Raw genomic sequence first — 72,089 nt, 5'->3', positions numbered from 1 at the left:
CATGCTCTATGGTAATTAAGGGCATCCGAACTGGTGCTTCAAAAATTGTGCTTATCCCATAATAGTACAAACGGCACATGAAAGCACTAAAAATATCGCTGCAACAGCCCTCCGCAGCTACCGCTACTATAGCAGTTTCACGCTGTCTTTATCTTAAGTAAGTAAACGCCGCAGTAGTGCCAACTTCAAAAGCGGATGACCAGACACGTACGTTCCGAGGCGAAAATAACAGTATTTGCTAAGGGCAGTCTCAAGCAGCCTTACGATATATTAGGCCTCAATGCAGAATGATGGAAAGGATGTGCCAGAAAGGTGGATAGAGAGCAACATTTCTTTTTCAGTGCGTATACCACAGCGCTGTCAGATTTCACGAAGAAGGTCGAAAAAAAGCACGTCCTGGGTGCAAGCTCGAAATATGGGACACTTTAACGCGGAATACGCTGCTGCGGAACTGAAGTTATGAGAAAAGGGAGAGTGCACCATGGGCACTGCATATCCACTCCAATATTGCGTTCACCTGGTCTAGTCATGGCACTCCTGACTCTGCATCTTTTCATCACGCAATCCTCACAAAAGGCGAGTGCATTTCTCAGGCACCTTGAAAAGCACCGCATAGAAGAATGTGAGAAAAAAAGGTTTAATCCAGAAATAGTAAACGGCAGGATATTTTTTTACCGTGGCGAAGCAGAGACTGGCGTGAGAATAAATAGAATTCACATACGCCCTAATCTAAGCACGATTGAACGAATAGAACGGGTTGAGAAAGAGATGAAATAGTTGTTAAAAAGTTGGGGTGGTTCAAAAAAGTTTTCCTTCACCTCGCAAGGCGGTATTTTGTGGCCGAAGCGAGGTAGTGTTTCCTGCCCTTCTGTGCAGAGTCTACTGTTTACGCAACAGCGTGAGAAAAAAAAAAAAAAACTTCTACCCGTTCTTCTCCATATTCCTCCCTGGATTTGCTTACCTGGCACTTTCTCCTTACAAACGCGAGAACCCTCCGAGACGGCGGCGTTGTGTGCTGTGGCGGGCTCCGAAAGCAATCTCGGTGGATAGGAGGCAGAGGCGCCTATACGGGAGGCGAGGCTACCAAGCCCACGCCTCTGTTCCCGCTTGAAAGCCTCGCGCGGCGGCTTCACCTCCAAATCAGCGCATAAAGGCGTGTAGGTCATGGCGGCTAAAGCTAAGTAAATTTCCGGGTTTCCCTAGTGGCTGCGGCGTCAGCGGCTCTTTCAAGCGCTCGCGGTGTCAGAGGGCGCCAGCATCGGGGATCGGGAGGCGTTATTAATGCGCTTCCCACCACCTTCATTGCTCTTCGCGTCTTCGACGCGGAGCAGAAAAAAAAAGTATCAGGCGCTCTCTTTAGACAAATCATGACGAGCACCGTATCGTCATCTAGGCAATAGAAAGTCCCTCGGATCAAGTGTTGTTAAATAATGCTCTTCAGAAAGTTGTTGCTTGGTGTGACGAGTGCCAGATGTCGGTAAATTTGGAGAAAACTGTCTTTATGTGTATTACTCACAAAAAAATAAGCTCAATTTTAATTACTCAGCTAACAATATCTTTCTTTCTGAAGTAACAGAATACAAATATATTGGTCTCTGGATAACTAGCAACCTCAAATGGAATCTGCACATTGATAATGTAACCGCTAATGCTTGTGGTAAATTGTTTTTTCTCAGAAGAGCTTTAAAACTGTCTATAATCAATGTCCGTTTACTAGCATATAACACAATTATAATTCCAGTACTCGATCGATTACGCCTCAATCATATTGACCCTTTCACACAAACTAACATTAAAAAGCTTGAACGAGTGCAGAAAAATGCGTTTCGCTTTATCGATAATAATTTCTTCCGTACGTCAGTCATAGAACTTTTTAGACAAGCCAACTTGCCTCAACTAAACCAGCGTAATCGAGTTTCCAGACTAAAGTTTATGTATCAGACTGTAAATAGACATCGGAACGTTAACATCTCTGATACAATTACATTTTCTTCCGGATATGCCACCAGGCAGAGGCATCAACTATGACACCATTCCGTGTAAGAAATGATTGTTTTAAATATTCTTTTTTTTTCAGGACTGTAACTGACTGGAATAATTTAAATAATACTGCAGTAACTCAACCCTCACTTTCTTTGTTTGCCGCCAGTCTCAGCTGACGGCCCAAAAAAAACTTAATTGTTCATATTTTGCTGGTTAGTGCATTGGGTTAAAAAATTGCGATTGTTATGGCGTTTGTTGTTGTACCTGGCAGTGTACTTTGCCTTCCCTTTGTGTGTTGCCTTTGATTACGTTTGCGTTATATTCCCACCCTGCTAAAATCCCTTGTGGATTGCAGTATCTGTAAATAAATAAAAATAAATAAATATAGTGGAACACAGGCCATTGTGTAGTATACTGGCGTAGTATAACATACAGCAGAGTAAGAGCCAAGGGTAAAGTCAGCCTCCGAAGCGATGAAATGTGGGCGTGTACTTGGCGGGCATTGTTCCACGTAAATGGCGAGCTACTATTAACGCTCCTCTTGAAGGCTTCCAAGCGAGGTGCGATGAAGTGACTGGCGTGCAAGATTAATGATTCATTAGCGGGCCTTCACGATCGATCACGTAATCGTTCGAGCCTATCGCGATTCTAATCAATCTGAGGATCAAGATGAATCACGCGCGAAATAACTATCTAGCAATTTCCTCCTCTTTGTCGGCCCTCCACCATGGCGTCCACTTCAAAGCGAGAGTTAACTGTCTGGTCCCTCACGGTACCCCTCTGTCGCGTTTTCCATCCTTCATAATTTATTCTGTTTAGTACTCGTACAAGATGACCGGGAATTATCACTGTCTGAGAGATCATCGCAAGTTTATTCGCTTTTTTTGTTATTTCTTACAGCTACACAAATTGCTGAAGTTAAAGTGGAACCGACCAGGAGCTTTCTCGCTCTGGGGGCTCGCGCCAGAGGTGTTAAAAGGAAACAAAACCGCAATACTGGCAGATTTTATCCTTCGTGCTAAAACTGGTCTTCCTCTTTCAACGTTGTGCGGTGGAGCTTCCATGACGGCTTTGTTTACAGCTTCACTTATCTTTTTTCGAGAAACTGAAGGGAGCACCTTACGGAGGCCCCTTGCATAAGTTGCGGAATCTGCGGCTTGCTTATTTTACGTGCTTGTTCGTCAGGAAGTCGACAGCTTTAGTCAATTGACCTGCAATTCAGCGCCTTTCTATATTTTTTGAAGTGTCATTCACTGGGAAAAGCCTACGATCTTAATTATGCTTAGTTATTTCGGTCATGCTGATCACTCGTCTTTGAAATAGGCTGGAAAAGTGCTGCTTCATAAAGGGCGCCTAATCAAGCTGGAGGCTAACTGAACGCCCCGTTTTCCAAGAGACGTGTTTCTTTCATTACGCATTAACTCCTGTTTCATGTATATACCTTGGTACAAACATTTCAGTGCTCGTCCAAGTGTACGTGACTGCTCTGAGAACTAGCGCGCAAGTTCGAACCACAAATCAGGACAAACTTTTATTCAGTTGCGAATTTTGTAGAAAAATTATAGAATTTCTTTTTGCCCATATCACAGGGCTCATATGGATGCTAATAAGTAATCACTTTCTCAATAGCTGCCTACTAGCGAAAACTACTAAAAGAATTTGATCGACACCATCATTATTTAAAGAATACTGAAGCAGATATTGCTACGCCCAGTAGTTGTTTCAGTTGTATATAAGAGTCGTTCAGTCCCTGAGTACCATGAAAATTCGTGGAGAATAAACATTGCTGTATGCGCCCGAGTCTGCATAGTTGAGGGAAGCGGTTTTGAGGGATAGAAAGGAAAAAAGAAAAAGCAGTGCTCGGAGCACTATGAATACCCTTAGTAAAGCAGTAGGTTGGGCTATTTGGGAATGGTCATGACTGAAAGAACGCATAACCTTTTTGTAGCGCAGTAACGTTCTTTCAGTCAGTACCCGTAAGGTGAGGTTTCCTGAGCTTTGAAAACATGCGTTTTCCTTCCTGTCGTCCTAGAGCTGTGAAGCAATTACTTTCTTCCAGGAGACATTTCACACAAGCTTTCCTCCTTTGTCTTATGAAAACCGAGGTGCGTATCGCTCAGTGGTAAATTCTCATCTCAATCTCTCCACCGTGGGGTACTGTGTTTCAGGAGCCTTCATACCGTCTTTACTTTCAGTAGAGCGCCTGTAAGGACCTCGAGAGTATTTCACAAGCGATTCAAATTGCCGCATGCGGATTTCCAACACCTAATGCATTAGTGCACGCTGTTTGAAAGAAGCTGCGTGGCATGTAACATACGCCTGGCATCAACGCTTCAATTGCGCCTCGCTTGCTGCGATGGTACGTTGGCACGATGGAACGTGAACAGGGAGCTGTTTATTCCACAACAGCCCCATCGATCTGAATAGCGCAGGAAGGTAATAAGGGGAATGTGAGCGCACGGTAGTGGAAAGGAAGTGGCCATCACGAGAGCGTAATTACACACGCTCCACCAAATGCGTGCCGGCGTCCGAAGCCTCTACCCGGAAATGCATTGCTACTCGAAGGTTACTTCCTTCTGGCCCGCCAAGACGTACGACCTCACGGTCTGGAATGGAAAGTGGAGGAACTCGCCTCGAGAGAAAATAAGTAAGGGAAGATCAGAAGAGTTGCGCCGGAAAACCTTGCCGCTGAGACGAAAAGCGCTGCCACCAGAGATTTAGCGTACCTTTCCCTTTTGTCATCTTCCGCTCCTCTCATCCACTGCAATCGTTTCCGCATTGAGATTAGAGCAGTGAAATGGTCGTATTGATAAACGCATGAGACGCAATTGAGTTTCAGCCCTGGTAGGTGAGGAACCCCTCCGAGTTCCTCTCATTTAGACAGCGGCACCTCTTGGCCGACCCTGACGTTCTAGAAGCGTTCCTCCAATTTCAAGTATCTCTTCAGTTCCTATGATTTGGTCTCGATCGGCCAGGCCATGATTAAGATTAAGTGCCTTCAATTAATCGCTCGTCTTCACACCTAGCCGTTTAGCGCACAGTGGCACGTGCCTATGAATTAATGCCTAGTGAACCCTAGGCTTTCACATCCAGTGGGTTGCTTGTTTATTTACGCGTGGTGTGATTGGTATTCGAGTGCAAATGCCATTCTAAATCGGGTGTATGTGGCACCAGGCCCTGGGCTTTTTATGCATTCTCCTATGCCACAACTCATAGGAACTACACTGTCATCGATCCATGAAGACGTTAGGCCGCAAAGCATGACGTACGTGGCGCACTATGTAATCGATTGAATACGCACCTTCTGTCGTTCTCTTCCGTCGTCGTTTTAGTTGCACGAAGGAGAAGTACTGGCCGAAATTCTGCGCTCCTCATCACAGATAGCGCGATCAGCGAGGACTCGTCACTTTGTCTCAGCGGCACATCGTTTCCAGTGAAAACCAGGAATTTCCCATGACTTAAGTGAATATGTATTTAATGGGACCAAGAATTTCTAATATCGCGCCAGTTTTCTCTGCGCCAGCTTGAAAAAGCTGTCAATTCGAAAAAGTGAGACAACTTCTGTTCCCAAAAATGAAAGTTTATTAAAAACGCCGTTTTAGCCAAATTTTATACCTCCAATTTTCTCAAAACGGAGAAGTTTCTGAGAACGGAACGTAACACCTGCACCACTGCAGTATCGGGACAACCTACTTCTACTTATTGCGGCCGATTTCATAAAAAAAAATTATCATTGTGGGATTTAGCTAGGACACAGACTTCTCTTTCATGAACCCAGTAGCTCCCTGAGGGCAAATGGGAAGGACAATTTATCTTGAATTTGATGGGGGAAGAGACTCGCGTTTCGTTAGCTGGGCCGAAAATGCTGCCTGGCTCTTTGACGCCGAAAGACTTGACAGGATGCGCCAGTTTTCTTGAAGCTCATCGAAAATGTTCTGGTGAAAACAGAAGACGACTATCAACTGTCCACCGAGGAAGGATGGGACCATGCATCATGGAAAGCTTGAATTTGTTTCAGGCTTGACCACTTTTGAAGTTGCGGTTTGTTAGGGTTTTTGCAGAGAATAAACAGTTCTCTATTAGTTCTTTACCTCCTACACTACAAACACGGAAAGCTGTGCAAGCTCTTGGGTGTAGTTGCTGATCATAAAGCACACAACGAGTGCGTAGAGCAATAATCATCCCAATATCTGTACATCCCAGAGCAGCCTAAAGAGGAAGGCAACGCTGCAGGATGTTAATTTCATTTATTCTCCACTCAATCTCTACAGGCAAATTCTGAATGCCTAAGGCTTATTTTGACGCCAGTCAATTCTTGCCGACACTATACATCGAGATGATAACGGTGCTGTGGTGCAGATGGCTGTGCAATTAAGCAATAATGAAATTATCCTTATAAAGCGACGTAGTTCATCAGTGTCATCATAACTAACCCAAATGAAAATTGTATAATAATTGTACTGTACTTACAACGTGTCTTTCCTAAGTACTGAGAAATATATCTTGACATTTTATACTCGGTGACTCCTCTTATGTGAAGCGAATTTTATATGAAATGGTCACTCTGTCTCTAAATTAGTTAGTGACCCTTTTGCTGCGCTTTAAGATAAGGCCGAATAGGAACTCTTCTAGCCCCCCTGAGAAGGTTTCTGTTGCTAGCCCTCTTTTCTCCAGCATTTTCTCTATTCTTACGTGAGCATCGCATCAATTTGCAATAAGTGAAGACATTCTTAGATATTCGTACGATTTCCCCCTTGCACCTCAGCTCGGACGCTTTCCAGGAATAGGCAATTTCTCAGCGTTTCCTATAGAGATAATGAAAGCTTGTGCTTTTGATCAAAGATTGGTATGGATTGCCTTACCGCTTGGTTTGAGCCCCGTCCACGGGTGCCCAGCGGCCGCTGTGAACAGCAATGACCCATGATGTGGTTGGTATCACTTAGTTCACGCAATGCCTCTGTAAGGCAAAGAAAAAAAAATAAAGTTGGTCCGGTGGAGTTCCCACAGCCGCATATTGATTTGATGATCAATCCACTCAATCCCACGACCGTCCACTGCAATCGCTGGCCCATTCATCATGCCAGCGAATGTAGCTGCTCAATGCGTCGACCCACATGCGTCCTTTGCACATCAACGCCTTTCCATGTGCGGCACGTATTTCAGGGCTGCTGATATTAATAACTATGCGTCCATTGTGTGTCGCGCGCGAAGAGCGCCGCACGAAAGTGCTTCCCTGGAACTTTGGGGAAGAATTTCTTCTCTGGACACCCCCCGATCCTCTTCTCTCCACCGAGAGTCTCTGGTTTCGCAGCACCAGCTCTCGTGGCGAACCTAGTCGGGCACGTGTCATATTTAGTTTACTGCGTTTGAAGAGCGGTTTCCTGCACCTGGTAAGTGCATCAGCATTCATAGAGAGCCGGCAAGTGTGGCCAACTCCGTAGGCAGTTGCGGCGATGCGAAACATCAGATATTGGAAGAGGTGTTGCATATTAGGAACTCTCTAGTGCTTCTCAGGTCAGAAATCCTCGTGGGTTTTCTTCAACCTTTCGTCGTTAACATAACATTGAGGAATGCGGTATGACAATTGCTATTTTCGCCGCTTTTGAGCGAACAACGGTGCACAATATCAGGTCAGCTGCCTGAATTTATTCCTTTTCGTGGAGGTGAGAGTGCTTAGCCTTTACTCGTGAATTCAGCGAAAATCATCTAAATATTTGCCTTTTCTCTATTTCAGAAAATGATTTTACCAATTTATAATTTAATACATTATCTAGCTGAATGACTTCGCAGGATACCTGGAATATGAGTTTGTGTATATTGTGTATGCGAACAACGTGTACGACTTCAGTTCGGTGCGACCGGCGCGATGAACAAGCTGTCCGGGCGGGAGCTACTGCATAAGTCACATCACTGATACGGCGCACTACTTCGTAAGGGCCGAAGTATCGGCGCAGCAGCTTTTCAGAGAGCCCGCGGCGACGAACAGGTATCCAAATCCACACAAGATCGCCGGGAGCATAACTGACGAAACGGCGTCCACAGTTGTACTTAGTGGCGGCAGCCTCCTGTTGACGGTGGATGCGCAGGCGGGCCAGTTGACGCGCTTCCTCAGCACGCTGAACGAAGGTATCTACGTCGATGTCAGCGTCAGAGTCGCAGTAAGGGTCGACGGGCAACATAGCATCCAACGGAGTGGTCACCTGGCGACCGAAGACAAGCTGAAAGGGGGTCAGTCGGGTTGTTTCCTGCAGGGCGGTGTTGTACGCAAACGTTACGTACGGCAGAATGGCGTCCCAAGTTCGATGCTCGACGTCAACGTACATTGATAGCATGTCGGCTAGTGTGCGGTTGAGCCGCTCTACCAACCCGTTTGTCTGCGGGTGATACGCCGTAGCACGTCGGCGGCTCGTGTGCGTCAGAGTCATCACGGACTGGGTTAAGCGGGCCGTGAAAGCAGTTCCCCGGTCAGTAACAAAAACGGCGGGTGCTCCATGACGCAAGACAATGTTGTGGACGAAGAACTTCGCCACTTCAGCAGCAGTGCCTTTGGCAAGAGACGTGGTCTCAGCGTACCGTGTGAGATAGTCAGTCGCAACGACTATCCAACGCTTTCCAGACGAAGACTTCGGAAATGGGCCAAGGAGGTCCATGCCCACTTGATGGAAAGGGGTCTTCGGTGGATCGACGGGGTGAAGAAATCCGGCCGGTTTCAATGGAGGAGTCTTCCGACGTTGGCATTCACGGCATGTTTTGACGTAGGCCCGCACCGATGGGAGTAACCTGGGCCAATAATACTTTTGTCTAATCCGCGCGAGTGTACGGCTGACTCCAAGGTGGCCGGCGGATGGTGCATCATGACAGGCACTCAAGATCTCAGACCGCAGCTGTGATGGTACGACAAGTAGGAACACTTCTTCGCTGTTGGCAAAGTTGCGCTTGTAGAGAACACCAGACCGTAAAGTGAAGGTGTGAAGCCCTCGAAGAAAAACACGCGGAATGGGAGCTTCACTGCCTTCGAGGTAATCGATGAGCGGCGCCAACTCCGTGTCCGCCCTCTGAAGCTGCGCCATTTGGGTGGTACTAACAGAGCCCAGGAAAGGAAAATCATCGGTGGTTTCTTCGGTATTGATTGGGATAGGCGCGCGCGACAGACAATCCGCATCCTGATGCTTGCGGCCAGACTTGTAAACTACTGTTAAGTCGTATTCTTGCAAGCGTAAGCTCCATCTAGCCAAGCGTCCTGAGGGGTCTTTGAGGCTCGCCAGCCAGCATAAGGAGTGGTGGTCGCTTACCACACGGAAGGGTCGTCCGTAGAGGTACGGTCGGAACTTGCAGATGGCCCATATCACTGCAAGACATTCTTTCTCCGTCGTAGAATAATTGGTCTCGGAGCGCGTAAGTGTCCGACTAGCATAACTGATGACCCGTTCTGCACCGTCTTGCCACTGGATCAGTACTGCACCAAGGCCAACATTGCTGGCGTCAGTGTGGATGTCCGTGGCAGCATGCTCGTCGAAATGGCCGAGTATCGGAGTGCTTTGCAGACGGCTGCGAAGCTCGACAAATGCAGCCTCTTCGTCGGTCCCCCACAGGTAGGGCGTGTCGTCACGGGTCAGTGCGTTCAGCGGTTCCGCGATTTTCGAGAAATCTTGAATAAAGCGCCTATAATAGGAGCACAGGCCTAAAAACCGGCGAACAGCCTTCTTGTCAGTTGGGCGTGGAAAACCTGAGACGGCAGCGGTCTTGTCAGGGTCCGGGCGAACACCTTGTGCGCTGACAACGTGACCAAGAAAGCGAAGTGCCTCAAAGCCAAAATGGCATTTCTCGGCTTTGATGGTGAGTTGCGCGGATTTGAGCGCTTGTAGCACAATGTGCAACCGCTCCAAGTGTTGGTCAAAGGTGGGCGAAAATATAAAGACATCGTCCAGGTACACCAGGCAGGACTGCCATTTCAAGCCGGAGAGGACAGTGTCCATCATGCGTTGGAAAGTGGCCGGTGCTGAGCACAGACCAAATGGGAGCACTTTAAACTCATAGAGGCCGTCAGGCGTCACGAAAGCCGTCTTCTCCCGGTCTCTCTCGTCCACTTCGATTAACCAGTACCCGCTTTTAAGATCCAATGACGAGAAGTATATGGCGTTCCGCAATCGGTCGAGCGCGTCATCTATCCTGGGCAGCGGGTAAACGTCCTTTTTGGTCACGCTGTTAAGTTTCCTGTAGTCCACGCAGAAACGCAGAGTATTGTCCTTCTTTTTGACAAGAACCACAGGCGATGCCCACGGACTAGTGGACGGCTGGATGACATCGTCTGCAAGCATCTCGGCAACCTGATTCTGAATGGCTTCTCTCTCCACCGGGGAAACACGATATGGGCGCTGGCAGACGGGTCGCGTAGACTCGTCAGTGATGATACGATGCTTGGCGAGTGGAGTTCGGCCGACCTTCGAGCACGTAGCGAAACAGTCCGCAAATTCTGCCAAGAGGGCCGACAGAAGATCCCTCTGAACCGACGGCAAGGCAGGATTTATTCTGACTGACTGAAGAACGTGATGTGGGCCAGCATACTCCGGAGAGGGTCTTCCCACGGTGCACAAACCTGGAACCTCAGCAACGTCGGGGAGGAAGGCAATAGCCATGCCTTTGGCCAGGTGCTGATATTCGTTGGCAAAGTTAGTCAGGAGGACGTGGGTGCGGCCGTCACGTAGTTGGACGAGACCTCCTGCAACGGCAAGTCCCCGCTTAAGCAGCAGTGGACTATGGCTGTCCGCTAGGCCCTCGTAGTCATGAAAGAGGTCGTTCCGCACGAGCACCAGAACACTGCACCGCGGCGGCACCGTGACGTCGTTCTCGACAATGCGCAGAGCGTTGCTGCAGGGATCGCGGGAGTCAAAGCGCGCCACGGCCTGTTTGGTCGAGAACGTGACACGTGCCTCCTGAAAGTCAATCACAGCGCCGTTCGACTGCAGGAAGTCGATCCCCAGAATCAAGTCTCTGGAACACTCGGGGAGTACGACAAATTCACCAACGTACGTAAAACCACTAATCCCAACTCTAGCCGTGCACTTGCCCACAGGGGAAATTTAGGTGGCCACCAGCGGTGCGAATGGGGGTCCCCGTCCACGGTGTCAGAACCTTCTTAAGTTCTCCAGCGAAGGCACGGCTCATAACAGAGTAATCAGCACCGGTATCGAGCAGCGCGGTAATGTCAGTGCCATCAATTGTCACACGCAAATCGGATGCAGCGTATCTGATACTGTCGCTGCCTCTCTCTGTCCGGGTATCGTCGGCTCGAGGGTTCCGCGATGGAGGATCTTGACACGTCCCGACGTCAGCGGCCTTGCCTCCAGAGGTCGCTGGTGTTAGTTTTCCCGACGCGGACTCGGCGAGCGACGGCCAGCAGAGCTACTCTGGCGGCCAGGGCTGGAAGAGCGATAACGGAGAGGCGAAGGGGAACGGGACTCGCGCCTTCCAGAGTAGGCAGGGTTCTGGCGTGCCCAGAGATGCTGTGCAATCTCATGCGGTCGTTCGCCGTTCTGAGGGCAGGGTGCGTCGGGATGGAAACCGCGAAGGCCCACTTGGCGGTACGGACAGGCGCGGTAGAGGTGACCAGGCTCCCCACAGTGGTAGCAGAGAGGCCTGCGGTCCGGTGTACGCCACAAATCCGACTTGCGAGGGCGTGGCCCAGCTGTAGCAGATGCGGTTGCAGAATACGTGGCGATGTTACTCACGGAGGTCGACGGGGTCACACCGTAGCCAGGCACGCTTGCGTGACATGTGCCGATGTTGCTCACGCCAGGCGTTGGGGTAATGGGACCGTAGCCTGTCGTGCGACGTACAACAGATGCGTACGTGGGTCGGTCATCGAACCGGGATGGCGCTTCGGGGACAGGAGGTACCTGCGCAGCCTGTCGCACCTCGTCCCTGACAACTTCGGATAGCGCTGCCAGCGGCGCAGGTGCAACCTGAGGCAGATGGATCCGTTGCAGTTCCTCCCGGACAACGGAGCGAATTAGTTCACGCAAGGTGTCTGCACTGCCGCCGAGACACGACGAAAAGCCTTCGGGCACCATGCAGTTGATGTCCCGGTTGTACTGGCGGGCCCGTTGTTGCAGCGTCGTCTCCATCGTGGTCGCCTCGGTTAGAAATTCCGCCACCGTGCGGGGTGGGCTGCGCACGAGGCCCGCGAACAGCTCCTGCTTAACCCCACGCATGAGATGGCGCAGCTTCTTCTCCTCTGTCATGTTAGGGTCGGCGCGCTTGAAAAGACGGGTCATGTCTTCGGTGTACATGCGCACGCTTTCGTTCGTGCGCTGATTTCGGGAGTGCAGCGCAGCTTCGGCCTTCTCCCGGCGGTCAGCGTTGGGGAACGTAGCCAGGAGACTCCGGCAAAACGTCTCCCAGGTGGGAAGTGTAGCCTCGTGGTTTTCAAACCACGTCCGAGCAGACTCTTCCAGGGCAAAGTAGACGTTATTCAGCTTGCGCTCGTCGCACCAGCCGTTGTAGCGTGCGACCCGCTCGAACGTCTCCAGCCAGTCCTCAGCGTCTTCGAACACGTCACCGTGAAAAGATGGCGGTGTTCGCGGTGGGTGGCAAAGGATCGGCGCCAGGGGCCTGGTGTCAGCGGCCATGGCAGTTGGACTCGACGGTAGAGGCTGGATCGGCGGCTGGGTCCTGGTGTCAGTGGCCATGTCAGTTGGACTCGGCGGTCGAGGCTGCGTCGTCCTTGTTGGCGGGGGAAGGGGCCCAAATTCAGGCGACTCTCCGCGGAGACGGCGGCTGGGTCGCTGGTGAACCGGTGTGAGGTCCGTAGTGACGCTGTACGGAGTTTGCAGGTCGGGAAGCGTACCCAGCACCTCCACCAAACTGTAGCGTGCAACGCCAAAAAGAACACCTGCGCAGAGACGAAAAACCTGCGGCGGTCCCCCAATGGTTCGAGCGCGCGCGAGAGAGCCAACTAACTTCTTCCTCTTCTAGCGCATGCGCTACTTCTGTCTCTTCTTCGAATGCATGTGTCAATATTATGAGTATGTATGATATGAGTGTACGATATGAGTATGTTAATACACAGCGTAGGGTCTGCGAAAAATACGTTTCATACCGAGACACATTTAGTGATTGTGCAAAGTAGTAATAAATTTTCGTTCCGTTATGCAAAGTCTCAGATGAGGTGAAGAAGGCATACGGATATGTCACGTTGCAGTAGTCGTCCACAGTAATGTTCACTCTGGTGCGCATAAAAGAGCGAAACTAGAGACAGGGCAGTCGATGAATGGAGCTAGATATGTTTTCAAACCCTGCACTTAATTTTATGACCTCCACCTCAATTCTTCGTTTTGTTTTCTCACTGCACTTTCCGTCATTTCCTCCAAATGTATTTTGCTTGCTTATTACTTCTCATAAGTGCTTTCAAGTGCAGCTACTGCGCTGATTACTTTGAAATTCACTACACTTTATTAAAACAGCGCCGCTTATTATCACTCATTTCTGGTTCGGAATGTATTATAGCAGGCCGCTAATGAAGACGCAATTCATTTTCTCCTGGTCATGTTGTGCCCAGTTGAAGCTTGAAGAAGGTTGTTACCTTGAAAACTTTAAAACATAGAAAAGAGGAAAAGCAAAGAACGCGAAGTACCTTAAGCACTGGTAATTAACGAGCCTTGGAATTTAGGTCACATATGTGATGTTGCCTTTTCCTCTAATTTTCTTTTAGTAGAGCTCTTTGGCGTAGCGCGTGTGAACGAGATCAGGCATTTCCAGGGCTTCTGCAACAAAAAATGAAGCAATCGAAGCCAGTTCTGTGTCCCACCATATGGGCGTTCGCTAATTGTTTGCGTTACTCAAAACTACACGCGAAATCAAATAACTGTCCCTTAATGTGGCAGCGTTGGGCTACCTTTAAATGTGCGGAAGAAAAGGGAGAAAATGAAACGCAATGGCTGATTCGCTAATGACGTGCTTATGGCGCCCCATTCGTTTTCGCTTCCGCCGTGCTTCCAAAGCGGGAAGCAAGAAAGTAAACTGGTTCTTGAAGAGCCTGCAAACGAGCTAAAGGAGCAGCGGAATGATATTTAGAGAACTATGCTTGCGGAAAAATTCTTGGCCAACCATCATCGACCTTCAACCTTATGTGCGTAGAGGAGACACAAATCACTAGTTGCCCAAGAAGGTCACTATGTCGTTGCTTCTTCTACCATCTATTTCTGTAGCTTATCGAGTGGCATCGCGAATTTCTCTAATCGGGGCAAAGGACCTTATTTTTTGGAACTGAATATCAGTGGCTCTGCGCATCTGCGCGATTTACGATTGAACAAGGACGTTATTAGTGCAAAGGCACAATCGGCTGTCGCAACGTGGTCTGTTGAGCCTAATTAGTTAACCGCACAAGGCATACTGTATCATATTTCCAATCGCAGACTGCGCGCTACTCTGGGGCTTACCGAGCTACAATGCGGCTAACCTGTAAAGAGAAAAACATGAGCTGAATATTCACATTTATGCCGAACCATAGCCTTTATTTTGAGCGAGAAAATTCGGCTTTATTTCTATCTACTACGATAAGCATAGATGAACTTGACGCACATGCACCTTGCGGTGAGCACGAACTTTCCGTTCCTCCGTCAGACATTTTTCTGTTCTTTCGCTTATTTATTTTTTCGTTTTTTTTTCTTTCTTTCTCACATACCTTTAAAAGCGAGAGCCTGTGTGCGATTCTGCTTTCTCAGGCAACTCTTGACAGGAATTTTGGGAAATCTTTATTAATTTCTCTTTAGTCTCACGCAATCGAGACACACCGAGATTACGAGCCGGTAGGTAGCTACAGCGGTCGGGAGCATATCTAGTGCAGCAGTAAGCAGAGTCACTACGCCAATAGTTTATATTTTAAAACCTGAAAGAAATGCGTATAATGAAGCTTCTCATTACTAACTGCCGCACGTAGGTGTCACCAGTGTTGGCAAAGCATCACGGCAAAGATTTATTTTTTATGGTCGTTTGACATCCTAAAGAGACTCAGGCTATGAGGGACGCTATTGTGAAAAGGTTCCGGAAATTTCGGTCACCCAGCTGGGATCCTTTAGCGTGCGCTGACGTCGTAGAACACTTCGACCTCTAGAATTTCGCCTGCACCGAAGTTCATTAAATATTCCATTAAATATGTTCATACATAGAACACAGAGGACGAAATCGTGTCAGGTGCACACTCAGGAGCATGTTTGACGCGATGAAAGCAGCGTGGGAATAGGGATGCTGTTGGAAACAGGAAAGGGCACCTTGGCTGTCCGCAGTCTTCAGCGAGTGTGCGCATCTCGTGGACTCGGGGTGAACCTATTATTTTTTTTTCTTGTTTCCGGGCTTGATCAGCCTCCATTAAGCGCTTGGCAGCGATGGTAGCATCAGACAGCCAGGAGCAAGATGTCCCGAAGATGACGATGACCGCAATGCTGGCTTATGTCCCGGAATCCGCTCCCAGTTCCCTCCGTTGGTCTCTCCTCTGGCATGACACTCCTCTCCCTCTCTTTGCTTTCTTTCCGCCCTTCCCTCTCTCCCACTTGGGGCCAGAGAGCGATTCACGAAAATTACGCAGATATTGATTTTGCAATCACGTAGCATTTCGGATTTGTCACACGCCGGGGCTAATATATAGCACCCGCGAGAGGATGTGGCCCTCAAAGGAAACGGGCACCTTTTGCAGTTCTTTTGTCCCCGTTTCTTTGCCTCGTGTCTTCTACGTCTCGAGCTGCTGCTTTTTTTCCCTCTCGATGCAGCGCTCGCTTTGACCCTGATATAAATATGAAGTCTAAAGGCGCTGTGTGCTCTAGCTACGCTGGTGTCGGTCGTTGTGAGGCCGCAAGGCAGATTATCGCAGTGCATTAAATACGGTACACGCGTCTTTTCTGGATCTGCATCGTGGTTACATGCAATTTTTCTCTTATTTTATGGCTGAAAGTTAGACCAGTTAAGGAAAAAGTTCTACCAGTGAAACCTTTTATTGGCGCACTTGCGGTAGATTTCGGTTGCCGCGTTTCTTGTTTAGTTTCCGCCCTTCTCGACTTTGAAAAATGCGTGTGCGGCCACAGGCAGAAGCATCGCTAAGTTATCAGCATTTAGGAATCTCTCTTGAGACACTAACTGCAGGAGAGTGGAATTTTTTTCTTGCCGTGCATGAGAGTAGGCACTTAATTTTCTGAAATTTAAAAAGTTGAAAGGCCATAAAATGGAACATGTTTTCCTTGGGGACAGTGTCTGTGCGAGAGGCCTGATATATATTTGAAATAAAGCCTATCTTTATTATGATTAACGCAGTAGGTTGAGAGCGATTTCCTCGAAGAAGATGACGTTAGGTATTTGCTAAAAAACTGAAAAAAATTAAGCAACACTAGAGCCAAAATTCCAGCTTCTTGCTTGTATTTTTATTAGCCAGAATTTTCTGAAGAAGAGAGAAGTCTTTTAGAGAATCTTAGAGTTGCTTCCTATTCAATGGTGTCAGTAGGTAATTTTTATACCGATGATATTAGGTCGCTAATATATGCTACTTCAAGCAAACATGCCTAGACTTGGCAATTCATTGCAGTTTTTGTTCACATTTAGGTGAGGTTGCGTTGGCTATTGTGAAGGCAAAGAGAGAATCACGGAAATGGCAATTTAAAATAAGGCACTTTCCACAAAGCTTTGCGTTATATTTCAAAACTAAGTGAGCTAATGCCATGTTGCAACTAGGAAAGCTTGAAGCAGTTGTGTAAAGCACCAAAGGCGCGGGAGGTATTTAATATCTATTTAATCGATACAAGCTGGGATGTTGGTGTGAGCGTGCCATCTATAACTTTGGTGAAAAAATAATCCTTTTAGAAGCAGTTATTTTTACACGTTTGTGGGATTATTTTTATCGTCTACATATAACAAGAACCAGTAAACAACAAACCTTTGACAGCTCCGTGTCCTGTCCACCTGTTCGTCGCGTATTCTTCCGCGGTATTCAGGTTTTGGAAAAATACTCGCCGTTCGGTATACATAGCCACTGTTTTTATAGTCGGGGTGTTTTCCATGGGAGTGTTATGTTAGCTGCAGCATCTAAAAATGCTATCTTCTACAACCCGATAAGGTACGGACTTAAGGTCCCCCCGATTTTCTCACTGTGCATTTTTGTTCCCAGTTAACTGTGATTCATTTATTATACATGCAGGCCCACTAAAGGAATACAAGAGGGAAGGGTTGCAAGCAAAGTTCACGAAATAAATTTACAAACAAAGCTTAATGAGGCAGGACAATACAAAAATGGCTCCTAGATTTAGAATTATAGTTGTGGCGTTCATGACGAGAGGCTGAACAATCTAAACAAAATGACGGGACTTATGTAGCTGTTCTCACCATATTCCTTATTGTAAGCTGATATGGGATCTACGCTCACAATGTTTGCTACTTTTGACTCGTTGACCTGCCAGTTCTAGGTAACGTAGCTCAAGGACCGCGCGACTTACCTGGCTTCGTTGTCATCTCAAAGCTCACATTTTTGCCTCCGCGTCACCAAACCTAGAAACGCATCAAAAGGCATTTTAGTTGAAGGTTTATGGTTTATGGGGGCTTAACGTCCAAAAGCGACTCAGGCTATGAAGGATGCCGTAGTGAAGGGCTCCGGAAATTAGTTGAAGCAAGCAACATCTTTGTTTTCTTCTTAATCTTCTCGACGGGAATGTACGCCGTCCCCTACAGCCCAGCGTTTCTTGGCGTCGTTTCTCCCCGGCTTCAAGTAACGCAGGGAAGCGGGAAAGGGCGAGAAACGCGTGTTCGTACGGCGAAGTCTGCAGAGAACAGAACCACACAGACGCCGAATGATGTGCTATCAGTCAGCAAAGGGCGCCACCGAGGTAGAGAAAGAAAAAAAGCAGGGGAAAGAATGCGCGCGGCCTGAGTCAGCAAGATTCCGGATGAGCTGCGACTCCCCAGGCAGAAAAGCAGGCGCCACAAAGAGCGGGAAAGAAGCCGGGTTGTCGGGAGCAAGCCGAGCGGCAGTTGGGAAAGGGGGAGGCAAGGGCGATCGGAGGATGGAAAGAGAAAAAGGGGGAATGCCGGATCCCTGCTGAGCGCAGGTGTTAATTGCTGTCAGGGGGATCAGACGCTGGAAAGGCTGCCGCGAAAAGGATGAGATGTTAAGCTTGCGCTCAGGGCTTGCTTTGCCGAAATAAATTCTTTTAATCCCTCGTTTTACTTAGCGTGTCTCACTGGTCGATTCGGTGTTTATTCTTTTTCGTTTCTTGACAGTTTTTTTTCGTGCCGTCCGCTAATTTTCAGTCTGAAGCCTTTTCTCTGCTTTCTGGATATATACGTTACTTCTGTAGAAAAGTGGGCGCGCATTCAGCGCCTTGCGCCACCTTCTCGCGCAAAAGTGGAGCATTAGGAGAACGATCGCAATGGTTCGCTGATTTGTGCGCCCTTTTTCCAGCGCAGGATTCGGCTGTATGCAAATGCCAAAGTAAGAATAGAAATGGAGCCAGCAGGTGAAAGACCACTTGATGGAGTAATTATTGCCGAAAAATGACCGCTGTTCTATGTCGTAGGGATAGTTTATTAACTGTTTGTCTTTGCAGTTCCTTAGCTAGTCAGCAAAGCGCGTCGAAATGCTTAGAAACAGCCGCACTTTGAAGCTATTTTTCTTCCATAGTTAATACTTGTGGTGCTTATGTATCTAATCAGGTGGATAAGCTTTCACTTAATTCATTTAATACTGATTTAGTCCTAGATAACTTGGTTTAGATACACTGCACTTATGTTTGTCGTGTATGAAAAACCTATGTATAAAGAAACAATTACGTAGAGATCGAATGAGGGTTTCACGCGTAGTTTATCCAATCCTGCTTTTTTGGAAACGAAGGTATTTCAAGATGCGCTTTTGCCTGCGTTGAACGTTCCTTTTTATTTCTAGACTTTTACATGAAGTAGTAATTGAGCTGTGTTAAATACTCGTTTTAGTAAAAATTACACACACCTAGAGGCATGGAGTACTGAGTCAGCCAAAAAAGATAGCAACTAGGCAGTGAACACTAACCGCAAACGGGTGCATAATCAGGTATCAACCAGAAATAAGGCACACGAAAGTAATGAAATGAAATGAAATGTTTATTCGGCCATATTTACAACATGCCCCCGGGGAGAGGCAAAAGGAGGCAAACAAAGCATGCCTCCTGACGAGGCCAACACCCCGGCAAACACATCAGGATAGAGGTGACAAGACGGCAAATCACATATGCAAAAAAACAACAACTGAAAAAACAACTTTACAAGAAAGGAACAGCATACTTTAAGGTAACATGCCTAATCTCGAAGAGAAACAAAAAAAGACACTCCTGATATCTTAAAAAATCAAACATGACACCGTTACGCCCGCACTACTAACCAGAAAAGTACAACACAACTAATACTAGCAAATTGAAAGTCTTTTGTAAAATTGACAACAGACAATGGAGTACAAATATGCAAAAAAGAGAGAAATCCACAACACTGATAAAAAAACAAAAAAACAGCAAAAAACAGTGCCAACCAACTCAAATAAACCCAAAACTACAAAATAGTAGGGGTGTGCGAATATTCGAAATTTTCGAATATAATTCGAATAGTATATTTTTAGTATTCGTATTCGATTCGAGATCTAAGTATTCGTGTTGTTTCGAATATTCGATACGACGCGAATATTCGTACCCAGCCGAATATTCTATTGCGAGCACCGGTGTTCATTTCGGTCCGCAAGTCCTATCAAAAGAGACAGAACAATATAGCGGCGCTCAGAGCAATGCGTAACGTTGGGCCATGCAGTAGCTGACTACGCTGGTGAGCTTCTTTGTGGCTATGCCTGCGAAGCTGGTATAGTCGGAGCTCTGCACGAAATACCTCGCATTACGTGCCAGTTCAGTGCCAAGTGAGAGGGCATTTTTGTGGCTGGAGAAGTCGCTTCAGCGAGAAGGGAACTAGCTACTTCTGCCTGACCGTGTGCAGCAGCCAGTTTTCCTTCACGACAACCTTTTATGTTAATCCCAGCAACGCGCTTTTGTACTTATGGCAAGCTAGCCTTAATAAATGCTGTGTACTAGCCATCTTCTCTGATATTTCCACTCTTCTATGAATAATGTTCGAGACTTTGATACTTTTTGTGCAGCCACACACATCTTTTGTGTTCATTTCATCACTGATAGTTGAACTGTGATGTTCTTGGGTGCTCAAGTAATGTTTTGTAGTGGTTAAATGCATCTGTCCTTGATTATTCGATATTCGATTCGATATTCGGAACCAAGTATTCGTATTCGATTCGTATTCGAAAAATTTGATATTCGCACACACCTACAAAATAGGAAAAAGCAACTTCAATTTCTTTTTAAAAGCAATAGAACTCGTAGCTTCCTGAGCTATTTCCACTAAAGATGGGTGCGCATTACATAAAGCTGCAATTTGATTATTTACACTTTGCGTTCCATAATTTGTTCTGGATCTTATGGTAGATAGAGAAACCGTGCGCAGTTCGTGTTTAATTTAAGGATGATTAATTCTGAACACTGAAATAAATGACGATGGAGACCAGCATCTCAGGTACGAGGGTAATCCTAAAAGTAAGGTCTCCAAACGGCTGCGGCCGCAGAGAAGCTATTTGCGTGGCTGCTCGCCCTACTTCGGTGTTCATTGTTCCCCGTCTTCCGAGCAAGTCAAGACTCAGCGCAAAAGGGACTGTCAGTCTTGGAACGGCAGCCATTTGAAAAAGAGCTTCATTTTGTCGCTACCGCCATGTGCGAAGTTCGCGCAGTTATTCGATTTTTGAACGCAAAAGGCGGTCAACCAATCGAAATTCATCGCCAGTTGAAGGAAGGGTACGGAGAGTCGGTCATGGATATTAAAAACATCCGCAAGTGGTGTAGGGAGCTCGCAGCTGATCGCACTGAAATTCACGGCGAAAAAGAAGCGGGAGACCGTCAATTTCTGATGAGACAGTCCGAAGGTCGAATAAATGAGGCGGCAAGATCGGAGGATCACACTCGATGAACTCTGCATTTTGGTTCCTGGCGTTTGTAGAAGCACTATTGATATGTTTTTGACAGCAGAGTTGAAATATCCGAAGGTGTGCGCAAGATGGGTTCCGCAAGTGCTCACAGACGACCAATAACAGCAACGCAATGACTCTTCCCGCGAATTTCTTCAGCGTTATGGAGATGATACGGATGCCTTTTTGGATTCCGTTGTTAAGGGTGACGAAACCTGGATTTCCAGTTCACATCTGAGACCAAACAAGAATCACGTGAGTGGCGGCACTCCTCTTCGTCCAAGTCGCGAAAATTAAAGCGAACACAGCCTGTCGGCAAAGTCATGGCAACTGTGTTTTGGGATCGAAAAGGGGTATTCTTGATAGACTTCATGGCTCCTGGCATCACAGTAAACAAGGACAGATATTGTGAGGCACTTAAAAAACTTCGACGGGTGATTCAAAATCGCAGGAGAGGAATAGTGAGCAAGGGCGTCATTCTTCTCCACCACGTTGCCTGCCAAACCGTCGCTCTCCTGCAAGAGTTTGGATGGGACGCCATCAGCCCACCCACCCTACAGTCCTGACTTAGCACCAAGTGACTACCACTTGTTTCCAAAGCTAAATGAACATCTCGCTGGAAGGCGCTTCACCGTTGATGACGAAGTGAAAGATGCGATCAAACGCTTCCTCAACGACATGGGGGCGAGCTGGTACGACATGGGCATACAAAAACTGCCCCCGCGTCTCCAAAAATGCATAGATCGCAACGGCGATTATGTGCAAAAGTAGAAGAATGGCCTGTCTTTTAAGGGATTTGTAAATTGCTTAAATAAACTTTTGTTTCGATTTATAAAAGAAATGGAGACCTTAATTTTGGGATGATACTCGAAGCTGTGTTTTCGTGTTCTGCAATTCTCTCAACTTTTTCTTATTTCGCACTCACGACTTTACTGCTGAAGGTAGGGAGTTCCGTGAGCTACACAGTTCCGGTCGGTCGGTCGGTCGGTCGGTCGGTCGGTCGGTCGGTCGGTCGGTCGCTCGGTCGGTCAGTCGGTCGGTCGGTCGGTCGGTCGGTCGGTCGGTCGGTCGGTCGGTCGGTCGGTCGGTCGGCCGGTCGGCCGGTCGGCCGGTCGGTCGGTCGGTCGGTCGGTCGGTCGGTCGGTCGGTCGGTCGGTCGGTCGGTCGGTCGGTCGGTCGGTCGGTCGGTCGGTCGGTCGGTCGGTCGGTCGGTCGGTCGGTCGGTCGGTCGGTCGGTCGGTCGGTCGGTCGGTCGGTCGGTCGGTCGGTCGGTCGGTCGGTCGGTCGGTCGGTCGGTCGGTCGGTCGGTCGGTCGGTCGGTCGGTCGGTCGTACTAAAAGTCATATCAACGAGGAGAGTGAAAAAGTATACTTTAATCTTTTTCTCTGCGATTATGCAACTGAAACATCCCAAGCTAGAAGCAAAGCGCAAACCTAAATTTTAAAACTTTCTGCTGTATAGGACATCAGTGGATAGCTCGGAAGCACGTTAAATCCTGTGCCCCGCACAAACAGCACAAACTTCGCACACTTGGAGTTAGGAGTTGCCCTAACTTCAGCCGTGACATGTAAGTGGCCGCAATTCCAAGGTTTATATGCCTGCCCCGAGTGTCCAGTCGGCAAGAACAGAAACACTGAGGCCGATATTCACCACCTGCTGTGGGTTTGCCCAGAGCTCCAGCCGACAACAATTCGGCACCTGGCGGCAGCGGGATTCCCGCCGAGCAATCCTGACTCATATAAGGCTTCCACACAGGGACCACATCATCTTTCAACTACTTGACTGGACAAGCGACCTTTTTTTCATTTATTTGATTATCCTCGTCATCAATCATGGCATACCCTTTTGTGGCCTGAGGCAATAAACATTGCTTTAAAAAATAAATATAACGGCCTCGCTGTTAGCGTCATTTTCCCCTCTTGACGAAAACGCTGCTTAAGAAACTAATAATAATGCATTACTGTCTATGTAGACGTGTGATCATTTCCCGAAAATATTTCGCTTCGGCCGCAGGACTCAATTTCTATAGTAATGAAAATAAGTTAATTTCATTAACGGCAATTCGGAAAAGCAATGCGTCTTGCCTTCTGGTCTTTTTGCTGTGTTCTATTGATGAACAAAATGGCACATTACGCACCAACCGACGAAAAGCCCGGTAAAGCTTGTAAAACACTTCTAGTTGGCGGGTCTGTCATTACATGACGCTGGGTGCTGACTACTTTGATCAGCTGCTGATAGTACAAATCCCCCACCTCCCCGCTCCTGAAACTCACACCAGCGGGCCGTTTCTACGCCCTCCGGATGCATTGTCCCTCGAGGTCCTCGCCATTGTGCATGCCCTCCAGTCATTTGCCCTCCTTCCCTCTCTTCAAGAGTACACAGTCTATTAAGACTCACAAGCCGCTATACACCACATACAGAAACGCACCCTAACCCCTTCTCTTCAACAGGAGGTTGAACGAGCGGTCTCCGCATTGCAGCCTTCCATCGTTTTCCTCCGCTGGGTCCCTGGGCATTCAGGGAATGACGGCAATGAGCTGGCTCATCAGCTCGCCCGTGACACACTTTTCCGGGCACCGTTGATCCCCTGGCCCAAGCCCTCGGAGGACGGTGGGAGACTCACCCTTCGCCGCACCATAAAAGAGGTCTTCCTCGAGCTCCGCCTCGACAAACGCCTTTACCCTCCCCCTCATCCATCACTCACAGTGCCGGAGGCTCGCCTTCTTCGGCACGTTCAAATGAATGCAATCATCACCCCGTCTCGCCTCTTTCTCTATCGCTATCGATCGGACCCTTCCTGTCCCAACTGCCCCTGTACCTATGCGGACCTTGCCCATTGCCTCTTCTATTGCCCGGCTGCTCAGCAGTCGGGTTCCTACCCCCCACCTTCTTTATCCATCACCACCTGGCTCGACTGGCTTGGCGCTGAAGGGGAGGAAGAACAGCGACTTCTGGTCGCCCAGGCGGTCGACATGATCGGCCTGTAAATTTTGGCCGAATAAACGTCTTCTACTACTACTACAACTAGTACAAAGACATGAAATACGTAGGCTGGCACAATGGTTATATCTTCGGATATGGGTAAAGAAAGGGCAGACATACATGGAAGCGCACGAAAAAACTACTAGAAAGAAATGGTGAAGAAACGCCGAGATTATGAATCATAGAGGATCATCAGGGTACAAAAAGTATGCAATACCGAGAGGTATTTGGCGTGTAATAATGGTTTCAGTGCTTACTTTTGGGGAAGCGGGGAGAGCAACAAGGTTGATCAAACAAGAACACAACACACTTGAGACACGCCAGCGATCACTTAAAACAGTTTATTTGAACTTCAGGACGCATTATATATGTCGTAACTTCTTCGTTCTTCACTTTTGAAGACATCCCTTGAGTGTTTTTCTTTCCCGTATGCCCGTGGCTGACCACTCTACAAAACAGCTGTACGCTTTTCTACACAATCTGAGCATATATTTATGATATGAGTCGTCCTGAATCAAGCTTTTCTTCGAAAGTTCAAAACCAGCGGGGCATCCTGGGTGCAAAGGCTGACAACCTTGCTGACAACATCAAAGGCTGACAACTTCAACGTGTAAAAATTTCGGAGCGCAAACATGATTGGTCAACTTCACACAGGACCAAACTAGGGTTCGAGTTCTCATCTTCCACCACAGAATACTGAATGCTTGAAGGCGCTTGCCATTATCAAAGGACCTGCATTTTGATGCAGTGCGGCTCCTCTGATACAGAAGCCCACGCAAAATCAATTATGTTCGCCTCCTGTTATTGGCCTAGGCCTTCACAAGTATCTTACGTGCTCCCGCCTTGTAGCCAACTGCACGAATCTTAACACAATCACTAGGAATTTCAGCAGTTCCCCCTAATAATGACGTCGTGTCTTAAAATGCATGACTGTAGTAGTTTTGCTGTGGAAAGGAAGTTTCCACTTGTTGCAGTAAGCCACTAGCGCAGTGGAGCATGGCTCGTCTTCGATTGCCAGTTGGGTAATCAAAGCTCAGGATAGAAAGAGGTTGTGTATATTAACCACCGAAAATATTACAAAACTCTTCTTATCCTGTAGAATTTCTGAAGCCTATATCACATTATCTAAATAATTGTTTTCGGTAGATATTTTTAGTAACCTTTTCATGCACAAATTATGAGGGAATCACAAGAAAGCTATCATCAAACAGAAGTGAAATATGCTTGTTAACTTCGTACAATAACCTCACATGGCCCATTCTTCAACAGGCTTCAGTTGCCTGGTTCCCGCATTACGCTTGTGATATTCATAAACTGCAATCTATTCAAACCAAAGCAGGTAGATTTTTTCATCGTTATTACCACCCTAATCTTTCATTTTCATCGCATGCTAACGAATTATCACAGCAGCCACTAAAATACAGAAATCTGTGTGACCGCACTGTTATGTTGCACAGGATCGTTCACCAACCACCATTGACTCTCCCATCATATTCATCGCTAGTGCCCCGAATAGATCACGACACATAGACCCCTTGGCGTTTTGCCTTTTCGGCATTTTTTAGACCTTTATGTTTTCTTGTTTTTCCTCATCATCTCGTCAGAAAGCAGTGGCTACTGGTGATATATGGACATTGAAGTCTTCAGGAGAGCTCCTCCTTGTAAAAACGAATACACGACGTGAATTCGATATGCAGCGCATTCGTGAACCCGTGCGTTAAAGGGCAACATTTGTGGAGAGAAAAAGTGGTAGGCCAATTCTGCTGGAATATGCTTTCTTACTCTTTGACTCATCCTCGCCTTGAAGCGAAACTTCATGTCAAACATTCAGAATAAGTGCTCTTGTTTCATTCACTTCGCGGATTCTTGATAGAATTAATTTAGAGCTTTATTCATTCATAACGAGAAGGTCTTCAGTTTAGAAATATAAAAAACGTCCGTTACGCTGTCACGTCGTTCCGAAGATTAACCGCATGCGCTAACTCGTTAGTCCGCACGCGCACACATACTGACACATGCACAGATGCAGATATGCGCTAGGTGGCCTGAACCCAAAATTGTGCGCAGAATCAAAAGCGTATGCTCTAAAATTCTTTATAAACTGAATGTTCGCAGAGCAAACGTTCTATATTCAGCAAACGATAACCTTGATTGCTGCCCAATTCGCGCCCTTCCGTCATTTGTTATTCATTCGCCAAAGTGATGGCACTCAAGGGATTACCGACGGATTTCCCCCGAAAACGGAGGGATTAATGGCCTAGACCAGAGCGCTTGGAGCAAAGCACCATTTACCCCGCCCATGCTCACGTTTGCCGCTGTCCTGTTTTTTAGCAAACAGCGCTAGCAGCGCAAATACAAACATGCCTCGGGCGCGGACAGCCAGGACCACGGGGCGTAATGAAGGGTCCCCTTCGAAAAGAGGGCTCTTTGTTGCAACAAGAGTAGAAGGAGGAGAAGAAGAGGACATGAGAAAGACAGATGTGAGAAGCGAAAGGAGGGAGTGGTAAGGCAGCAACAAAGGTAACTGGATACCGCGCATCCTAGAGAAGAGGTCCGAGGCAGGCCGAAAGGGAAAGTGTGAACGGTCGGAGCAGGAGGCTAATCACTCTATGTACACGTAGACCTGGCGGAAACCGCTCCTCTTCCACGAATTAGCACATCAAACAGCAGCGGCGGCGGTGCCTTCTCTCCTTTGCTTCGGGCCACGAATGGCTGGCACTTTCGGCGCAGTGCTCTAGAGTGAGTGGACGGGTTGAAGAGAGGGCACGGACCTCATGCTCCCCAGACGCCCTCCAGGGAAAAACGCCTGGTGAGATCCCAGCCATTCTCGGTGCCCCTGTTTCTGCGGATTAGGCGTTAGTTGACAGAAGGCTCGGCGGGTGGTCGGGCGTGCTTGTGTGCGCCTCGCTAGCGCTGTTGAAGGGTTCCTCCATCTTTCTTTGGCAAAGCGGGGCGGTCCAGTTTGCGTTGGCTACTTTATTTTGTGCTGCCAGGACATCAGAGCGTAGGTCGCACGTGTTGGCCGTCCTGGTGTTCTACGCAGCACTGGGCTGTGGGTCGATTGTTTCAAACAATCCAAAATGAGTGCGATTGCATATAAATAGCGCTTGGTTCTCGTTTCCGCGGCAGACCGATTCGTTTTCTCCGCGGCGCAGTCAAAATGAAGCAGAGTGGTTTGCGTTCAAACAGCTTTATATACAAAGGAGATAGCGCTAATTTCATGCGAACGAAACTGAAGTTTTGTCCCTATACGGGGTTATCTGCTAGCGGTAGTGGCTTCTGCAGTTCTGCAATTGCAAACAGCAATGCACGGCTGTTAAACGTAATCATTAAGTCGTCATTCAGATGGCTGCTGCAGGACAATGCCTCGGCTGCTCTTTTTAATGTTGAAAGCTCGAAGAAAATCGCATTACTGCTGAACTTCAGAATTTTTGCCCGGCAAAGGTAGCGTGGCAGAAAATGGAACTGTGTTCGCGCCACCGCAACAGGACGAATAAACCTTTTTGCCTAAATGGCATTGCGAATCAATTATTAATGACTGGCGCAAGCGACGGTCTTTGCACAGCTATTTCTTAAACGCGGATGTGCAAATAAAAGCCGCAGCGGAAAAATCTCGCGTCCGCTGCCTGTCTTTTGCAAGAAACATTTAACTCGGGTCGATACTGATGCACTTGAAGAAAATAAAAAACCAACAAATAGCATTGCTTATCTTCTTTCGCACTTCTTCTGACAACTGAAAACTTACGGGCCATCAGTCGGTTTTGTTGAGTAGGTACCTAGGACCAGAACACACGACATAGAAAGCTTTATTTTAGGGTCGCAATATGTGGGAAGCTGCACGTGATGAATGAACTGAACGTGATGACTGACAAATGTACATTATGCTAAAAGGATCCTTTATGTCGTCTCAAAAGTTGAAATGAATGCCTAAGACGGTGTCGCAAGCCCGCTGAATTACTACGGGATTTGTCCACGTCGCTTGCAGACGCTTAACCAAGAGATGACTGCAACTACATTAGAGTAACTACGTAAAAATAATGGTAATATCCGTGCTGTCAACGCTTCTTCGTGCTAGCTATTGGTGCTTAGTTGTTAATTTCTGGGGCTGTCTAAACTGAACAATTAACTGGGTTGGTTTAATCAAATTTTCTCTTCTGTATGGGAGACGACAACATGAATGAACGCTTTGAGATCTGAAGCTCTGATTATCTTGTAGGTTTTGCTTGGCGCTTGAATTGTAAACGTGGTGTTTGTTAAAAAAAAAATTATCGTTGTGGCTTCAAGCGACAACTATTATAAGAAGTATTCGCATCTGGGCTCGTTGGTGCAGATTTTGGAAAGACATAGCGCAAAAAGAGCGAACACGACATAGTGAGGGAACGGGACAAGCGCTGTTCTCTTACTATGCCAGTGTTCGTTTTTTTTCCGGCACCTATGTCTTTCAAAAAAAGAAAGAAAGACAGACGACAAGCATGCTGAAGGTTCTACAGCTTGCTATACTTTCTGAGGAGCGAGAGCTTTTCGCATTCTTTCAGGTTTAGCTGGAAGTGTGAAGTGACCGCCACATCTATTTCGCCTACCAGAGAAGCAGGCTAGATGTGTCCTCGGCTCTTAGCCAATTTGACGGCGCCCTTCGATATCCGCCCTCGGCAGCTTCTTCAGTAATTTGATGAAGTCAGGCCTGAAGCAAAGACCTTCCTACTATGATTTGTTTCAGGTACAGCCAGCAAAAATCGAAGCACAAATGTGCTCCTGCAGTCGTTCAAATCATCTAAGAATCGCGAATGCTAACATTATATTCATTCTCTAGAATTAATTGTGTAAAGAAATTTAATGCTAATGTATTGGTTCAATCGAGCAAAGCATGTTCTTAAAAAATGTTTGCCGTTTATAACATGAATACAACTTTTACATAATTAAAGCATCATATTTTCGTGCCGTGCTTGGGTGTGCACTGTGGCGCACGTGTATGCCTCCCGACATGCAACATGAACCAGGATATACCAAGAAAAGCAGTACGGTAGGTGAATATCAGACACTTCAGAGCCAACATAGAGTGCAGAATTATTCTTCGAGTAGAACTGCTTGCGCGTCATTCCTAGTTCTGAATTTTCTTCTCAACACGTCACAACTTGAGACGCTGACCACCTGTATTCTGTGCACTGCAAGCCTTTCAGAACTGCATAACTTCACTGAACCTGTACTGCCCCCTGTATTGTGAATATCCAGGGGAAGCCATTTACGGCGTCCTTGAGCGTGCTGGTTGAGTACAATAAATATTACTTTGCTAATAATAGCTTATCCTAGATCATATATATCAGAAAGAGGAGTGCCCGCGAAGCCAAACCCACAATTTCGGGAAGTATTCGCTTTGGGATATTTTTAAACATTCTCTTTGGGATATTTTCTCTTGTATGTCCAAAATCTTCAAACTGAACAAAAGGTTTCAGAATGAAAAAGGTGAAAAGTTCTCTTCATTCCTTATTTTAGCCCTATTAATATTCCTTGCTTTTCTTTTCTTCTTCATATTTATGTTGACGATACTAGTCTTCTTTGAAAAATGCAGCAGGGTGCAGCATACGAATTATTTCAGGGCCAGTAAACGAAAAAAAGCATATTTGATAGATTATATATATAGATTTTTGTACACGATCCCAGGCGAATTCTCTACCGTTTGAAAAGATTGAGCATCCATAAACAGGACTTCAATATCAGGCCACCTGCCAGACTCGAAAGAACGTGATGCGTTAGGGAAAGAGACTCGATAAGCCTGAGGGGTCGCAGCTGGCTGCTTCTTGAATGAGATCATAAGGCAAGATTTACTGCAGTGAAATTCTCAATGCATCAACCAAAGTCATGTTTACCGCATTGGCCAAGCCTAGTGATTTCTTAATCAAGGTGAGCTTCCAACAAATCTGATGCTTCGGAAATAATTCGGGACAGACTTCGTACAGTTTGGTAGCGGATCGGGCTAGTTGGTGCAGATTTGACATTTTCAGAAGCGCTAAAACAACAAGGACGCAGAGGGAACAGACAGGGACGAGCGCTGTCTGTTCCCTCTGCGGCCTTGTTGTTTTCGCGCTTCTGAAAATGTCAAATCGTACAGTTTATATTGTTGGAATGCCGCGCCCGCTACCTGCCTATTTATCCATGTAGTTCCTGTAAGGCGATCCTGACGCATGATTCCTCAGACGACTGCAGCCACAGTTTGTTCTGCTCTGCGTCCAGTGTGATGTGCCGTGGGAAAAAAAATTGAAAGGGGCTTAACGTAGTTAAACCGAGTATACATGCGAAAGCAGTTGTTCATTCTTCAATTGGAGGGGGCACTAAAACTCCGCCTTAGGGGTGCGGTATGATATCTTTAGTGGGTTAATGCCCATGTATGCTGAATTGGTAATTCCTACTTCAGATTCGTAGATGGCGGCGAGTCCTCATATACCACTACAAGCGCAGTGGCGCAGCGGTAAAGCAAAGCGCCACTGCACTGGCAGGTGGCTGTTTCTACCACCCGTCGGGATTTTGCGACCCATGTTGCTCTTGCCAAGCAACCTCTCGCGCAGATGGCACGACGCTCGTCCGAACTTACGCGAGCTCACCCGAGTTACTACCCGAGCTTACCCCAGTAACTCATGTTAGCTCGGGTAGTAACTCGGGTTGCTAGGCAACGGCACAACCGTTTGGTAGCCGCCGCGCCACTAGCATACGCGACTAGCTGAGCCGGGCTCCAGTAGTGTTGCTTTCGCAACAAAAGCGAAGTGATGTAAATTAGGAGCAGCATTTCTTCCTACTTGGGCTCGTGCGCAAACTAGTGCCCCTCTAGATTAGTCGAACTAGTTAGATACGTTGTGCAACTCACTAATCATCTGTTTTCTCTCTGTTTCTTGACGCTAATATGTAGACAGACTGCGCGAATTTTTCCTGACCTGGTGCCACTGAACGCTCCTAAAGAAGGAGTTGAAAGTCCGTTTTCTTTTCTGACTACAGGTCAGGCGCTCGATCAAAGCTGCTTCGCTGGCAAGCCGGAACCGAAGGCGGTGGGGTGAGGGGACGTAGTCGGGAGAACCGCGCGCTGACAGCAGTAAAAGGATCTCCCCTGACGTTAGAGTGATTTTCGGGGGGCGTCTAAGAAGTGGCCGCTTGAAAGGCAAGAGCCTCTTCTTATCGCGCCCTACCTCTGGCTAAGAAGGTGCACGGTGGTTGAGGCTCCAGCGGCTCTCGATTGCTGGCTTGGAGAAAGATAAGCGCAATTGATATCAGGAAACAGAGTGCAACCCGTTAGTCATCCTTCCGCTCGTTCACTTTGCCCACTTGTTTCATTATTAATGTCTGCTCACCTTTATCGTCTGGATGGATCTGTTTCCTCTACCCCTTATTTTCGCAACTGCCACTCTCTCTTCCTCGGCGAGGAAGGGCCGCTGCCAGCTCGAATGTATCAGGCTCCCTCCGTCATGATTTCGGGGGGGGGGGGTGGGGGGGGGGGGGGGGGGGGTGAAGAAAGCGTTTAATAGGAAGGATTAAAAAAAGAAAACGTTTCCCAACAAGGTTCGCAAAGAGATGACTGTGGACATCGCTCGCTAGACAATTCGTCGGCTGCGCTTGCAAAGGTGGGATTTGACATGTCCCCTTAGCGCGACGCTTGTGCCCCTGACACCAGGGAGGTAGCGTTTTTGGCTGCAAAATATAAGGGGTGGTAGAACAAGAGGTTGCATTTTGTTTCGTTTATTACTTTTCTCTCAGCTCAGACGGTCCTGTGAAATACTATCGCACGTCCAGCCACTATGTTGATTACGTGCGAGAGCTCCACTGATGTCTCGGGGCCCTACGCACTTTTGGCTTTCCGTTGCGCAATTTTTGACCAACTGCACCACACGAGCTACTTCGGAATTCCTACGACTCAGAAGCTGGACACATCTCGTTTCCTGTGGCCAAGCATCACTGCCGACGCCCGTCGCTGGGCACGAAACTACCTTCAGTGTCCTCGCGTTAAACTTTACCGGCGTGCCGTCACGCCCTCTTATCCTTTTCGGCCTCCCGACGCGAGCTTTTGCAACGCCCACATAGACCTCGTTGGACCCTTCCCGTCATCACACGCGGCCTGTTGCCTGCCCACATGTGTCAATCCCTCAGCTACCATTTAGAGGTTCCTCATGTTCGAGTGAAATAAATAAATATGACATCAATAGCTTCTCTGCGTTGCCAAGAGTTCTATCCCGCACAGACCAGTCGACGAAGTTCTTATAGCTTTTTAAGGTATGCAGCACAACTCCTTCATTTCAGAACAGCAAAATATTGTGCGCGTGACCTGTTTGTTACGAATAAGTGTGATACATAGCACATTAAGTATATGGTTTATTCTGTTCTTGGACTTATTTCTTGCCGAGACGTTTAGAACAAAAGTGAAATTGAACGTGTCAATTCTCATTAGCGCTCATTTGGGCGAAGGAACTTTCCTACTCTAAATAAAGTCGTCGTTGTCGTCTATGCTGCTCGCGCTCCCTGTTGTACTCGAACTTCTTTCCTTCTTACTATGCAAAGCAGACTGATTAACAGAGACGATGGTGCCTTTGCTAGCAGTCTGATGCATCCCCGAATAGGAACGCTCTGTCACCTGTTTCGAAGGCCCATCGTTCGCATTGTCGGGTATTTTGGCATTGTTCTCGAGTCTTCCCTTCGTAGTAAAAATTGTCCTCTGTTGCTTATGTATAATTTCGGACGCTGCACTGGTCACATCCCCTAGGTATGCAGTACGTGTCCTGTCATCGATGTACGGAGAGCGTGTTTTCGTTCTTATGTTTGTTGAGTTCACAGCAACCTCCACGTTCGCTTCTTTGTCCGACGACTGGTCGGACAGAAGGCTCAAGTGAAAGCTAACGCGCACTGTGAATACGCTCACCGCAACAAACATTGTCACCATTAGTCCCACGACGAGAATTAGGACGCAGCCGCGATCTGGGTGCACCCCTCTTTCCAGATCGATGAGCTTCTGAAACAAAGTTGGCGGACGGCTAGGTCTCTGGACCGCCTGACTAGTTGGTAGGTTAATGCAGGGTACGAGTCCTTCTTCGTCCGGTAGCATAGTCTCCGGGAGTTCTGCTGAGGCACCATATTCGCACTTTCGACGCATGGTAGACATCCGTGGCAAAATATTTTGGGAAGCCATATCCTCGCCACATGTAGACAACGCCGACAGCTCATTACTGAGGTAGGCACGCGGCGGGGTACCGGAAATGTTACTGGATGCTAGCATCACTTCCCCTTCCACGACGGCATCGACTGGGCTGAGCTCTTCTGCCTGATCCAAAGTGACATAGCAACTTGCCTTAGTTCCGCTCCTCACAATTCCCTGGGTAAGTGGCGGCGTCATGGAGGCTTCGGGAAGACCGACAGGCGCCTGCATGTCCTCTCCAGGGCCCAGTTTGAGTAGCTCTTTCGACGCACAGACCGTGGCAGTGGCAGGCGCTTGCATCGGTGTAGTCGCCAAAGAGCTGCCAGCCACGGCGCTAATACCATGCGGGAGCGTAGACGTGTTGAAGGTCTTTAAGTGCGACAAGGAACGGCGTATATCCTGTTCTGCCAGCTCCATGGTGGGATGCTCGGAGATGGTAGAGAACAGCTCGGTCCAGCCTGAAGCAACCCTCTTGAGTATTTTCGTCCCACTTCCTTGTTCCAGGTTTGGTTTTGGAGCGCTAACCTTCTGCTTTTCAGTCTCAACGCGTTGACCGCCTGCATGGCCGTGGCATTTCGAAGAGCTGCGCTGTTGAGGAGGCGTGCAAATGTTGTCATCGTAGTCATCATCAAAATCGTCGAAATACTGAGCCTCTGAAACGTCGTCGAAATAGCGGTCTTCGAAGTCGTCGTACCAGCTCCTCCAAGAACGCGACTCTTGCCTTTTGTCTTGACTGCGGTGCGCCATGACACTGCTAGGTCCAGGATTTCAAGCGAGCCCGGTGCGAAGCTGGATGCAGAAACGATGCCGTCGTTGTTGTCCTCAAAATAATGGTGATGTCAGCCGCTTCAGCAGTCACTTCTTCTTCTTCTTTTACTCTGGTTTCATTCATCAGAAATCAGCTTCTTTTTTCAACGCACAAAATACTCTTTCCCGTAAATTTGGAAGGCAAAAAAGTTGAAACGTGCAAAGTGAACTGCAACTTAAATTCTGCAATATCGTTCAACCAAAGATTCACCATCTGCCGTGAGGATGTGTACACGTGTTCTATTTTTGTTCTTGAGCCTTACTGATTTAACTTCCAACCTCTTAAGCAGACAGCTGCTGCGTTAATGATTTCCGACACCATGGCGTTCAACCAACGTGTACACAAGACCATGCGTAGCATGCATACCTGCATTTTGTTCCTGTTTTCATCCCCTTGACAGTGTGCCTTAACCTGTTCTTCGGGTGTCTACCCAGAATGACGGAGCCACCCCCCCCCCCCCCGCCCTTATAATGCAAATCCTCCATTTCTTCTCCTACTTCAGTCTCCGGATCCGTCGTTCTCTCTTGGAGAATCTGGGCTTGGCAAGTTAGGTCACTATCATTTTGCATTTAGGTCGAGTTGAAATCGATAAACTTTTAGAGCGCAGCTCTTAGGCGCCCGTTTTTGCGTCTCGCGGCGTCGCCGTCGCCGTTGTCCGTTGTAACCAGTAGTGGACGCCCTTTAAGCTGCGAAAGCAATAGAGCGGGAGCTTGGAAAGGAGAAACTAAAAGGGCAACCTTCTCTCCTCCTCAGCAACCGGCGCGCCAGTGGGGGGCTCAGCTGAGCATATCAACCATGACGTCACACAGTAGCGCCAGAACGAGCGCTAGCGCGCCGCCGGTGGCAGCTACACCGCCGTTTCATCGCCAGACGTCTCGTTGCAGTCGAGTGAGTGAGACGCATGGCTTCGAAGCGGCCCAGAGATTCCGCGCCAAGCAGTTCGAGGAAGCGGCAGTGGGTTGACCACCAGGCTTTCCCCAAGTACACTTCAGAATTTCCAAAGTGTCTTCGGTATTTTTTGAGGAAAGGAAATGCGCAGTATCTGTCCCCCACAGCTGTGAAACCAATAGAGCGGGGGCCTGGAAAGAAGGAGGTAAAATTTATAACTTGGTTTTTAAGGAAAGGAATTGCGCAGTATCTGTCTCACAGATCTTGGTGGACACCTGAACAGAGGGAAGACACGTAACTGTCCTCTTGGAACAGTGGACACCTCAATCGTACTTTAAGCTACGTGGCCGTAGTGACCGATGTGCGCTGCATGCTTTGGCATTGACGACGTCGTGCCAGAAACGCTGCGACCTTGCAGGGTAGCAGGGCGGATGGGGACTTTGATGTAGATTTAAAGACAAGCGCGAATTTCCTACTACTAATGCGGGACAACGTCCCGTTCCTCGCGCTCATAACGGCTCCCAAGCTGTGACAACCTCGCGAAATACTTGCGCAGACCTCGTCTTTAAGAACCAGGCGTTGGTGCAGCAAGTCGAGCATATATCCATTTATTTCTCCGTTCACAAAGCTTCCTTCCCGACAACCGAGAACTGTGAGTGGAGTGTTTCTTGAAGTTGTCTGTTATTGTGCATTCATGTCTTGCTCGAATTCTTTGCCTCAATCTATCGAAAAGTTTAAACTGCTGATGAGCTGCGCTCAAATTTCGCAATAGGAAGTAACGTAATCATCGGCAATTTTTTTATTAATGAATTATTAGCGCACGATAAAGACCATAGAGGGTAGAAGTAGCGAAAAATAACTACGCATAAATAACTATATGAAAGCCATTGATCTAAATAAAGTATTTTAATATAAAGTGATGTTTCACGGGACAAGGCGCTCGGCGCAAAAATAATAACATTTTTGTAAACAAGTGCTCAATACAATGACTATGCATAAAACTCATTTACCGCGGTACTACTTCAAAATTAATGTAGAAAAGGCGATTACCGCTGGCTAATAAGTAATTTACTGAAGTTAAAGCCACACCCTTATGAGAGAGCTTGCCGCACCAGCGGTGACAGGGCCATTTACTTTTTGGTTTGTTTCTGCAGCAAAGCTTTCGCCGATCCTCGTCCCTATACACTTCCCAGGAAACGCATTCATCTAATGGGGCGTGCAGAGAGCTTATGAAGTGCCGGCTTCTTCACGGCTACAGATTTGAAAATAGGTTCAGTGCAGATTAATTGTTTGGAATACATAAAAATACACATTTAAACTATCTTGTCGCCGCTCTCTCACTCGGACAAGTATGTAGCCATGAGCGTAAGCACTGTATTTCCATCCCTAATCTCGGCCGCCAGTTTAACTGCCCCCATGAGTACTCGCCGAAAGGTTACTGCACAACGACTCTATAGCTGCAATGCTCCAGCACCTTGAGCACTCGGTTTCGACGAAAATGAGCGAACCACCCTTTACAACCGACAGAGAGCAATTTTTCTTTAGAAGTTAAGATAGATGCTCGGGTGTGTCGATGTGAATGAAGACGGTGTGTTAAACCAGAAAACGAATTAACAAGGTAGCCATGCAATGCACACATTAAAGTTTCTGACCCAGTTTTTCAAACACATCTAAGAGGCAGCATCAAGAGTGTGCGGGCAGCGCACATCGTAAGAGTTCTCAAAAAAGTGACCATGTTTTAACGTAGCTAAAGAGAGTAGGCGAGCGAAAGCATGAGTTTAGCCTGGTTGGCTCATGGTCTTGTCTGGTGACGATATTCTACTCATATGCAGCTCTAATCGAAGCTAAGCTTATCTGATTTGATTTGTTCGCGCCACAGATGGAAGTTAACAAAGACGACTATGTGAACGGCTGTGGCGATAGCATAGTGGTCGCGTGCAGTGGGCAGCGAAGCTTACCTGTTGGCGCCGGCGCTGGTTCGATGCCCCCTCGCTGCAATATGCATTTTATTTCTGTATGGGTTGTTGCTATGCTAGGTGTTGCCAAGGCCGCCTTCAAGGTCAAGCTTCGCACAACTCGGTGACCCTATTATAAGTCGTGAAATAATGCTTTCGCAATAACAGAGTCATTGTGGTTAACGTAGCTCATATTCATTTACACGTGATCGTAATATATTCATTGAGTTATCATTTTCCTGCATGTATGCAGATTTTCTTGCGGGAGATTAATGACTGCCAGTTCACTCGATTTCGGCCTATCTTGATTGCAATTCGCAGAGAAGCAAGTTTCAAAACGTGACACATAGTGAAAAGGAAAAAAATAATATGACAGATATTTTGCGAAATAGAAAGACGGGCGTTCGATCCTAGCCGCGATGGTGGAATTTCTACGAAGGCGAAATTCTAGACGCTCGTGTACTGTGGGATGTCTGTGCACTTTGTGGTCAAAATTTCCGCAGCCCTTCGCTACGGCGTCCCTCATAGCCTGATTCGCTTTGGAACGTTAAACTCCGATAAACCAGAAACGAATCTAAATGCGCGAACCACTCCCCACAGCAAGGAATATTTCTCTCCAAATACAGTAGCAATGATAATGAGCTTTTGCACATATAGCAGTAAGCCCGTCTTATATACCCATCTACAATTTTAGCCAAACTCTCGTTGGAGTTCAAGCAAAATTAAAATAAGGGGTCATATGAATGCGGCAGCACTACTAGGCGCATTTTCTGATTTCGGGCAAACGCAAGTACGTAGGTACAGTCGCCGTCAAAAGTAAATGGAAGGCGACTTTGTAAAAAAAAATTTAATTGAAATCAATTTTTTTAAATCTACAGCATAATGGACTAATTTTTTGTTGGTGCACAGTCCAATTCGCACAGTCACATTTAGGCTGCACATATGTATTCAAGGATGCATGAATTGAGCGGGCAATGATAAAATATTTTCGTTAATATTGCCTTCCATTTACTTTTGACGGCACCTGTACGTCCGTGAAGGCTGCTTTTTTATGATAAAGGCCTGTATTACAAATGTTTTTATGATGTAAGGACTTACGATGCAAGTGCCCATCATAACTAGTGCTACTGCACTTTATTCAGCGCTTAGCACGTGCTAAACCGTTTGTTATTTTCTTCTTTTTTTGCTTGACTAATTTCGAAGCCGAGGCAGCGAGACCGCAAAGAATATGCTTCAAGAGGAGGTGTAGGAAAAAGCAGAGTATATTTGGCTCGTTATTGCAGGTACTGCATCCACTGCTGGCACATGTGGGCAGAAAACATATTTTGTTGAAAGACGCTTAGAGGCCAGAGGGCAGAAGGAAGACTGTTTATGTGCCGGCTCTCCGGTAAATACCCTGACGAAATGGCCTGTCTCCTTCTTTACCACTACCCTCGAAGAGCGACAAAAATAGCAAAGAGCCGATGAGAAACACAGCCTCCAAAAAGTACAGAAAATCACGTTATGTTATCTAACACCGCATAATATTAATTATTTATCACTGCATTTTTTTCTCAGCGCAGTGGCTCAGGGACATTAAAATTTTCTGTCTCCCAGGGAAAAGCATAGATAGGGCACAGAAAACTGTAAAAAGAGCTGAAGCGTAAAGACTACACAGACCTTCAGGCAGATCATGAAGGAGTTCTTGCACTACCTTTACGTTCGGAAGCCTAGGCGACTTATGGGAGTGGTGGCTTTCTTTTTATTGGGGCAGAAAGGTATCATTTAGTTTCATGAAAAGAAAAGAAAAACAGCGATTGTCACCCTAGAGCAGCGATGTAGCAGAAGCTTAAAAAAAGCGCCTCCGCTTGACTAAGCGCTTCACTTGAAAAACCCCTCAGCGCGTACTTTCTAGCCACGAGACATAACGCCGATGGGATGGCACCTGTGGATGGCACCTGTGGATGGCACCTAAGGATGGCACCTGTGGAGCTTCAAGTGGCTGAGGCAACCTCACTGAGGCAACGCGGAAACACTCCCCGGCGCTAAACCTCAGCCAGGCGCTGCAAGCTTAGAGAATGCAGGCTTCACTTTTTAACGAATCCTCACCATGACCGCCGGCCATTTGCAGCCACTGCTGAATTATAATAGCCGAAAAAAAAACGCAAATTAAGTTGAGGCTGGAAAAGCCGGTAGGGAGAAAAGAACAACATGTGAAGTGAGCTCTAAAAGCTTGGTCGAAGTGCTAGTGGTCCGCGTTGTACTCCAGCAACTGTCTGCATTATATTAGTCACTGTCGTCGTCATCGGAGCGCAGGAATTTCACATAGATCGCACTATGTAAATACGAACCCTTGATCTAGAACAGGCGCCACGCGGCGCCATATTTTCGCAACGCGGGTCAACCGACTCTTTATAAGCTTTGTATATATATATATATATATATAGACAAACAAGAGAAGGGGATGAGGGGCTCGTTATAAATATGACAGAAGCCAACAGCCACAGAAACCAAGGGGCACAGGGGATTTTTTTTTTAATTCATGTATTTAATTTGTGGTGTTGATCAATTTAGAATAATACTGAATATGTTATTGCTCAATGTTAATTGATTAGAAAAGCAGAAGAAAAAACAACCACATGCCGCCGGTGGGATCCGAACCCACGACCTCCGAATTACGCGTCCGGTGCTCTACCTCTGAGCTACGGCGACGGCTGTTAAATCTTCTGCTTTCGGGGATATTTATGTTTACAAGTAACCTAACATTGAGAGTGTTCATCAGCGCCACCCACGTTCATAAGCGGCGGACGTAGAACGTCCTGAGTTACCGCAGGTGTTACGTAGAACGTCATCGAACGAAGAGGGTGGAAGCTGCGTGAGAACCCTCTTATGCTTCCTATGGCGTCAAGGCTGCCAGAACCGAGGCCCTCGCTAAGCAATTAAGCAAACAAGAGAAGGGGATGAGGGGCTCGTTATAAATATGACAGAAGCCAACAGCCACAGAAACCAAGGGGCACAGGGGATTTTTTTTTAATTCATGTATTTAATTTGTGGTGTTGATCAATTTAGAATAATACTGAATATGTTATTGCTCAATGTTAATTGATTAGAAAAGCAGAAGAAAAATCAACCACATGCCGCCGGTGGGATGCGAACCCACGACCTCCGAATTACGCGTCCGGTGCTCTACCTCTGAGCTACGGCGACGGCTGTTAAATCTTCTGCTTTCGGGGGTATTTATGTTTACAAGTAACCTAACATTGAGAGTGTTTGAGTTACCGCAGGTGTGACGTAGAACGTCATCGAACGAAGAGGGTGGAAGCTGCGTGAGAACCCTCTTATGCTTCCTATGGCGTCAAGGCTGCCAGAACCGAGACCCTCGCTAAGCAATTAAGCAAACAAGAGAAGGGGATGAGGGGCTCGTCAGGACGTTCTACGTCCGCCGCTTATGAACGTGGGTGGCGCTGATGAACACTCTCAATGTTAGGTTACTTGTAAACATAAATACCCCCGAAAGCAGAAGATTTAACAGCCGTCGCCGTAGCTCAGAGGTAGAGCACCGGACGCGTAATTCGGAGGTCGTGGGTTCGGATCCCACCGGCGGCATGTGGTTGTTTTTCCTTCTGCTTTTCTAATCAATTAACATTGAGCAATAACATATTCAGTATTATTCTAAATTGATCAACACCACAAATTAAATACATGAATTAAAAAAAAATCCCCTGTGGCTGTTGGCTTCTGTCATATATATATATATGTATATATATATATATATATATATATATATATATATATATATATATATATATATATATATATATATATATATATATATATATATATATATATATATGTATATATATATATACACGCGCGCGTTGTTTACGGGCATCTCTAAGCCACTACTGTATTGCTAATTTTTCTTTAAAGATTGCGGCTTCTCCTTAGTGATGTCTTGCTTGCTATGTTAAGTAAAGCGTGTAACACCTTTCAGACTTCCACTCAAACTCCTGATTCAACTTTGTCGCTGGCGTGTGAGGCGCGACAGTTACTTCATTCGAATAACGCCTTCATCTCTTCAACGTCTCAGGAAGTTCTGTTTCGTACCGGCGTGTTTTAGGAATTCCGGAAGGTCCTAGAACTTGAAACTACATTAATGGACGGCGGAGCACCGAGAAGACGACGGATTACGAGGCGAGTAATTATCTTGGGAAGCAGACCCCATCGGCACAGCGAAACGTTGATTCGGGATGGCGAATTTTGTAAATTCATTCTTCTTCTACTCCGCCTCCCATGACGAAACTGGTGTCGCCTCTCTTACTATGTCCTCTCAGCGATCAGCAAGCATCACTGGAGTCTCCGGTAGTTGTTGGTTCCTTGGCGTTACTTTGAGTAGTAATTTACGCCAAGTTCTCGTCGCTTAGCCAAACATTCGCTGTGGCTTAGCTTGGTTAAGCCCGGTAATTGCGAACGCGATATCCGTACCTACGCCATGGTACAGCTGGTAGTGTAGCTGGTGGTGGTGCTTGTGGTTAGACTTGGGGTGATGCATCGGTTATACAATCGAATCCAATCCAAACCAATCCAATCCATTCCATTCCATTCCATTCCAATCCAATTTAATCTAATCTAATCAAATCCACTCCTATCCAATCCAATGTAATCTACTCTAATGTAATCTAATCTAATCCAATCCAATCCGGTCCAGTCCAATCCAGTCTAATCCAATCTAATCTAATCCAATCTAATGCAATCAAGGTCAAATGAAGGTCAATGGTGGTCACCGCCGCGGCACAGCAAAGGCGTGAAAGTGCAAGTCGTATTGCTTTCGCAATAAAAGTCGCTGTTAGTAACCACCGCTTCGCAGCATACACGGGCTCTGCTCGACTCTTATATTAGAGCGTGCCACAAGACACGGAGGAAAGATTAAAAGGAGGGTTCTATGATGCAATCAGAAAAAAATACCGGTCTTCCACGTGTATTGAGGTAGGTATAGGTATATCGCTTTCTACCGGTTGATAACTTCATCTTTCCGTTTTAGTGGAGTTCACTCAACCACATGTATAATGTTCAAAATTCCGTACAACACAACACAAAGAAGAATATTTTTTTAGAAAGAAGTTTGAGAAGGATAATTTTAAGAAGAATAATTGCTACAAGTACCAGGCTCCTTTTATTATCATCTCTGTGTTAAAAAAACACGGTGCTCTATTTATGAACTGCTCTTACACCCTTAAACAACGCGAAGGACATCATCAGCTTAAACCTGCTCAAGGTAACGTCCGTCACTGCGGTGATCAACTTCGAATTTCTAAGACCCTACTGGACTGCTTGTAATAAACAACTTACTGTGGGCCGCTTCTGTGAAATAGTTGGGCAGATTGCTTCATCGGAATAGGCGAGACAGCCCAGCAGTGAGAACACTAAAGTCCACCTGTAGAAGACAGAATAATTATGCATTTGTAGCACGCTGTGCGTTGGTTTCTATTCCAAAGTCGCTTAAGCAAGTGGAGTTCCTGCGATGCTATGCGTTTGCACCCGTAACATCCCATCGTTCCACGTGTTGCTTCGCAGCACAAATCTCACGTCGACCAAAATCATGCTTTCATTTCGAAGAGCGAGATATTAAGATAGAAGAACCTTCATGCTTTCCGCAACATGCTTAAACACCGTATTTTTTTTTTGGGGGGGGGGGGGGGAGGGGAGCGGGGGGGGGGGAAAGGGGGGAGATGAAAGGACAGCGCATGTCCTTTGAGCTATGGGATGACTAGCACACACCCTTTCCGATTCCTGGCTGTTTCAAAGCTTCACGTTTTTAGCTATTTTATGCATTTTAAAGCGATAGATGTAAGACTTCCGCTGAGCTGAAAATGCGGCGTCGCGTCGGCGGCGTCCAGCGTTGTCGTGTAGCGACTCTCCTGATTGGACGAAAAGGTTTAACTCTACAAGTGGAGCGGCAGAATTTAAAAGTGAATAAAACATATGTGATTAAAAGGACGCAACAGGACTCAAAGTTCATTGCGATATGTGAATGTGTAACGTACCTTAATTCTATGGGAACGACAATCCGAGTCAGTAATGGGGAATCAAACCCCTGAACCTTGTTTTGCGAGTCCAACACACTCCCCCTAGGCCACGCAGGCTTGTATTCCTCAACAAGGTATTTATTCCTTTGATACAGTGTTCTGCGTACATTAACTATTTACAAACAATTACGAAACCAGTATCAAATCAACACGCAGGTAAGTACCGCTTGGTAAAACATTGAAGTTACAGCTACGTCAGGCAGTTTTTCACATAATTTGGTAATATTGGACTGCATTATAGCGAATATTTGGGTGATTGGAGTAACTACTTAAAGGAGCAATGATTAAGCGAGTAGCAAGAACTTATCAGTAAGGGGTGAGTGTACGCGAACTGACTGTATTCTTGTGCCATGTGACATTCTTGTATCATGTGATCTATTAACAAGGTTAGATCACGTCATCGTGTAATATGGTAACTAGACCAATTGGAGTCACTGACGGGACTCGTTAACGCTATCGAGCCATACCTTTAAAGCGGAGCTGAAAACTCGCAATTTTTTTTTTGTAATTCTCACGAGGGATTCCATTCCCATTATGCGCTGCGTATCAGTAATTGGGAAAGAATTTGGTGCGTTGGAACTTCGAAATCCTTCGAAAGACTACTACCGTCTTTGATGCACGTAGCATATGTCCAAGCACTTTTGTGAGTAATGCGTTCAGGCTGCACCATTAAAGAAACCGCCTTCGTTTGAAGAGGGCCTCTGGGATTGCATAAAAACTCTAAGGCCTATTCCTTAAAAATTTCGCCCCCACTTGCTCATGATTGGCCACCTTTCGGAGGGAACACGATAGGTTAAAACTCGCAGCTTACTTCTAGCGCTCAGCAAACGATCCCTAAACCCAAACTGTAGCTCCCTTTCCAGCGGTGACAATCGTCGTACGAAAAAAAAAACGAACTAACAACTCGTCAAGAAATTGGGGAAAAAAGCAGTCTCATCTTCGCGCAACCACAGTTAAAGAAAGAAGTTCTTCAGTCTGCTAAAATGCGCCCATTATGTTTTCGTCGATACCGACAGGGGAAATGGATAGCTATAGACTCAGTCTCCAGAAAGTCAGCTTAATTGCACCGATCTGTAACGAGCCCCTGAGACGGTGAAAGTATTGGCTGCTCTTCAAATGACTGAGAAGATTCCCCCCTCCAACGTCAGAAAAAATTTCTTGCCCGTTCACCTGCGTTCCTTACTAGCCTTCTTCGCTACCATCCTCGGCTTAAAAAAAGAAAGCACGTCTTTAGTCTCCCCATTGTCGTCCCTACTTACGAGCAAAATGAGCGCCGGGAGAAAAAAACTGCCAATAAAAACGGTTCTAGGACCTACTTCGAAATCCCCAGTAATAAAACGGAGTTTAAAGAATAAGACCTCCTACTTCTGGAAATGTGGGAAGCGAAAAGGAACCTTTGCCTCGTTACCGGAGCAGAATCGCCGCTTGACTCGTAACAGATCCAATGGTACACCGCTGCTTTTTTCACCGTCAGTACGAGAAATAAAGAGGGCCGTCACTAATGAAGCCTCGCAGCCAGTAGGAGCCAGAAGAGAGCGGACACCGCTCCCAGGGTACCTGCTACACCCTTGCCTGTGATCGTTTATTTATTTATTTACTTTATTTACAAGATACTGCCGGCCTCAGTTTGAGGCCTTAGGCAGGAGTTGGCATATTGTCACGTAGTGGTTACTGCAGTACGGCGAACAGGAACACAGCGAGAATGTCTTCGAAACGTAACTCTTTATTCGGGCTGACTTGCGCCCGCAAAGAGCTGAATCACTCGGCTGCGGCGTAGCAACAAGCGTGCTCGGCGGTCGTCGAAAAGAATGCCCGCCGCTGTCGGCTGTGTTCTTTTTAAAGCTGATAGCGAACCTTCGAGATAAAGCTTGGGAAGTTACTAGTACATTCTGGCACAAAGTAGAATCGGCTCTGCCTGGATGCGATCAATCGAGATAATTCTAGGCGCGTCTTGCGTCACAAGCGAAGCGATAAAGCGGCGTGCCGGCAGCCTTGAAGCATGAAGAAATAAACACAACAAACAAACGCTACAAAGATTCGCGCCACACTCCCCTCTCAAAGAAGCATCGACTCGACGCTTTAGAACATAATGCGGCTATAAACAATGAAAAACGGATTGTGCAAAAATAAACACCGAATGTGGAAACACGGCATCGTTTAGCGAGCATGATAGGGCTTTAGGCGTACGACATGGACTACTTCTGGTCGTACGCGGCGTCGCTGGGGTGCAGTCATTTGGTCAGGGACGACTTCATAGTCCAATTCACCTAGCCGACGAAGAACCTTGTACGGGCCGAAATAACGGCGCAAAAGCTTTTCACTCTATCCTCGGCGGCGAATGGGCGTCCAAACCCAGACTCGGTCTCCTGGCTTGTATTCCGCGTTGCGTCTTCGTAGGTTGTAGCGTGTGGCGTCGGTCCGCTGCTGGTCTTTTATCCTTAATCGGGCAAGTCTTCGGGCTTCTGCTCGTTGTAGGTAGGCAGCGACGTCGACGTTATCTTCCTCAGTAACGTTCGGCAGCATGGCGTCCAGCGTGGTCGTGGCCTCTCTGCCATGGACGAGCCTAAAAGGCGTCATCTGGGTGGTCTCCTGCACTGCGATGTTGTAGGCGAAGACTACGTAAGGCAAGATGACGTCCCAGGTCTTGTGTTCGGCATCGACATACATGGCGAGAATATCGGCGATGGTTTTGCTGAGTTGTTCTCCGGTGGCTCGTTTGGCTGTAATGGAGGATGGCTTGCGTCAGTTCTGCCGTGAATGCTGTTCCTCTGTCAGTGATGAGCACATCGGGGGCGCCGTGTCGCAGAAGAATGCTCTCCACGAAAAATTTGGTGACTTCTGCTGCTGTTCCGTTCGGTAGGGCTTTTGCCTCGGCGTAGCGGGTCAGGTAGTCGGTCGCTATAATGATCCACTTATTTCCAGATGTTGATTTCGGGAAAAGGCCAAGCAAGTCGATGCCGATCTATTGAAAGGGCCTTGAGGGGGGTTCAATGGGGTTCATAAATCCTGCTGGTCGGATTGGAGGGGTCTTTCGTCGCTGACAATCTCGGCAGGTTTTCACATAATGTGCGACATCGGCAAACAGTCGGGGCCAGTAATACCAGGGTGTCGAACCGGAACCGAACCCGAACCCGAAACCGGAACCGAACCCGAATTTTCGCCCGTAACCGGAACCGAACCGAACCCATAATTTTTTCGCCATCTTGGAACTGAACCCGAACCGGAACGATTCAAAGGAACCGCTCCGAACCGGTTCGGGACCCGGTTCAGCCCCACTTTTTTTTTTGCATTTCGGCATACTTCTTGTTTCCGGACAAAATGAGATGATCTAGCGCATAGATTTAGCGCAACATTTACTTTTGTAGGCGCTCATTGTCTCAGACAGCAGGTTCTAAATAAAACCCCTCATGATGTAGGGCAACAAAGAAAAAAATGGCTCAATGGCTGCGGAGTTCTGCTGCTGATTTCAAAAATACAAAAACCAGTGTGCTCTGTCGCATGCCGCAAATCCTCAGCTGATCTCCGTTAATCTGGAGCCCTCCACTACACCGTATATCCTATAGCCTCAATGTCTACTGGACACTTTAAACCCGCGATATTACTACTAGTATTACCAAAGGAAGGGTGTATAAATTGGTGCAGCTTCTTTTTTTTTAGAACATTCTTGTTTGCACGTGACGGAAATAAGCAACGAAAGGCGGGTTCTTGGCAACGGTGGAGATGATCTAATAAGCAAAAAATTAAATACCGGATAATCAGAAGGGCAATGAGGAAATATATGCGCTCGCTGGGATGCGATAGTGATTACGCCCAGAAAGATGCTACTGCGATTAAATGTAACGGCGATGAAGTGATTTCATTACGCCCATTCGCTGAAATCGTTCTGCTTCTTAGAAAAAATTGCTGCCAGTCGCCAGCGCGCGGCTCCATCCGCTGTTATCGCAGTGCTCGACCTTGAATTCTCTGTCTGGCGACTCATATCTACTTCTTGCTGTCATACTTCCGGTTCTTAGTGTCTGACATGACAGGCTTATGATTCTTGGCGTTTTTTTCGCGTACAACGCTTGGGCGACTCGATACTTTGAGCCTTGACAACAATCTGCCTCGGCTATATCGCGTACAGGTGGGTGATGGGGTGTGGGGAGATGGGTGAAAGTTTTTTAAGGTGCATTTTTACCAGTGAATGCCCGGATGTGCGCCCACCGGAGTGTGCATAAAGGATGGAGGCTGCACGCACCCCCCCCCCCCTCCCCCCCCCCGCACACACACACATAGTGCGGTTATTTTTGGGAAAGCAAGCTATACTATTAACGCAGTAAAAAGAACAACTATAAGAGTACTCATACTCTATTCTCTGACTCCGAGTGAGATTTGTACCCATGGCGGCGCAACAGAAAACTCTCTTTACAGATGCCTTAGGCTACTCGGCTATCTTGTAGGCTTCTTTTTATGGTTGTTGCATGGAATATTTGGAACCTCTCTGATCCTCCTCATGCCTTACTTGACAGCGTCGAATACAGCGATCTCGGCATAAGGCCTCATGCCACCATAACTCCCTTTCTCCGCCCGCACATGAAAATTCCAGACGGTGCACACGTCAAGAAAGGGGAACCAGTCAGGAGGTCGAACTTGCGCAGCGTATTCCTCCTGCGCTAAAGTGCACTGTTGTCTGAACAGGAACCTCGTTGAACGCGGCGGTTCTGCGTGTTCATCCATCATGCGTGTTTTCCACACGCTAAGCGGTCCTATCAACAAGAAGAGTTCGCATGGAGTTCCGGAGTTTTTCATCGCAGATATAAATGTTTTAAAGAAATGTATGATGTCAATGGGTTTTTTAAGATACTGCTTAAGTATGTCCCAAAACAACACAGCATTACGACAAAAATATCAAATTATTTCTCAAATTATCTCTCGTTGCTCGCACAGGAAGAAATGCACTGACCACGGCACAAACTTCCCTTTGGCCCGAAGGTTCATCCTAACATGCAGGGTCCATGTCTGAAGCGTGGAAAAGGTTTTTGTGACCGATTGAAATTACAGTCGAGCCCACTTATAACGAACCTGATGGTCACGCGGCTTCCGTTCGTTATATCTGATGTTCGTAGCAAGTGGATTCTTCGTACAACAGCCAAAAATACTAAGGCCGCTAAAAGAGGCGTTTATTATAAAATTGCGTTATGCGTGCCTACTTGTGCAAAGCAGAGCCTGTCGCTGCTCTTTCCAGGCTATCTAGGGCGGTCATTTAATCCTCGTCGAGACCTTGCTGCCAACTATCAAATTTAGGGACGGGTATAACTAATCATGGATGAAGTGTGCATGGCAACTGGTGGCAGGTCGGTCACATAAATGATTCCTGGCAGTAGGGAGAGCTCGCACTTGGTGTTCAACGTCTCCGTCAGAGCAGGTGCTTCTGCGATTTTGTGGTCCGCAGGAATGTAGTTATCCGAGGAAACATCTGGTCGGCTATGGATCAACGATGCGTTGCCAGAAATCTGCATACGTGTGTTTCGAGCTTCTTCTGTCGTTCCTGGGCTGATGCAGCGACGAAGTAGCGCAGCGCTTGTGGAGCAGAATGCATCCGTTGCACTGTCCGCTGTATGACAATGCGTGCATATGGTAGCGGCGCAAAAGATGGAGACGACTGGGCAGGCTATGCTTACCACGTGACCGGAATGGCCAGCAAGGATTTCAAAAGTATCAAATCGCTGCTGTTAGTTGATCTTCGACCATGGTCAGTAGCTTCGTTCTCGACGATGCCCCCGTCTCACGCGCACCGCGCTTCTTCCATTCGGGATGCCTTGCCGAGCCGGCGAACGCGTAGGCAATGATTGCCCTCGTAGGCCATCGACGCGGTTTTCCTCGCGAGCATGTCCAGAAAAGACAGGCGAGCACTTAGTCGCCTATTAAGCATATATCCCTTTCCGACCCAGCGACCAATACACTGGACATAAGAAACAAAGCGATGAAAAAAGCAGATGAAGCCCAAAATCAAAACCGAAACCACTTCCACGGCTTCCGGCAGAGACGAGGAATATCTCGATCGAGATAGTTCCTCTTTCGGCTGCATCTTCTCAGGAGGGCAGCACAGAGTAATGGCGTCCTCCGCGACCAAACGGCCATGTGCAACGTGCTCAAGTAAGTAATTTGTTTACCGTTTTGTCCTCACTCAATTCAAATAAATAAATTCGTGTGAGATAACTAAGCTCTGTTTGAGACAATGTGATTAAAAGTGTGCCCTATTGATGAGTAGTTTTTCCGCGATGCGACAATGTTTTTATGTCCAGTGTACTGGACGCTAGGATTCAACTGGCGCGTTTTGTTCAAGTCCCCGTGCAAAGCAGGTTGCTTTTGATTTTTAATATTTTCTGGCGCCAAAACTGCATAACTCCTAATGTCTTTGTAGAAATATCTTGATGGGGTTTTTCATTCAAGTAATATGATTTTCAGCACTATTTGGTTGTTTTATTTGCAGAAAAGACGCTCACTAATGAAGAAATTCAAGAGCTTTTGTTGGGGGACCAGTCCGACCTAGACATCGATTCGGACTCTGTAGACGAGGTGGAGAAATTCCAGGCAGAATCTCCACTGGAAGAAAGCAGCGACGATTCTTCAAGTTGGGATGAAAATGACCAAAACGAAAAGTTTGACAAAGGAACGCGACCGCAAAGTTCACGCCAAAAAGTAGCACAGTCGGGGACGGCACAGGCATTTACCGCGCCGATTGACATCGAAAGAACCGGTGAAATGGATGGATACGCTGTCAGTTACGCTGCTGTCTTCATGCTGTGGAGCTGAGTCAGTTGACTCTACAAGGCGTTACGACAAGAAACAGAAAAAATACGTTGGAAGTCGAAAGGCCGGCAAGCGTCCGATTCTACAACAATCACAAGGGAGTAGTAGACCTGAACGACTTTCTTCAACCTGTATCGCATAAAAATGAAAGCTAAGAAGTGGTCTGTAAAAGTCATTTTCCACTTCACGGATCTCGCCCTGGTTAACAGCTGGCTGAGTTACAAAGAAGACACCAAAGAGGCAGGCTACACGAAGAGTCAAGTGCTTCACCTGCTAAACTTCAGGATGCACGTAGCAGAAGCTCTTATCAGGGGCTCCCAAGAAAGAAAACGGCGTGGTAGGCCATCTACAGATGCTACTGTTCAACATGAACACCACCACAGGGCTGCCGTGCAAATACCAGGCCCTGACGTGCGTTTTGATCAAGAAGGCAATTGGCCAGATCCTCAAGTGATGGCAAATTCCTCCAGGTGTCGACTCTCCGAATGCAAGGCAAAGTCATAAGTTCAGTGCACAAAATGCAATGTCTTTCGTTGCTTGAAGGCATGGAAAAACTGTTTACGCGATTTCCACAGCAAGTAAGCGCCAGAGTTGACTTTAAGTTTGGATGTTTCATCAAGCACAAAAACGATACTCCAAAAACATGTCGCTCCTAGTGCAAGTTACTTCTTTTTCTTAAGTCTGGCAGTACTGTACTTGCGATTCTAAGAACAGCTAAGCTCTTGAGATGACGTACAGCATTGCTCAATCAACGAGCAAACCAGATCATGTGCAACAAATAAATCCCAGTGTCCAGTATACTGGACATGGTTCTCCGTTGAAAACCACAGTACTTACTGTCTTCATAATTTTTCACACGCTCTTTAATACCTTCTTAAGCGCAAAAAACCACGAGCAATTTTTTTTCTCACTCACAAAAAAATTCGGGATGCAAAGGGATATGCCAGAAAGAGGCCGTTTGTAGTTTTGAAAATAAATGCCTGAAACAAGTTGGTGGACAAATGGCGCACGCCAGATTAACCACTTTTTATCACTCTATCAAGGGCGCAAAAAATTTTGTTAACTCAAAGGTTCCCTTTGATAGCGCCCCATGAAAAGTCGCATTTGCCAATTTGGTTTGTTTGTTCTGGTTTATTGGATTTTAACGTCCCAAAGCAACTCAGGCTATGAGAGACGCCGTAGTGAAGGGCTGCGGAATTTTCGACCACGTGGGGTCCTTTAACGAGCACTGACATCGCACAGTACACAAGTCTTTAGAATTTCGCCTTCATCGAAATTCGTTCGCCGCGGCTGGGATCGAACCCACGTCTTTCGGGTCAGCAGCCGAGCGCCGTAACCACTGAGCCACCGCGTCGGGGCTGTTGACAATTCGTCTCCGTGCAAAAACGAAGCGTTCTCAACCCATCCAAGCGCGCGTTTTTCATGATACTATTTTTATCAGAAGAGAGGAGGTTGACGTCATCATAATAAGACAATATCGTAATTTCTTACTGTACTGTAGTGAGAAGCCACGATTAGCTGTGTTTTTGAAGATACTGAGCTATAGGGGTTCGGGATACATAACGGGAGTCACAAAGGCGATGTCGAATAGGTGATTTAAATAAAATATGTTTCGTAAGTTCTGGATGTTAGGGAGAACATGTGCTCCCACGAGGCTCTCGTTGGGCGGCAGATGGGCGGTCGAGGGATTCTCGCACATTTTCTTACCATTTACTAAAGGAGGGGGGACTGGCAAGTCGGTTTTGAGGCTACGGAAAGGTGTCCGTCTGTAGGTAGGTACCGATACATGGCAGTTTCGTTTCTCAGTGGTGCGCGGGAACGTAGAGGGCGCGTGCGGCGGCAGTCTTGGGGCCCCGTAAGTACACTGTGCACGAGAAAGTCCCAACTGACTCCAGCTTCAAGGGAGGCCTATTAATCGCGCGACGGGGTCTCCCGAACTGCTCAATCAGGAGGGTCTTGTAGATGCAAAATCCACCGGCTTTTCGCCTTACACCCCACAAGGTGGATTACAGCGTACACATAGCCGATTTTCATTAATTTCGAGTTCATTTCATTTTACGGCTCTTGCCGCAAATTCGTCTTTGCTGCGGACAATAAGTAAAATGGGTAAAGTGAGAACACCTCGCATTAAACAATTTTTTCATGCTTAAGTCACGCAGTAAACACGACAAAAGGAAGACGGGAGATGACACGAGCGCTGACTAACAGCTGGTTATTTTATTCTAGGAAAAGTATATAAAGGCGTTGGACGCAGGGAACAACCCCAAAAACAGAAGAACAAAAGTTGAAATTTAAAAACCATATTACGCATGCACATCACAGTCGAGTCATGACGTCTTTTTCAACGAAATTCGAAGACTACCTTCCATAGTAGACGGCACTCCCCTATCTCCTGGACCTCACACAACTGCCAAGAAAGCCTTACTCCTTGTCTGCCAAACTGATAGATGGTGAAGCAACACACTCATCTACTTCCTTCCTGATCACATAGGCCTCGACCAACTCCCTACATATGCAAAAATGGTTATTAAACACGACACTTGTCTTATCTACTGGGGGAAGCAATCGTTGCACTCGCTGCAATGCTAAGCCAAGTTGTACGACACCGCTACTTTTTTCACCCATCAGTGATGTTCGAACAAATGCTCATTGCTTCCCCACTTAGAAAGACAAGTCTCCTGTTTATTCACTCAGATAGAATTTCTAGAGAGATGGTGGAGGCCTTTATGATCAGGAAGAAAGCAGATGGGCGTGCTGCTTCACCATCCATCAATTTGGTAGAGAAGGAGTCAGGCTTTCCTGGCAACTGCGTGAGGTCCAGGAGATAGCGGAGTGCTGTCTACTATGGAATATAGTCTTCATATTTCGTTGAAAAAGATGTAATGACTCGACTACGATGTGCATGCGCAGTGCGGTTTTTTAGTTTTAATCTTTGTTCTTCTGTTTTCTGGATTGTTCACTGTGTCCTGCGCCTTCATACACTTTTCCGAGAATGTAATAACCAGTTGTTAGTCAGCGTCTGTGTCGCCTCCAGTCTTCCTTTTGTCCTGTTTACTGCGCTGCTTAAGCATGAACTCTTACCAACTATCACAGTTTTATGTTCTCGTAAACAAATCTTTGCATTTTTTATTTTGTATATCGATGTGCCAGAAAAATGAAAACGCATAGCAGGGTTGACTGAAACTCATCTGCGTTTTAATTTTTTTTGTCCTGAACCCGTTTGAACCCGTTTGAACCGGTTCGGGACAGTCCGAACCGGTTCGAACCGGAACGGAATGGCCCTTTGGAGCCGAACCCGGTACTGAACCCGAAAGGCGTGAACCCGAACCCGAACCGAACCCGAAAAAATGCCGGTTCGACACCCTGAGTAATACCTGTCTTGAATGTGGCGGAGGGTGCGAGAAAACCCGAGATGTCCAGCTGTCGGCTCGTCGTGTGAGGCCTGAAGAACTTCTCCGCGCAGACTTACAGGTACAACAAGGAGGTAGGCTGTCTTGTTCGCTGCAAAGTTTTTCTTCACGAGGACAGCGTTCTGTAAACAGAACGAAGACAATCCTCGCTTGAAAAGGCGTTTCACATCTTCCGCATACGCAGTCACGGTCTCGTTTGGGCGTTGAAATCGCGACTGCAGCAGGATCTCCGCTCTTTCCTTGCGTACAACGGTAGTGAACGTAGCCAGTAGTTGCTTCTTGAAGGTCGCCCAGGTCGTGATTGAAGATTCGTGGTTTTCAAACCACGTTCTGGTGGAGCCGTCCAATGCAAAATAAACGTTCCGAAGCTTAGCGCTGTCGTCCCAGGTGTTCAGCGCTGCTACACGGTCGTACATATCCAGCCAGTCTTCCCCATCTTCGTGTGGTTCTCCACGAAAAGTCGGTGGCTCACGGGGCTGGCGAAGCACGAAGGGCGCACGAAGCTGATGCGTCATAATAGTACTTTTAATGTCCCCTGATTTATTAATGATGCTGCGTGCGTTAAGGTTGAGGCAACGGAGTGGCTTTTTGACATGGGTTTCGGTTTACTGGGGTGGTGACGGTGGGTTGTGTGCATCTGCTGTTGATCTGCCAGTGGGAATCCTTCCGTTACTTGCACTATCCCAAAGGAACAGTTAGCCGTTAATTCTAATTATGTCGTGCACTAGTTTTACTTTCTCCCCAGCTGCTCTAATTTCCGAAGTACTATCCCGGAGTTTCTTCCTTTTGAGTCTTGTAGGTGCTCAAAAATCTTCCAAAACTGAGAATGCTTTTTTCTTCAATTAGGAACAATTCTTTAGAATGCCCATTTTTTTGCGGTGGTCGAAGAGCTTGATTATTAGCGGGCGTGGTCTAGTCCCTTGTTTGCGCCCAATCCTATGTATACGCTCTACCGAAGACACTTGCACTCCAAGGGTGTTCTCAAACACGCCCTCAATCACAGCTTCCTTCAAATCGTCTTGAGTTTCTTCATCTTTTTCTATTACCCCGAAAACTAGAAGGTTATTCCTCCGGGAACGGTCCTCTAGGACAATAAATTTGTCTTGCAAGCTGCGAACAGTTTTTTCGAGACCAGAGACTTTTTTGCTGATTTCCTTAACAGCCGAGGCTGACTTCTCAATCACCTTTAGCTTCATATAAATTTCTTCTAACCTCCCTCTCCATTACCCATTAAAGTCTCTTTCCTTCCTTGCTTCCTTCTTCTAACCTCTTTTCAATTTTCATTTGCCCATTCGGTATTTCGGCTAGCATTTGCTCAGTAGTGGGCCCAGGATTCGGCTCTACATCTCCAGAAAGCATTATTAACGACAACACAAAATCGCGAACAACCAAGCACCGTGTACATGGGATTGGTGGGCACGTTAGCTGGATGAAGCATCTATAGCTACTTTTAGCAGTTGAAGACTTGTTACTGACCTGCATGTAAAAAAGCAATGGGTTGGACATGCTGCCAGGCGGCCAGCCAACGTGCCCACTGGAAGGTGTTGTTGTTGTTGTTGTGACTGAGAGAAGGATGAAAAGGAAATTGCACGGGCCTGCCTACTGGCTCGAACCGAGCGACCACCGCTGCCACGTGCAGACAGAGGAGAGTTAAAAGGTCAGAGGAGGAAAGAGAAAAAGAAAAGAAAAGACGCGCGTTGCATCGCAGCAACAACCGCGTCCGCCGGAGCGGACGCTGCTGAAAAAACAGATAAGCAGCCGAAGCCGCGCTCGCCGAAGCGAGGACAGATACGATTTCCTGGTGGCTGGATTCTTATATAGGCTCTTGGTGATGTCAATGGGCCTGGACGCATTGACGTCCAGCGATCGTCATGGTGCGGCGGTTCGTACGCGCAGACTCCGTAGGTGGCTGGTGTTGTGATGACCAAGCAAGCTGAATCTTGCAATGCGCTGACCGCTGTTGTGCCAAACAAGAAGAACTGCATGTAAAAAAGCAACGGGTCGGACATGCTGTCAGGCGGCCAGCCAACGTGCCCACTGGACACATTGCTTGTGCCGTGTGCACAAGCAACGCTTGTGCTCGTGCCATTATAAGCACAAGTGGGCTTGTGCCGTGAGAACTGCTATGCTTTGCCTCCGTCGTCGTCCTGTGGCCACAACGGTATAAGGTTGCTTGTGTACTTCCTTTCTTCTTCCGCGCAGGTGGCGCACATGTTCCTGGAGGAAGGTGGTAGCGAACTGTGACGGAGAAACATTTGGAGCCAGGATAAATAATAACTTTACATAAACCTTCCCCAACTCTCCCCTAAAATTTGTCGCTGACGAAATACAACGCAGGGACACCCGCCTGTACACAACTGCCGCGAAATTATTATTCACTCGGGGTTGAAAACATCGCTCAGCAACGTGGCTTTTTGGACTTGATGGTGCATGGTCGCTAAACACATTGTAGCGCAACAGAAGACACAGACACGACACGGTCGCTCGTCTCCGTTCTGTGCCGTCGTCTTGTGCAGCGCAGCATTGTGTTTATCGATGAAAAGAAAAAGTTCTGGCTAGTCCAAGCCGGCATGGCACGCGAAGAGTAACCTTGGAAATCAAGAAGAAGATGATGATGCGTTGTAATAGCCTTAAAAAGCAGACTCCCTGCTTGAAAATCTAAGCCTAAGTTTTACATCTTTAGCAACACGTCTGACGATATCAATTTTGACAAAAAGTAATACTGAGTTTGTGGCAAGGCCGTCAACTCAAGTCGGCGCGATCTGAAACCTTCTACTGTGAAAAAAATTTATGTTCAAGGTTATCGACTGATTACTCATGCCTTCCTTTATATCGCTCCTTACCACTTCTCCTCTGCATTTTTCAAGAGCCATCAGTGTTTGAAAGTGGCCAGCTTCAATCAGACATCAACTGACATTCGGCGTAAATGTGAGCATGAAGACCTCCTGTCCGTTACCGGTGACAAATTCGAGTATGCACCTGGCCACTTTCACCTGATTTTAGCCTTATTTCATCTCGTCATTTATCTATTGTTTCGCCACCGTTCGGTGTTCTTTAAACTACACATATATGGTAAGTCGAGCCTGATGATTCAGAGCGTACCTGGGTGTTTAACAAGGCAAACGGAGAAAACAACACCGGAATTAGCTCCCCGGGTCGAGAAGCCCGTATTTCTCTATGCCATCAACAACGCACGGGTGTATTTGCTGCGCAGCAAATAAAATGAGATGTGAAGCCAGCGTGTTTGCTCATGCAAGAAGCCTGTTTACCTTCCTTTGTTCTCTTTAAGCATAGCAGTGTATAGCTTTCCACCTTCTTTTGCACATCACTATTGTACTTCCGCTTTATATTTCTTTGATTTTTGTGCTGGGTCTATTGCGTTCTCTGCAATCTTTTCATTTTTTTTTATTATCTGGCACTTTGAAACATTGTGGTGTTTTTCGCTCGCCATTCTCACGTTTGTCACAGCGACTGCTTCGTCTTCCAACTTAGCGTTCAAATTTGTATTTGATGACACAATTCTCTTTGCTTCACTTTTTTTCCAGCCTTGAATGGTACTTTGTTGTACGCGTAGCCGGGAAAAGCAGAGAATGCGAGCAGTATGATTACTAAAATAAAACAACTAAGTGGTGCGCCGGTGCCCAGCCAGGCAGTAGCATTCATGTTGACAGAATCGCTGAGTGAACAGACTTTGACATACATCCAAACAACGATTTTCGCCCGGCTGAAATGCGCGGTTCACTTTCATGCACCCAAGATTGTAGCCAATGGCAGCTTTGTTACATGCAGTGTTTCTTACATAAATACTAGCTTGTAAATATAAATTATGTCATGCAATAACCTGGAAACGTATCTGCTGAACTTATTTCGTGTAAAGCCGACGTAAATAGGCCATCTAGTTTTGTGCAAAACTAGCGTCCAGTTCTTTGTAATGCCGCTAGCCATTAAAGCTGAAGCGTCTATAAATCGCTAATAAAGAAAAGCAATGGTACACTAATTTGCTGAACCCCGGAGCTGAGTAATGTCATCTCTTGGAGAAATACAACACTTCCTCTCCATTTGCTCGGCTACAACAAGGAGACGAGAAAATCAAGAAATCAGTAGTTGACAGAGCAATTAGGTATGTGAGGTGGCTTATCTCTGCAACTCAGCTTTGGCATTTTTGCGGACAACAGGACGACGAAGTGAGCAGTGGCGCGGGACGGAACGTATGCGCCAGGCCTGCAACCAATACATGATTACATCACCATCCTTCATGTCGATCTGTTTTCACCGGGTTGCCGCCACCCAACAATATTACTGCTGCACAGGATGCCCCAGTTTTTGGCCCCGCTACGAAACTTTTTGCAAAGTTCATCATCTTATAGTATTCGGTTCAGGGTTCATTCTCTTCACCTTTCATTCCTGGTAGCCAGCACAGCTCTTTTGCAGCCTCACTTTGGCCAATCTGGAAGGATAACTTGACTTTGTTCAGCGGACAGCCACGCCACTGCCGGCATTCATAACACTTACCAAGGCCTGCTCTCGTAAATACTTTCAACAAGAGAAGTTTCAAAGAGCCTACAAAAAGCGTATTTTGCGCTCATGCAGATCGCCGCCTTCTGCTAAATTTGTAGAACATGGCCACGCTATACTGCACTCCGCACCCCTATGCGCCTCGGCTGTTGATCAAGAAGCTGGATTCATTATTACATGTGGAGGTCTCCCGAGACGACCTCCAATATAAACCAGGAAAGAGGGGAAAGAGAGGTAGCAGCCCTGGTTGCATGTCAGGGAAGAAGAAACACTGTTTTACGATGGCTTGTAAGGGCTGGTAGGAGTCGGAGAACCACTCACGTAAATTTATGCGGTCTTACACAGAGAAACTTCAGCATGCAGGAACGTCGTACGCTGTATAGGCAGCAAGTAAGCATCTCCGACCTGTGATTTTCAGCAACACAAACGTCAGGTCGTATTTTCACCTTCACAGCTTACACTCGTCCCCCCCCCCCCCTCGCAAAAACAAAAAACTAATCACGGCCCCCCCCCCCCCCCCCCCTCCCGTCTCCCAATGTCTTTCCGTTTAATGGCCTGGCCGTCTTTTTGCTAACAGTCTCAGGTGTAAAGAAAGAAAAAACTGGGGGGATGAGGAGAAAAGCAATTCTTTTAAGCTAGACGAAAGCTTTTTCTTTCGCTGAGCCACGGCTATCAGACATGATACACCTTTGCATGTTCTCAGTGCAGAAGTGAAATACGGACATCAATACAGTGTTATGCAGATAGATCTCACAATAAACATATAATGTCGAGTTTATAATGATTATTAGTGCACAAGTTGAAAGCTAAAACTGATTTCCGTAAGCCGACACAAACTTTGCAGTAAATTTAAATATACAAGGAGAAACGCTAATCAGAGGGTGCTTTTGAAAAGAAGCCTTTCTTTAGCTGTTTAAAGCACTGTCGATGATTGCCGCAGCAAATTTCAGGATGTTAGTGCAGACGTTTAAGAAAAGAAATTTCGAGTATTTGCACTTCATCGAACTGAACAGATATATTTCGAAAGGGGAGTCCTGGTACCCCCTTTGCCAAAAGTAACTGAGCAACAGGTTTTTGCTTCTCAAACGTTTAACGGATCATTTACAGCCGCCCTAAAGACCGAACGTTGCGATAATGTAAGGACAAGGTCTCACCTTTCTTTGCACAGAACCAGAGCTTAAGGGCTGTCATGAGTGCTTCGCTACGCGGTTAAGAAACCACCTGTGCCGGGTTACTCTTGGCAGACTATACATACTATTAATAATAACAGTGGCAAAGAAATTCATCATCATCGTCATCAGTCGGACTACACCCACTGTGGACTGATGTTGGCGATAATGATGATTATGATTTAGTGACGAAGTGCTGTAGGTAAATTAAAAATCCAAATAAATGGCCCATCCACAGCTGTAGGCGAAGACACGCGTCCTGGAAAACCGAGAACATTTGACAAGACGACGCACGGACCATCGCCATACAAGGGCTTCTTCCTTCAGTGCGAGCAAGGCCAAAGGGAGGAAGTAATTCGTTCACATCCGTCGTAGCTAAGCGTCGATTCGTGCTCTCCGCTTCCCGCTTTTGCGTCGTTGGCTTCATGACATCCCCCTTCGCTGCATGTTGCTGTGTCTTATTTTTACCAGTCTCTCTTGCCCTGTTCTTGAAAATGTGGTTCGCGGTTCCCAGTTTGGATGAAGCTCGCAAAGGCACAGAAAATGACATGAAGCTTCTTATTTCTTCCTGGAGGTTCCCATGCGACAGTGGACTGTCCGAAGCCCTAATCCGTCCAGAAACATTTGCGCTGTCACAAAGAAACCATGGCGACCGCAGCTGTCAAGAGAACACTCAGCAGAGGGCACACAGAGACTGACATTAGGACAGAGAGAGAGAGACAACAAAAAACAGAAAGAGAAAGGAATCCACATGTGGCCGCATACACGTCTGTGCGAAAACCGTAACGAGAAACCACCGCTACTGCAACAAACAAGGAACTGGAGTGAACAAAAAAGTAGGACGCGAATTGAAAGACGATGATGCCGGGGAAGTTTGTTTGATAGGCATCGTCCGCTCTCTTAGATCTTCACATGATTGCTGGACACAAGCACAACATGCTGGTGAAAAGAGAGGTCTTTATCTTTCCTGCTTCAGCAGGGTGGAAGCAAATAACTTATTTACAGTTCGTTGCTTTCTTTCCATTCGTCCCTCCTATTGTTAAGTCGCGTCCGAGCCCAGTTTAAGGGAGCTCAGCTAACGATGGCCCAGAAAACCGCGGTGACTCTTTCTGCCGCAAAAGGGCTTTTAACAAGGAACGTGTTTCAATCAGTCTCTGCAGCGTTTCTCAGCATGCTACAGCGGGCAGTGGCGCTATATTTGTAACGAAGCAACTCCTCTTTGCTTGTGATTGGCTTCAGCGTCTCAGGGAGGACGTATCCCAGCACAGTCCACATGCTTAATGCCATTTTCTCAAAATATCGACGAATTTTCGCATGGCAGCGGTCGCTTATTCTGCTGTACACCCTAAAAAATAATTGGCTTTGCACTTCGAGAACTCATGCAACCAAGTTCTCCTCAGATGACGACCTCGCTGATGACCTCGCGGCCTCGTCGAGTCGATCTTAGCTGGCTCAACGACAATCGTGGCCGGCCTTGCTTTCGGGATGAATTTTCGCCTTAGGGAACTCGCCACCACTGTATCCATGTTAAACAGGCAGTGCGGTGTCCTCTATGCTGCGCCTGGTGATTACGCGCTCTCCAGTAAATTGAGCAGCGGTAATCGATGCATGACCAGAAATGGTAACCGTGGGACTATCTCAAAGTCTACCGCAGCACTAAACTGTATCAATAATTCATCATAGTAATATTCGCTTTCGCTACGGGCCTCTTATAAAGGTCACTTCAATAAAGGTTAACCAAAGGTTTAAATATAGCTACGTATGTCGCAAATGAAAAATCAGTCTATTGCTGACAGCTTTCAAGTGTAGAGATATTTAAAGATTTAGTTACCGGAACACTGCATATTTGCGAAAAGTTTGAAGGACAAGGTTGCAGGATTTAAGATCCAACTTCAAAGGGCTTAATTTCTGAAGCGGCGATGTATTCCGCGGTCAACACAAGAACGAAAACAACAAGGGGCGAAAGACCGAAAATTATCACGAAAGAGCACGTGTTTACAACATGCTGCATACCGCCTCTTGACATGCCCTCGAAATGTTTCGCGCGGCTGGTAGCGCTAATAGCGACAGCGATTAGCTGCATTTCCGTTTCCACTTTTAGGTTTAAGTGTGGTTAGGTTAGGTAATGAATTAAAGAAAGGCGTAGTTACTGAATCCTCTTCCCTCATCTCTTCTCCCCTCCCCCAGAGCAGACGTTGGCCTGTAGTTCCAAGACCTTCAAAAAGTTGAGTGATTTCTCATCCCTCTGGCACTTAACAAATTTCCTGTAATAATTCTTTCGTGTAGTTCCACCTCATTAAATCATAAGTAGTTTTAATCCCAGATGTTCAGTTCTCTTTAGGAAGGGTTCTATGCTAAGCTGATTTTCCAAACAACCATTAATATAGGAATTCATGTTGTTATAGTTGTATTTCTGTTAAGAGGCCGTTGTGTAAATATCATTATTAGTGCTGTTGATCGCTAATCATTGAATGCTAAAAACTGCCACCGCAGAAAGCTGCCTGCCCAACATAAATGCCGGCTTTACTCACGCGCACAGCCCTAGGTTGCATGAACCATGCAACTTTGCATTGGCTATGCAATGGATAGCTGTGTCGGTATCGAGAGTTCCTTCAACAAACGAAGTCGTCATCGCAGCCTTTGGAAACTGGCTGTGGTGGCAGGAGTAGCCAGTGTAGGGGCGCTCGCGAAGCGCGGAAAGAAATGAAAGAACAGTGGAGGTAACAACGAGCGAAGAACACACATGCGCGTTCCCAAAGCATTCTTTTTCACATCTTTCTCTGCGACTCTTTAGCACAGAAGTGGCTTCATGAGGTAGGTCCTAGTTATTCTTGTTACTCTTGCAGCAGCAACGGCTCTGGTTATAAATCTCTAGAAGCGGCGGTATCTCATGGGCCCGGTAGGAAAATCCGCATAGGAGGAGGAGAAGGAAAGACGGGAAGGTTCACCGCGATAACCAAGTAGTTTGCTGCCCTGCACTGCAGCAAGGGAAGAGGTGATTTAAAGGATAAGGGGAAAAAATGCGGACACAATGAAAAAAGAAGTCAAAAACATCCCCGGAGCTTTTCAATGTTGACACCACCAATTTTTTCATCAAGACGAAAGCGTCTACGGGCTTATGAATGTGCTCTTCCTTGCGAGGACCGAATTATTATCGTTTTACATTTTTTTTTTTTCATTTCTCAGAGCTCCACAAAAAAAAACACTCAGTAACATAGCACGACCCAGCATTTTTGCTCTGAGGCACAGTGTTGACCAAGCTCAGCACAGACAAATATTGACCGTAGGGCAAAGAAGAAGGCGCGCTCTATTTTGAATTTCTTTTTGCACCTTTTATCGCTGAGTTAAGGTGAATGGATTTGAAGGTTAAATGTCTGCCTTGTTTTGCACGCCCGCGTGTGCGTGTGTGTGAGTGCTTGCGTGAGTGATTGCCTGCGTGTGTGATTGCGTGCGTAAGTGATTACGTGCGTTCGTGCGTGCCTGCGGGCGAGCAAGCGGGCGGGCAAACGGGCGGGCGGGCGGGCGGGCGTGTGTGCGTGTGTGAATGCACGTGTGTTGCCAACAGCAATGCAAGGGAACTTTTCTGGAGGTCCCAGCGTTGCAATATGCCGTCCTCGTTGGGGCATTTTGTGACAAATGGTTAGCGATGGTCTTCGGTCTAAAAGAAGTGATAGCCACTGAAAAAGCGCCAGTTGTAGCCTTGAGATCAACTGACCCAGGGCAATATGGTGATTTTGTGCAGGTTGGCCCCACTGCCATATTGTAGCATGACAAACCCGAGAAACTAAGTAGGCATAAACATAAAATCTAAGCATATTTGTACATCGTTCTTAGCAACTCACCTTAAAGACTATCACATCAGGCGCCTGCGTACTTCTCGCCAAACAAAACTCCCCACTTTATTCCAGTCACGCACTCCATGCCACAACCGCCACGGTGCGCTGCTTTCATTCTTTACTTTGTTTTTATAAACGCTCCTAACCCGCACTTTGCGCTCGAACCAGCGCTGGCATGTCTACGCTTTCGAGAACTTCGGCAGCCTAGACGCTGTGCAGACTACGCGAAGTACTGCCCGCACTATAAACACGAATACGCCTATATAAGAGTAAAAAGAGAGTCAGACGCCCTCTAGCGCACTTCTTTCTTTAAAAGAGTGCGCTAGACGACAAACTTACCCTTTTTTTACTCCTTTCTGTTTATAGTGCAGAATAGGCGTTTCTCGCAATGGGCGCTTCTCCACGAATAATGGGTTCGCTGTTCTGTGTCAGATATTTTTCCTATTTTGGGCTCTTTACACCACACACGTTTGGTTTACAGCAACGACAGGCCCATCTGTTTAAAAACAACTCCTTCACCCACCAGTAAGATCGTAAACACCTGGAAAAAAAAAGGCCGAGGCTTAACTTGGTTAAGCCTGGAGAATGCGAAGCATCATCGTGTCGCGTAATTTGGAGGCGCATAACCACAGCGACGGCGCGAGGTGGGCCCCCGTTTCTCCACTGCCGTGACGTCATCGTGTCACGTGGTGTGACGTCATGTATCACGTGATTTGGAGGCGCACAACCACAGCGACGGCGCGAGGTGGGCCCCCGTTTCTCCACTGCCGTGACGTCATCGTGTCACGTGGTGTGGCATCATTGTGTCACGTGATTTGGAGGCGCACAACCACAGCGACGGCGAGGTGGGCCCCCGTTTCTCTACTGTCGTGACGTCATCGTGTCACATGGTGTGACGTCATGTACCACGTGATTTGGAGGCGCATAACCACGGTGAAGGGCTGAAGTGGTAGCTAAAGTAGTATGCTTCGCATAAAACAGGCTGGGTCAGAACTGTATTAAGGCTACCGATGCGAACAGTTTGTGTTTACGTTAGCTGTTCTTGGGAAGAGCAATTTTGTAAAACTAGTCTAGACAAACTTATTACTGCTTGTACTTCATAGTGAAATTTCATTTTCGTGAAAAAAAAAAGCGAAAAGAAAATTCACTGAATAGACTATCTTTTTCAACCACACACGCCTTTGTGAGTCCAGTTTGGGAATCAAAGTTTTGAAGGATATAGCTATACACATGAGCATTGGGGTCGAGCTACTTTATTGAGGATTCCAGCTGTTTTACATCATTCAAGCTGAAATTAATACCTATGCGGGAGTAACTACCTGGGATCTAAACATTAGCGGAGGAATTCATAATAAAACGATATGAAGGGCGAGTAAGAAGATCAAGGTTGCTTTGCTCAACGTTGTAATGAAGTCGCTGAAACTTATGGAAGCTTGCTGTAGAAATAAACCAACATGAAAGAATTCTTCCTTCTCTTACCACTCCAAGCTGCCGCTCAAAACTCCGCAAAGGCCTCTCGCACTCTGGCAATTTGTGCATGCCCAATTGCTAGGGAAATAGCCCTTAGAGCAATCACGACGGGCGTCACTCACAGAAAACACAAAGTGAGAAGGCGCTCACACATGCCAGAAAGATTTTTTTTTTTTGCTTTAGAGTTCACAACCCCATCTCCCTCCGGGTGCCCTTCGGGCATATGCTTGGCACATGAAGGTAGCCGCACACATCATGTCGCTCGAGAATTGCTTAACCCAAAAAGTGAATAATCTGTGATATAAGAACAGAGCTAACTGCAGGCATGCCTGCATGAACTCTAGCTCTTCGCACCTCTCCGTACTTGTCCGCATAGCTGCGTGAAATTACACGGCAGAGAGAGGAGCGGCTTTGCTGTGGCGTGGAAGACGAACATGTAGTCGCGAAGCCAAGTTTCGAGAGGCATCGCAGCATACGGGTGGCTTTTAAAGCGAAAACTTTACTACTTGCACTTTCAAGCCTTTGCCGTGACGCGGCGGTGCCACCATTGACCTTTCGCATGACCTCTGTGTGACGTCACGCCGAAGAGCTGGGCGACCATCTCGCGCCGTCTTCGAGTAGTGGCGGTGCCACCACCGGCAGCCTTAGATTAGATTGGACTAGATTAGATTACATTAGATTAGATTAGATTGGATTAGATTGTATTTGATTGGATTGGGCTGTATTACATTACATTACATTACATTACATTACATTACATTAGATTAGATTGGGTTGGGTTGGGTTGGGTTGGGTTGGGTTGGGTTGGGTTGGGTTGGATTGGATTGGATTGTATAACCGATGCATCACCACAAGTCTAACCACAAGCACCACCACCACTTACACTACCAGCTGAACCATGGCGTAGGTACGGATACTGCTTTCGCAATTACCGGGCTAAACCAAGCTAAGCCACAGCGAATTTTTTCTCACGACTCTGGTTTGGCTAATCGTTACAGGCCGCCATGTATGCGGCGCGGAAGCAAGGCCTGGCGCATCGAATGAGCAGGATGCGCAGTTGTAGTTCTGCAGCATAATAGTTTACACCAGAAGGTTTCATTTTCATAGATGGCGATCTCATCTCAAATTTCACTGATGTTTACTGAAGTGAGAGATGTACTGAAGCATAACACCTGAATGACAGTTTGTTTTATGGTTTGGTTCATGGGGGTTTAACGCAACAAAGCGACTCAGACTATGAGGGACGCCATTGTGAATGAAGGGTTTAGGAAATTTCGACCGCCCAGGGTTCCTTAACGCGCACTGTCATCGCACAGTACACGGGCCTCCAAAATTTCGCTTTCATTGAATTTCGGCTTCCGCGGCCGGGATCGAACCCGCGTCTTTCGGGTCAGCAGCCGAGAGCCATAACCACTGAGTCGCCGCGGCGGCTACCTGAATGAGAGTCTAAATTAATAAAGTTTGACGCTCTGCCGCGAGAGTTAGGGAATAATATAACTGCTAGTGGATGCTAATGAACGTGCAGAAATGAGGGCCGTGAGTGCCTCAAGCAATTTGAATACTAGTATGAAAATTCAGCAGAGATGCTGAAGGCATGCTCTCGGAGATAATATAATTTTTCCAAGCGCTACTAAAATAATTTATCTCACAAGTTTCACTCTCGGAAAGTCTGAAACTAGTATTCACTAGTTTTCTGCTCCATATAGCAACATCCAACATTTCGCATTACAGTGATTCAGTTTTGCCTCGTACTTGCTTTGATTTTCTTATTCCAGTAAACACTAAGGCCATAATCGGCAGCTTACGGGCACTGTAGACGCCAGCCTTGCATATTCCGTTATGACGATGTAGACAATGGCACGCCGGCAATGTTATCTCTATGAGTTAGTTATGCGGAGAGTTACAAAAATGGCAGTGGATTCTTACCAGCAGAGAAGTTCAAACATGGAGCGCCGCGATTCCTCAGCAATTTACACACAGCAACATATTGCGATGAATTTATCCGAAGATTGTTATTGCGGTGGTCCTTGGATAGGTTTAAAAATCACTCCTTTTTCTTTTGTCTTCTAAAGGGTGTCTCGCGATTCGCACGCAAAGAGTGGTTGACAGCTACGTTCTTTGAGAAATCCCGATGTGAATGAGGGGTAGACATTGTCATACAATTTGCCGCCCGATTTCAATCGCGGACACATAATAAACCGAGAGAAACCATCATCTCCATCTTTTTTAACTCCACAAAAGCGGAGAAAACGCATGCGCGATTACGACCACAATTAATACGTTTGTCCGCTGTGACAGTCGTATACTTTTGTGCTTTGTGACCTTGAAATTTTTAAATTTGCGATTTCGCCTTATCTTCTTTTCGAACCATTCAAGTCAGGGCAGAATTTTCATAAAGAACGCCATTCCTTAGAACAATCGCTACACAACAACCAATAATCACTGCAGGATTGCGGAGTAACACCTATGATGAGGCACTGCGGGTGAGGAAGTGGTGTGCGTGCTTTAGAAAAGGAGAAAATGCTAAGAAAGAAAAATATTTATGTTTCTTAGGGCCATAAATTTGAAAGAACGCACTTCTTTTGGTGACCTATGTACCTATCCTCTCCAACTTCCGGGCCAACTCCAAGTTAAGTCGGCTAGCTCATTCAGAGTTTTGATAGCATATTATAGCTTATGAGAGCATATTATAGCTTTTTTGTCTTCAGACTAGCTGTACTTCCTGAAGTGTACACGCTTCCTTGAAACACATCTACTAATGCCGTACCAAAAGTTTTGCAGCACGCGTCTTAGATGGTGTCTATATTCAGATTTTGCTGTCAGTCTCTATCAACAAAAAGCATTGTTTTTTTCCGCAATAAACGGCAGGAGTCGGTCACGCCGCAAGCTTCACAGCACGCTTACGAAATTCCTATGACTCGCAGAAACGTGTAGTCCTCTCATTACCTTCGAACTACTTGATCTGTGCCGGACAAAGGCTGAGTCGCAGCAGGAGATAATACGAGTCTGCCAACAACAACAACTCATAATAACTTTGTTTCGATAACAGTGTCATTAGCGATGTCAATAGATGTATGTTTTCTTGCTCGGCGCCACATCACTCGATGGCATTTATCATGCGTGTACTAAAAGTGAAGGCTTCTATATACCTTTTTTTTCCCAAATTGCTACAAGTATCCAGAAGAAAGAGCATGAAGCGTATCGGCAATTCTCAGCCGCTCGAATAAGTGGGGCTACAAAAGAAAAACAGCGGCGCCAAGCGAAGTACATGGTACTACACGTGCGGATGTGTATAAAAAAATAAATGCTGGAGCGACGTGGAGGGGGGGGGGGGGGGGGGGTAAGATGAAAAGGGCCAGTATGCCTGCTTTTTACGCCCCCCACCGACACCTCTTTTGTCGGCTCTCCGTATAACAAATGCTCCCGGACAGTGCAATAAAAGCAGAGTGAATACGCTGCACTATTGTTTTTCGTCATCTCCGGCGTCCAAATATTTCCTGAGCAAAAGCGTCAGCGCGGGCTGCAGAATGAAAAAAGAAAAAAGGCGCGAGGGAGGCAAAGAGGGACTCTAAAAAGAGAAGCAATCTGTATGGAGGGGAAAAAGAAGAAAAAATCACAACGCGATAGACACGCGTGGAAATCAAGGTTCAGTATACTGACAGAGTTTGTGCATTACGCCGTCTATTTGCGCGACTTTTCGGGAGCTAAAGAGCGCACGGAAGTGTTTGGCACGCTTGAGCACTTCGTCGCCTCGCACCCAGCCGTCACTGCTTGTTTGTCTAAGGAAAACAAGGCGGAGGCAGGATTCCTTTCTTTGTTGTTTTATGGCGTAAGACCAAAGCAAAGGTAGAAAGACAAGGAAACGTCCCTGAACTGAAATCGTGAGAAAAAGCCGAAGTGCTTCAGATACGAGCAACATATATGGGCTTCAATAGAAAGATTGCTTTGGGGAGAGATTGGAGGTCCTTTTGCAGCTGGTCTGGAGCTCGTTAGAAAAACGCGAAAATCAATTAAGGTGTACGCAGGAAGCCAAGTGAGAGCTCCGAATAAAATGCTCACGCGCATGCTCAAGAGAACTAAAGGGAGCGACCTGAAAAAAAGACAAAAGCGCAATTATTGCAGCGCCGAATCAGAACGTCTTGGTTTCTTTGCACCGCAAGCTCTTCGTGCTGAGCGGTGGCGGCAGGGCTAGAGCGTCTGTGATCACGTAGCTATACTGTGTACACAGCACGTGTGTCGCATAACCTTTGGCGTCAATAAGCTTGGCGCGGATGAAAAAAAAAAGATATGACCAAACACGAGCAAAATCATTTCATGAAAACAACCCGCAATAACTGCATGGCACGGCATCCTGCTCGCTGGCGCAGCAACCACCAGTGGTGATTATCGAACATCGGTCGCGCTGCGGGAGGGCCTTGGATGGAGCCGAGGCATGTTGTGTTTTAACCCTCCACGAGTTACGAACAATCAGAAAGAGAGCTTGGGGGCCAGAAGACCCCGCCGAGAGGGTTATTATTTTTCAACTATCATAAGAAACTCCTAATCTGTTGTAGGAGGGGCTGGGCGCATTTCCTATTAATTGAACAACACAGCGGCGAGAAAACAACTACGGAGAAGAGATGGCTATTTGCTTAGCTTTTCGGATCTTTTTTCTTGGAGCTTCACTGAGCCATTCGGCTGAAAAAGAATTAAAGCTCGCCAGATTTGAGTAATCAGCAAAAGCATAGATGACATCAAGGAAGTTCTTCCATGCTTTTCTCTAGTTTCTTTTATGTGCGTTGTTAAATTCGGAGGAAAATTAAATATGCGAAAGAACAGCCAGCCACCGAATTTCTGTTCGACCGAGTAACGGGTCCTTTGAACATGTTGAGAAAAGAACAGCCTTAATGTTTTGCCGGTAAAAGTGTTTTACCAATGGCCCGAAAATGTTTTTTTTTACGATCATACGCAGTACTAAAGGCAAAGTTACTTTTCCGATGCCTTGGTCTTTTCAACTCCAGCAGCAGGCCTGTTCAGAATGAATATGCTCTTCTGTCTGCAACAACAAAGTTGACATCTCAGCTCTTGAAGAGGCGTGAATCATATCTGAGGAAACATTGCTTTGAACTAACACACCAAATCGGTTGCATCAGAGTAGCGTCATCAAGCGGCCGTATCACGCGCTCAGCAAGCCGAGCACCACTTCAGCTAATACAGTACATGTCGTTCGTCTATTCATTTATACATTTCGGCGGCAGTTTTCTCAACAGACGCACCTGAATTGGAAACGAACTGTTTGTTGTCCAGCGCTCCGGGAGATGTCATACGATTTCTAGTTGGATATAGCTTTTATGCGCTAGTCAAGTTAGAGGCTAGCTTGAGGCAAGAATTCATACCGACGACATAAGCACTTCAATTTCTATGCATTCCCAGACTTTCTTATCAAAATTTTGACGCAACCGTTCGTCGTATAGCGTTCCTGGCTGTGTCATAAACTCGTGCGTGTGTGTGGGTGGTGTCATACATCCCGGCATCGGAAACATCACAGACAGTGGGACCCTCTGCCTGCGACGCGCGATTTCTTCCCTGGATTTCATTTCGGCCGGTTGTGTGTGTGCTCGTGTAGTGAACAGGGAACCATTTAGCGCTTTCACATTCCCGCGATTTAGCGATCTTGAGGGGTTCTGCCTTATTTTTACTTTAATTGAGAATATTTGAACGTTTGCGGCGAAAGGAGGTGGAAGACGCGAACAAAAAATAAATGAGGCAAAGCTGTGTGCTTTCCATTTAACGTCAGTGGACACCCTTTGAAAGCTTGCATTCCGAGGACAGTAAAGAAAATCTGTACTGGCTCCCTGAGGAGTCAGACTTGGTGAACTCTAAGTTGGACAAATCACTTTAAGGCACAACACAAAGAAACCAGCGACAATCGAGCAAGGCCGTTTCGACAAGGAAGCAGAGACAGCCGTATTATCCCCGCTAGCTCACTCACCGAACATATTCATCTCCTTACGGCCGACCAACATAAAAAACACCTAGAGTGCGGTGAAGATTACGGCATGGGTTTTTAACCCGAGAGTGCCAGCCTGTTTTCGGGGCTGCTACTCGTTCCAGAGAATTTCGCCGAAGGAGTCATTTAGGCCCAGCACTGCAGAAGTTCCTCAGCAAACGAGAGACTTCACTTCCACTTCTTTTCTTTCTGCTGCTGCTAATGCGGAGGCAAAGGGTTATTTGATGATGAAGATGTGATCAGCCTTAATCATCATCATCAAACAACCCTTTGCCTCCGCATTGTTTCTGCAAGAGAACCGTAGTCATGGCACGTTCTCTTCCTCTTCTTGGACCCTTGTCACTTTCTTTTCTTTTCGGCTTCGAGCCCCTTTTAACGCATGCGCGGCTGCAAATTCCCTTTTATTGCTGCCCGCAAGCCTTCTCTTCCTCCCCGTCTCAAATCTCTCCGTACAGAATTTCTTGTTTTACTCTTGCAGCAGTCCATCCTCGTCGTGCGGATAGCAGTCTGGCACGTGCCTTCGTCTGGGCTCTACACATCCGGGGTCCTGTGTGCCAGAATTCTAAGCTCTGAATCTAAACAGGAGGCCGGTGTTATCGAACGTAGTCCGACATTTGGAAAAGAGACACTCTACACACTGGACTTGGTTGATAGTCCCGACAGCTGGGAAGTAAACACTTCAGCAGTCCTTTGAGTAGCTTAGGTAGAGGGAATCTAAAACCCGGCTGTGTCAAGGCTGCAACCGAAGTGTTCGGACTTTTAAGTCAAGGTATATCTCTCAAAATGCCCAATTTCTTTTTTCAACGAAGTGAAAACGCAGTTGAAATGACTGACATGTCGATATAATCGCTGCTTCGTTGTATCAGTTCACTGCAGCACTCAAAGCAGCCCGCCCCCAAGAGCCAGAATCATAACAAGTGCAGATGCAGCAATTATATAACAAGTTCAGATGCAGCAATGATATCGCAATTTTCTTCACACTTCACGTGACCTATGCCGACATTTGATGTTATGCCAGTCAATTTCGCACAGTAATTTCACAGCCCTCGCATAGTAATGTGTTACACGTCACTGCAAAGAAGAAAACATGCAAGCTAAATTTCATGTCTATGCCTTCTTAATATTCAGCACAAACTTCCCATATAGAATAAGTGCTCTCATGCCGTCAAGACCACGAGTAATGCAGAGAAGAAGTGAGCTGTCGGTTGTGACACCAGGCTATGTACTTTCATTGTCGCGCCTAAATTACAAGTCGACCAACTTGCATTCCTTTCAGAGGGAGACATAGTTGCTTGCAATGCATAACGAGAAATCCTCAGGCAGTCATACGTATACTGTACTACGTACTTGTGGCGTGCTGAGTACTTGATACGTACTTCCGAAGTAGTTCCTGGTTATTACTTATGACTTATATTACAGCAGCAAAGTAAATTTCTTGAAAACAAAGACGGTGCGCAGCAAGTGACCTTTCAGGATCGTTCTTCCAGTGTGCCACTTGTGCGAAAGGCCAATGCCCCGGTGCCGAAGGCATCCAGTTCCGGCAGGAAGGAACTAAAACATGATTTCAGCGAAGAAATGGCTTATGAGATGAGAAGGAAGAAGAAAAAAATGTGGATGGTACGAAAAAGCACTGGAGAGAACTGGGAATATTGAAGGATTGAAACGGCGCAACAGCAGCAGATTTGTACCCTCGACCACTTAATGCGACCTCTTAGCACCAAGCTCATTCGACGAATAAAATGTTTTACAGTCAGTCAGTCAGCAGATATGAAGAACTTACAGAGTTGAACACACTTGTCTGGAGTGGCTGACTGACTTTCCGAACTGCGCGTGCGGCGTCTGGCGGCATCAACCGGGTTTTCAGAACACTTGGTTAAAATGTGCCACTAGCGTGGAGGCTGCGGCCTTCGCGGCTGACCGAGGTACAGGTAAGCGTGATTTGCGGGTCGCAAGAGCCGGCTCTGTATCATTAAAAGAACAGTGTTGGCGACTAACCCGCGAACGCGCATGACGAAGCACACACGCACGCTCACGGTGTTATCGCAT

Source organism: Amblyomma mixtum, chromosome 6 (assembly GCF_055824585.1).
Source record: "Amblyomma mixtum isolate Tamu chromosome 6, ASM5582458v1, whole genome shotgun sequence".
NCBI classification, from domain to species: Eukaryota; Metazoa; Arthropoda; class Arachnida; order Ixodida; family Ixodidae; genus Amblyomma; species Amblyomma mixtum.
The sequence above is the reverse complement of the archived record's forward strand: the minus strand, read 5'-3'. Positions refer to the sequence as shown.